This window comes from Lutra lutra, chromosome 5 (genome assembly GCF_902655055.1).
Source record: "Lutra lutra chromosome 5, mLutLut1.2, whole genome shotgun sequence".
Lineage (NCBI taxonomy): Eukaryota > Metazoa > Chordata > Mammalia > Carnivora > Mustelidae > Lutra > Lutra lutra.
The window spans coordinates 32,432,695-32,504,783 of NC_062282.1; positions in this window are offsets into that span (position 1 = coordinate 32,432,695).

The window sequence follows — 72,089 nt, forward strand, 5'->3', positions numbered from 1 at the left end:
TGCAAGGGCAAAAACTGCAAGTTTGGCATATACTCCTTATTTGGGCTTCCTTCTCTAAGAAGATACAGAATTTGTCAGAGTATATGGCTAGAAATGGAATTTCTGTGTCACATGGAATGTATATACAATTTTTCAAGATCCTCTTACACTGTTTTCTATATGGTTTTTCCAAATTACATCCCTACCCTAACGTCTTAACTTCCCAAAATTTCACACATATACATTTAAAATTTTTGTCAATATGGGGTGCCTGGGTGGCTCTGTGGGTTAAGCCTCTGCCTTTGGCTCAGGTCATGATCTCAGAGTCCTGGGATCGAGCCCCGCATGGGGCTCTCTGCTCAGCAGGGAGCCTGCTTCCCGCCCCCCTCTCTGCCTGCCTCTCTGCCCACTTGTGATCTCTGTCTGTCAAATAAATAAATAAATAAATAAATAAAATAAATAAATAAAATCTTAAAAAAAAAAAATTCAGGCAACACTTGTTGCTGTGAAATTCACCAGTATCTCCTCTTGTTTACCTTTCCCTCTTCTGAGACATAAAGCCATCATATGATGAATTTCATGAAAAAAAGAAATAATTCTTTACAAGTTTTAACAAAACCGTCTCATAACCAAGTGACACTTGCAATTTACTCTCCATTATCCCTTACAATCCACTCTCCATGGTCCAATTCATCAAACCAATTCTCAGAAACATTATTCCAAGAAAATACACTCCATGGTATATTTTATTATAATTTATGAACAATTTATGGTTGGAAAAAATTACATGTACAGTCATTTTACAGCTTCTCACATCTGAAGATGTCTTTGATACGTGACTTTTTGAAAAATTCGGATATCAAATGCCATTTAGCTTAGTAGAGAAAATCAAAAAGAGTAAGCAATCTGAAAGAGTGAGCATTAAATTTCCATCTTCCGGTGCTTACTCAGTGTATCTCATTTTTTGCTTTTGTATAGGTGAGTTTTGTGGAATTGAGACTATAGCTTCACTATGGAAACCATGTAGGGAAGATGGATGACAGAAAAAATGTGTTTCTGTTGTCAAACAATCAATAACCACAAAATGCAATTAAGCACAGAAGAAATATATTTTGACATGACTTAGAAAAATGTATAATTGTTGGATAATTCTGGGAAATTATAGTTTACTGGAAAACAAGCTGAGTTGGCATTTTCTATGGTTAAAATGCCAAAGATAAATCATGTATAAAGGAACTGAAATCTCAAAAGGATTTTTTCCCCATTGTCTGCTTTCACAACTTTACGTAACTATTATGGTTAGAAGGTGAACACTTGACATCATTTTTGGAAGGTGTGGGAACTGCAACATGAAGTGAGGCAGCAGAATTCTACCTATAAAAGTATATTAATCTCTTTAATGAAATAGCCAATAATTCTAAGCTGCAAAAGGAGGAAAACTTCCACTCCAAATGGCAGACAAAGCTTACAGTCAGAAGTAAAAAAGTCAAGAGTCCCAGGAGAGTAGTAGCAAATAAAATTAGCTCTAAAATAGCTATGATGTTGTTTAATAATCTGTAATACTGTTGCCAGATTAAATAAATTAGGAATTTGTAAACTCTAAAAACAAAAGGAAATATCCTCATGCTGAGTATATCTGGGTCTTGGAAATGCTCTTTTTAGGATAACACATTTAACAGTGGTTTTCCATCTTTTTTTTTTCTTATCTGCTATACTTCATATGTAATTATGTGTAAGAATAATTCCATGGGCACACCTAACAAGAGGCATACCATAGTATACTCTCCATCTCACATTTTAATCTCTTAAGAACTTCTATGACTAGCAGAAAACACATATTGACTACTGTGTCCTCCTTCCTACTCACTCCTCAATCCAACCTCACCATTAATAACGTTAGACATCTGTTCTAGATCTTTAAATTTGCCTGTGTTAATCTCAACCAGAAATACTCAGGGGTATAGGAGGTAAAAAACAAAATCTTTAATGTTCTACACTAAGTTCTCCTTAACTGGGATCTTGAGATACACAGCTATATAGCAAATGAATTTTGAAAAAAAGAATAGAGATCAGAGCATATGATCTGTGCATTTCAAAATCTATTTTATCGTAGTAATAATTCAATTTCCAAATCTGCATTTAGCCATGAGATTGTTTCACATATAACCATATATATCACAATAGAAAAATAGTGAAGAACCATTATTAGGCAAATCTAGATTGCTTCCAAAATCTCTCAGCGTGGTTTCATCAGGGAAAGTGGGCCCAGTGTTAAGATGTTTCTACATCTATTTTTTAAATGTCAATTTTTAAGTTTATTATGAAGGGTACAAATAACTGTCCAATGTTCCTCTGAGTTATACAATTCTCCTTTCAATTCCTCAAAAAATGAAGCTCATGGCTAATGAGATAACAGTGATCTCCATTTCAAATCATAGTCCAGAACTTAATGTACCCTGCCAATCTAGGAAATGAGTATAGTGTGTGCCCACAAAATCTCCCTGAACAATAGTGGTCGGGTAGAGGTATACAATTATTTCTTGGCTTTGCTGATAAGCCAAGCAAACGTGGTAATCTAGTGCCCACCTTCTGACTCTGAAAACCCATTAAGACCCAGAAAACTAAGGAAGTAAATTGCAGAATCTGGCACAACTTGATTAGGTGGCCTTGCTTGGTTTAAGGAAGCTAGCAGCTAGCTGGCAGAAAGCTAAATTATTTTTAATTGATCTAATTTTTTTTTTTTCATTTGAATTATGCTGACCTCTCAGGCCAGTCAGTCTCCTAGCATAACCCTTTCTTCTCCTGGAATGAGGACATGCAAAGAAGAGATGTTTGTCATGGAACACATTATTCACACTACCTGGTCCTCATTTGATTCCCAAGGGCTTGAGAGATCTATGGAATGACAGAGGACTTGACGGGCCCAACATACATTCAATAGGAATAAGTCGGAAAAAAAGTAAGTGGAAATGTTCTCTGTGCAAAGGATAAATAAAGGTTAATTTCCACCAGAAAACTTTAAAGAAAAAAAGTAGTAGTTATCAATTCAAATTTCTTAATAGCAAATTCTTCTGGTGCATGGCAGCCTTCATCTGATGAGTTTGGCCAACACCTTCAAACCCAGAGAAAATATTCCTCCTCTGTGATCCTTTCCCCAATATCTGCTAGAAGACTCAGCCACTCTCTGCTATGGACCCCCAAAACCACTGCCCATTTTTCTAATATTTACTCCACTATGATATACTTGTGTGACTGTCTACTTAGCAATGTACTTGAGTAGGCAATGTGTTTGCAGACTTGTAAAAGATTTCATAAAGAATGAGCAGTTGGTTTGGACCTTTTCATTTTTAAAAGTGAATCATGAACCTCATCATCAGAGCCAAATGAAAGCCCTTTAGTTCAAGCTGAATCCTCAGAGGACATATAAAGAGCAGTGCTTTTCTTGGAATTTGCCCTACATTTTTCAGGTGGCAACAGTTTTCTCATCAGACTGACATTTGTCAAACAACTGGTGTCAACTGCCACTTTGTAAATAAAATATAAGCTTCATTTTGAGCCAGTTATAGGGAATTTAATAACCTCATTTGTTCAGAAAAACTACCCAAGTCACAGTCAGTTCTTGAACTGGTCACTTTTAAAAGATTGGGCACCAAATAATGGGCTTGTTAAAGAGTGAATGTCAAAAACAGATTTCTAATATGACTAACAGGTGTCCACTGAAACAAAAAAGCAAATATTTGAACCCAGTGGAACACGAATCTATTATAAATGTTTATTCTAGCAAACACTAAATTTAGATTAAAAAGCACATTTTTAAAAGTAGTAATCTCATATAAATATGCTCCTACTAGAAAATGTTAAAATTTAGAAGAATGGCATTTTTTAAAATGTAAGCAATGCATATTTTCACATATAATAATGCAAAGTTTCATCTAATTTAAATTGCTTTTAAGCAATTTAAGCCTGTCTGATTTCAGGATTATAGTATTTCGATTAGTAAATATCAGACCATCCCTACACAAATTAAAAAGGAGAACTGGTTTAATTTCCAACACTTACAGAGATATCTGACAGGCATTTGGACTGAACTTCCTTAAGAGACAGTGAAAGGAAACAATGGATATGGAAAGAACAATTGAGTCGTTGAAGTAAAGGCTCAGAGCAAAGAGATAACAGGCTACAAATTCTACTTCCCACACCAATTAGCTCTGAGACTTGACACCATTATTCAACCGTTGTAAACCTCCATTTTCTTTAACTGTAAAACAGATGTAAAAGCACTTAATTCACTGGATTGTCTCAAGGATAAAATTAGACATCATTTCCAAAATTCTTCACCCAGAGTCTAGTCAATAGCAACTACCAAGTAAATGAGACCTTTCACTGTAAGTGCAATTGCTTTGCATATATTCTTGCCATGAACTCTCACTGGAAGATATTTCCAGATGCTTGGTGTGTTCTGTGCACTATAATCTTAGAAAAGTAATGTATTCTCTTTTATTTCACTCTCTCCCATTTTCTTTATCAAGATTAATTCCTCTTTTGCCACCATAAAGTTTTCCAAATTTAAGAATGTTTCTTCCACATTATTCTTGTCTTCCTAACACTGAATGGTATTGCAGTTCTTTATAAGTTAAGGTACTTAATTTCATTAATTTCCCAAATTCCGCCTTTTAAGATAAAACTTCATGTTTCCCAAACATTTTAGGATTCCTAAAATATCTACTTACTAATTGTATGCTATCTGTTACCATTAAATTATTCAAAGCTTTTCAGACTAAAGCTGAAAAGAGGAAGTAAACTCACTCAACTCCAGGATGATGACTGGGTTATCTTGACCTTGTGTTCAACTTCAAGTAGAAACTCAGTTAGATTTTTTTGGAGCCAAAAAGAAGTTCTTCACTAACTAAAACCCCAAATCACTAGGGAGGTTTACCATCAATCTAGTGCTCCATTAAGAACTGCTTTGATCCCCAGACAGCCTGTGTAATCTAATGTTTTGGAAAAGATATTTTGTTCTCTGTTCTAGAAAACTATCTCTATTTTCTTACATTTGGTGAGAAAAAAATGTTCAAAGCCACGAAGATTAAGAAAAGTGCTAAATGAAGTCCTACGTTCAGATTGTTTTTCTGATGGTCTTTATTTTTTCACACACTTGGGTTTTCATGGCTTCTCCCCCAATTTCACTTTTGGTCCACTGTCTTTGGAAAAGCAGTTAAATCTCTCCATGTCATGAGACAGGTTTACCTTTTTGTATTTTGACCCTTCCAAATTCATTTTTGTTACATAGTCTCAAATTTGCTGTCACCAACCTCAAAAAAAAAAAAAAAAATTGAATGGGAGTGAGCATTTCTGACCCTTGGGAGGGGAAAAAAAAAAAAAAGAAAATTTTAGATATCTTGAAAATGGCAAGGAGCATGAGGAGCTCAAACAGCACCACTTCCCTGGACATAGGAGAAACTCTCTCTACCAGCAATCACTTCTATAGTTCAGCTGGGTAGGGGAGGGGGAGGGTGGAGGACAGCCAGCTACAGAACATTCTTGCCACTACTATGTGGGTTTCTCCTGATAAATGGTGCTCTTTCTGCAGCAACTAATACTCTTCATCTGTACTCTTTGCCTGACTCTAAGCCCTCTACATTTTTTAAAAAGTCTTGGCAATGGTACAGTGAGTGAAAGTCACTGAAATCCCATTGGGGATCTAAACAGGAAGTGGCAGAAAGCTGTGGGGTCTTAAACATCATTTGCCCTTTCTTGATACCATTTTTTTTTTTTAAACTATAATGAGTGACTGGGGCAAAAAAGGAACTCCAAGGCTACTTTTAGTTCTGGCATTTTATCTTCTTTGTTTTATTTATTTTATGGGTATTTTATTCTAAAGTTTTCAAGCACGTTGTCATTTCTAATTGATATTTTTGAACTGCAGAAACATATAGATATACACACATACACAAAGCTTAAATCTCCCTGTTAATGAACTTTCCAATGACTGTTCAATGTGAAGACACCTTCACTTGTGATGGGATATACCTTCACTACTTCAGACTCTCATTTAACAGACCAGCGTCATGGATACTGGAATTGCAGTCCAAAAGCCTAAAATGTAGACTCCTGGACATCTGGCAACTTTTACTTTATAAATTACCATGTTCATGTGGTATTCTCAGAAAGGCTCCCATTGTTATTTACTCCTCAGTATTCAATGCTAAACATCAAAAGAGCCAAAACACCAAAATGTCAAGTCCAGGGAGTAATGTTTCAAGAGAATTTATTTTTGTACCAATTTAACTTTTCTCTGAATTTGAAGAACAAGGGTGTGGGACTGACATTGAACCACTATGTTAAATGGGATTCATCCAGTTCTAATTACTACTCCCAGTACAAGACCTAAGGACGCCATGCTACTCTTGGCACATGTAAGTTACAGGCTGGACACACTGTACTAAACAAAGAAACCTCCCTAATTGCAAATTATTTAAAACAAAACAAAACAAAAAGACCTGTACTACAACTCTGAAATTTGTATTAGTGTTAAGAATTTGAGTGAGGACAAGGAGAGGAGATCCTGACTGTTTATAACATTTCTATGATCTATTTCTTCTGAAGAACTTAGAATCCCAGGAGCTTTGTCCTATAGTAGCAACTTAAGCAGTTTTGTTTTGCTTTGTTTCCTTTTTCTTTTGCAATCTCTTCCTTTCATCTATTCAGTGAAACACAGCTGAAAAGTGGTTCTGTGTACATTGGTAGCAGTTTCTGAAGCATCCATTTTCACAACCTATTCCAAACATGTTGTATTTTTAAAAGACTTTTGTTTCTTTTCTGCCTGATAATTGTAGTATCTGTCTTTTACACTACCTGTTTTGTTTATTTTCTTTGATTTGTTTGAGTCTCATGATCTGACTGGTTTTAGTCTCACTACGGGGGAGGGCTCCTACTTTGTGCAGAGAGCTGGACCAGCAAGCCTCCCACCCACAAAGAAAGTATATGAAGACACTGAATAATAAGTGGCAAGGGTATTAGGTTCCACAGAAGGTCACGTAAAAGAAGAAACCTCAAAATATCTGATCTATTATGAAAACATTGTTGAAGTCCTGGTGACAGGCTTACCCTCACTCTGGGAAGCAAGCTTGCCCTGTAAACTCAAGTAAGAAACAAAGAATTGGGCGCCTGGGTGGCTCAGTTGGCTGAGCAGCTGCCTTTGGCTCAGGTCATGATCCCAGGGTCCTGGGATTCAGCCCCGCTTCAGGATTCCTGCTCAGTGGAGAGTCTGGTTCTCCCTTTCCCTCTGCCTGCTGCTCCCCCACTATTCTCTCTATCTCTCTGCCAAATAAATAAATAAATAATCTTTAAAAAAAAAAAAAAAGAAGAAGAAAGAAAGAAAAGAAAAAGAAACAAAGACTTCAGAATATTAGTCCTGAAGCTCTGAAAGCTATGAGAAGCTCCTATTATAGAATTACCAAAACTTTTGATAGCAACCAATTCTGCTCCACTTGTCCAAATGAAAGTGCATTTTCTCAGCTTAGAATACTTTTCTCTTCCAAAGAGCAAGGGTTTTCAAATGTTAAAATTTCTGCACTATACCTCATGGTACTTCTAAGGCTAGGAATAAGTATATAATGTCAACCTGAAGAGGCCCAAAGGCCATGGTGCTAAAACAAAAGTGCATGGTATAAGTTACAACATTCATTTTATTCATGTGCTTTAAAACAGGTAGTGGGGTGCCTGGGTGGCTCAGTGGGTTAAGCCTCTGCCTTTGGCTCAGGTCATGATCTCAGGATTCTGAGATGGAGGCCTGCATCGGGATCTCTGCTGGGCCGGGCTCCCTGCCCCGCCTCTCTCTCTGCCTGCCTCTCTGCCTACTTGTGATCTCTCTGACAAATAAATAAATAAAATATTTTTAAAAAAATAAAAATAAATAAAACAGGTATTGGGTGAAAGGGAGGGCACATTTAATTTTTCCCCAAACTATGAGATTTCTTGGGCATGGAGATGCTGAAGATGACCCTCTGAGAATGGGAGTGAAATAAGGGGAAATGTGATCAGGACATTTAACCTGGGTTTGAGGGTGCTTGTAAAGAAATGGTTGTAGGTCAAAAAGTTCAGTTGAAAAACTGAGCATGACATACTAGGCAGCTTACCAAGTTTCAAATGGACCATAGCTTATAACTGAGAATTCCATCATGCTTTTAAAGCATCATAACACTTATAAAAGTGTTATCACATTTGCTTGGCTTACTAATTTGAAGTCTGGTATTTGAGTTATAAAGACACCATTTAATCTCTCCAAAACTATATAAATCAGATTTTTGTATCTCATAATAGGAAGCCATCAAAGGAAAAAGTGTACATTCTCTAGAGCAGAGGTTCTCCAAGAATGGCCCCTAAGTCAGGAGCATTAGCTCTGAACTTGTTAAAAGTGAAAATTCTAACAGAAGCAGAAACGGAAACTCAAGGGGTGGGAACTAGCAATCTCTCTTGTAACAAATCTTTCAGCTAAGGTTTGAGAACCACTGCTCAGTGACAGAAACACCATACTTTAAATTTCAACTGTTTAAAAGATCAAGATTTTAAATCGATTTGTAAAGTATTTGCTGTGTTTACTCTGTTGCTGTGAAAGGCATAAATCCTGACCTACAGGAGCAGTTTCAGCAATGCATACAAAACAGAACAGTTCAAGACAGGGTGCCATCGAGGAAGCAAACCAAATGCCTGAGAAGCACTGTGAGGAGGCAGGAGGGAGATAAAGTCAATATGATCCAGAGGCATCCAAAAAGAGTAATGTGATGGGGCCCTTAAAGGAGACTTTCCTAATAAACCAGCATTTCTAATTCATGAGAGAATACCTACTCCACTTATCAGAAGAAGAAGAGGAGGAGGAGGAGGAAGAAGAAGAAGGAGAAGAAGTACAAGGGAAAAGGGGAGGAGGAAAAAGAAGGAGGAGGAAGAAGGAAGAAGAAAAGATGATTCTGTGCCCCATCACAGCCATACAATACCCTATTCTAGGCACACACTGACAACCCTCTTCACCCTCTAATTTCTGTCCCTAGTGTAGTAGAGTTTACAGTCAGTCAAGGAATGAAAGCTGATCACCTTCTGGTTGGGTGGCCTCTGGCTATAGCTTGCAAAACCAAGGAGCTCCAGAAAACTCCCAAGTCTGAGGAGGACTATAAGAAAACTAAAGAAAGTAAGCTGGGGCTGCTTCTAGTCAGAATCCTCCTAGAATTCTACAACCACTCTTCCTTTGGGTTGTGTTTAGAGCTGCTAAGCAGATGGGGAGAAGAGCCTCACTGTAGGGCAAAATTGTGACACTGACACTTTCCACTTTGAGTGGCACAATCATAAGGCAGACCAAAAATGGCCCAGGGTGTGAGAACATGGTCCCGTCAACCCTGTCCAATCCTCTTTCCAGGTAGTGGCAATAAAGAATGTACCAGAAAATGGCATGCCAGCCCCTCTTGGCTTTCCAATGAGTGTTAAGGAAACCCTCTTTGTGTTCTTTTTTTTTTTTTTAATATTTTATTTATTCATTTGACAGACAGAGATCACAAGTAGGCAGAGAAGCAGGCAGAGAGAGAGGAGGAAGCAGGCTCCCTGCTGAGCAGAGAGCCCAATGCGGGGCTCGATCCCAGGACCCTGGGATCATGACCTGAGCCGAAGGCAGAGGCTTTAACCCACTGAGCCACCCAGGTGCCCCAACCCTCTTTGTGTTCTTAAATGCAACTCTAACTAAATCCTTTTGATACTACCTATGTTTTCACAGACAGAGGGCCAGGATTTCCATAAACACAATTTAGTAGATTGTAATGGGCTTTTGCACTGACAGGCCCATACCATAAATCCACATCAGTTTTTGATAGATTAAGGGGGTCAAGCCTTACTTTAATGTTTTCCAAAGTGTTGATTGATGATCATCTATATAAGAATCCCTTAGGCGGAGTGCTTGGGTGGCTCAGTGGGTTAAAGCCTCTGTCTTCGGCTCAGTTCATGATCTCAGGGTCCTAGGATCAAGCCCCGCAATGGGCTCTCTCAGCAGGGAGTCTGTCCCCCCGCCACCAACTCCATCTGCCTCTCTGCCTACTTGAGATCTCTGTCAAATAAGTAAATAAATAAAATCTTAAAAAAAAAAAAAAAGAATCCCTCAGGTCTTCTATAAAAATCAGGTTCTCGGGTCCCATCCAGATTGATAAAATCAGAAATGACTTAGGGTAGAAGTCAGGAATCTGCATTTTTTTTTTTAACAAAACCTCCAAGTGATCTATATGTCCATTAAAGTTTAAAACATGGTTAGTTTGCCTCAGCAGTCAAACAACTTTGCAAAAGCCCAATCATAACTGTATGCATTCATTATGGAAATATGCTTTGCCTTGGCAATGATATAACAATGAGACAGAGAGAGAGAGGAAGGGAGAGAAATTTTGAGGGAGGGCATAAACAGACAAGTGGCACTAAAGTGTAGAAGAACTGAAATGGAGTAAAAGAGACAGTGAAAAGTAGTTTCCTGTGGTCACTGTAAAAAATTCCCACAACTTAGGAGGTTAAAAACAATAGCAATGTATTCTCTCACAGTTCTGAAAGCAGGAAACCAAAATCAAGATGCCACAGAGCCACAGTCCCTCCAAAGGCTGTAGGGAAAAATCCTTTCCCGCCTCTGCAAGCTCCTGCTGGCTCTTGGGAGCTGTCCCTTAATGGCTGCATGGCTCCAGTCTCTGCCTCAGGGTCACACAGCCTCCTCCTCTTCTCTGCATGTCTTCTCATGGTCTCTCTCTTCTAGGAATACTTATGATTGCATTTTGAGTGCAGGATAAGCTCCTCCTCTCAAGATCGTTAAGTTAATTACATGTGCAAAATTCCTTTTTCCAAAAAGGTCACATTGCAAGTTCTGGGGATTAGGACATGGACATGTTTTGTGGGAGCTATCATTTCAGCCCTCTACAGAAACAACAAAAAGCAAAAGAAGTGAGAAGGGAATACAGACAGAAAGCAGTAGCTTCCCTGCCACAGGCATATTTATCCAAGAAGTTGGAGGTGTCTTGGATTGTGGATTAAACCTGGTGCCCACAGAGACTGTGGAAAGGGTATCTCTGTGTTCTACCTCTTTCTTGGCATGCTTCTCTGTTTCACCTAACTAAGTTCAACTCCTCTTGAGGCTAGTAATGATTTGGTCAAAGGGAAATTACCACCTGAAAAGGGTAAGTACAAGTAGTCAGGTGCAATGTTAATTAGCCTGTCTAAGAATTCTGGAAATGTGACGTCCACATAGCAGTAAAACATCCGTCAGCGTGCCAACTTGGGAGACTTGGGAAAGAGGGTACCTAAAATGAAAACGTCAGCCTTTTATACTTGCCAAACGTTCTCACTTGGAAAACTTACTCCACATTGAAGCATACTAAAATCATGTGAGCCAGGCAGTAAAATTTCATGGTGCAAAGCCTACATCCTATTTGCAATGAGTCAGTAACACTTGGCATAAATTATTTTTGAATAGGGTAAAACTGCTTCGGAAGTATAAGGAGCCACAATATATTTTATTTCTAAGATACAAAAAATTTAGAAACTGCCACTTTAATATTCTGGTTCCAAAAACCTTGACAATGCAAGGAAGTCACTATAGGATACAAATGGAAAATCACATGATATCATTGCATGTTACATGTGATTCACTCATACTCAATAGTGTACAGCCTAAAACACAGTTCCTCAGAATTCTGATGCTTCTAATTAAATAAATCACAAGACAGAATTTTCTATGCATTGGGCATTACATCATATTTTGGACTTTTTTAATACATATAAAGGGAGGAGGGTGCCTGGGTAGCTCAGTTGGTTAAGCATATGCCTTCTGCCTTCTGCTCGGAGCCCCCATCAGGCTTCCTGCTCAGTGGGGAGTCTGGTTGTCCCTCTCCCTTTGCCCCTGCTCCTGTTCTCTCTCTTGCTCACACTCTCTCAAATAAATAAATGAATAAAATATTTAAAAAGAGAGAGAGAGAGAATCCTGTACCCAAGGGATCCTGGTGAGATGATGTAATATCTTACAGACCTTTCTAGAAACTTCTAGGCCCTATGCCCTTACTGAGAACTCTCTGTACTTAAAAACTAGACACTGGCAAATCCTGCTCATGGTTCACCTCTTGGCAACAGGTGGCAAGGAGGCACCTGTGGCAGTGGCAACAGGGCAAGGAGAGTGACATGGATGGAACTAGTCATGCCAAATGTGGGCCTCTAGTGCCTTATTAATCTAGTATAATCAGGAAGAATTTTTATTATTTTTTAAATTTTATGTTTTCACCTAAGGGCTGTCTTATTGCTAATGATACTAATAACAAATGTTTGCTGAGAACAAGTGATGTCTCATCCTTTACAAGTTGTTTCATTTAATTCCCCAACTCTAAGAGACAGATGCTGATTGCAATCTTACAGGTAATGAAACTGAGACTCACAGAGGTTAAGCTACCTACCCAAATGCACAGTTACTGGGTTCACACCTGGTCTAATACCAGACCTAGGTTCTTCAATTTCGTTCCCACTGAAACAATTTCTTCCCCTAACAAAATATCACTTTGAATTATTCCTCATTTTCTGGTGCTGCTGCACAAGTGCTACCTGATACCTTCATCTGATGTTATTAGTTTTTCTTTTCATCCCCTTTGATATGGATTCACATTTCAAATCTGTGCACCCTACAGACTATTGCAGAAATGTAGCATCTTTGCTTCCTTCTTTTTTGGGTCTATAGTACACATCTCTAAATCCTCACCCACTCTTTAGTACAAAAATATCACCCTTCCAGAAGTAAGATAAACTCTGTGGAAACTGGTCATTCTACCTTTGAAAGGAGTCATCTAAGCCATACCATCACCTTGGGCCCTTTAGAGGAAGAGCCATTTTTTTCCAGCATCAGTCTGCTTTTTGAAAAATAACAAAGTAGGTTTGGCCATGGAGCCATCACATGGGCCAGCCTTCTATACTTCCCTTGGCACCCAGAAACTTGAGGCCCAAGTTATTGAGGAGGAATTATCCCCTGCTAACATTCTGTATGAACTTTAATTCTTTCACAAGCCTTTCCTGTACATTGCTACATTCTTAGCTAACTGTCTGGTAAATTATTCTTCTGCTAAGTGGTTAATAGCCCATAATTTATTATTGCTCCCCAGAGAAAAATTTCTTCAACTTGAGTTTTGCAAAACAGTCCTTAAATGAGGAATTTCAGTTATTCGAAAAGGCCAATGAAGGAGGTAATTTTGAGAAAGTCGTCTAGAAGAATGGGATTTTAGAGCTCAAACCTTAGAAAACAGTAGTTTTACTTCTCCCTGCAGCCCTTGTTTTATAGTTAGGATATTAAAACTAAGAGTAGAGAAATTTACCCCCAAACAAACCAGAATGCAATCGAGGCCTCCTGCTTCGCTACTTTCAATGAACACAATTTTACCAATTTCTCCTAAATTATGCCAAGTCAGCAGCTGTTTATTCCCACCTTAGTAATGCCACTGTAGATAATTATTCAAATATCTTAGCTAAAATAGACACCTTAGGCATTAAGATAACATAATATTTCTACTGGAAGCTTCAAGAAGTCTTATTTCAACATTAATAAATAAAATCTTTCTTTTTTTTTTAAAGATTTTATTGATTTATTTGACACAGATCACAAGTAGGCAGAGAGGCAGGCAGAGAGAGAGGAGGAAGCATGCTCCCCGCTGAGCAGAGAGCCCAATGCAGGACTCAATCCCAGGACCCTAGATGATGACCTGAGCTGAAGGCAGAGGCTTTAACCCACTGAGCCACCCAGGCGCCCCTATAAATAAAATCTTTCTAAGCAAAAGATGAAAACTTACAATCTTTCTGTTTTCTTTTGCTAAGATAGAAGACTTCATGAATATAGATCAAGTCATTTTGAAAGCCAATTAAGTTGGCCCAGCTCAGGCTCTGCTCATAAAGCTAACTCAGCAATATGGCACTTTGTTCTGTTTGGTCTGTGTTAATGCTGCACAGTTAGTGGGTTGGTTTTCATCTGTCATCACATAGCTGGGAGGCATAATCCATGCCTGCTGGGATTCTTGCTGCCCAACTCCCAAATGTCTCTCCAACATCTTTTACAAGACTTTCCCAGCAAGTAATGAATACTGCAAGAAGGGAAATCCCATGACAGTGGGAAGGAGAAATTGGTAAGAAGTTGGAATGGGAATTAAAGACCAGAGAAATTCTAGAAGAATGGAGGTCGAGGGCTAGGCAGGTAGTAGAGAAACCAAAAACATAGTATTTATTATGATTTTGCTATTTAAGTGAAGAAAAAGAGAGCCCTAAGGATATTCTTAAAAGAAGGGGATGATGAATAAAGAATATGTAGTATATATATACAATGGAATATTACTCAATCATCAAAAAGGATATCTTGCCATTCACAGCCACAGACCCAGAAGGTATTATGCTAAGTGAAATAAGTCAGACAGAGAGAGACAAACCATATAATTTAACTTATACGTACAATCTAAAAAACAAAAATGAACAAACAAAAACAGAAACAGACTCATAAATATAGAAAACAAACTGATGGTTGACAGGGAAGAGGAGATGGACAAAATGGATGAAGAGGAGCAGAAGACACAGGATTCCAGTTATGGAATGAACAGGTCATGGGGATAAAAGGTACAGGACAGGGAATATAGCCAATGCATTATTATAGTGATATGTGGTGACAGATGGTAGTAACACTATACACAGATGGTGAGCATAGCATAACATAAAGATTTGTCAAATCACTATGTTGTACACCTGAAACTAATTAACATTGTGTGTCAACTACACTTCAATTTTAAAAAGAAAGATAAATAAATAAATGTATAAATGGGGGTGTGGTTGGCCAGGGCTGAAGGGTCTGGGCTGCATGCTTGAAACCTATAGCTCTCCTGCTTTTGGACAGGCCAGAAGAACCTGGCAGTGTCTTTCATCCACAGTCTCTCCCTCTGTCTCTCTCCTTCATCCACTTCCCATCCAACCTTACAGATGACAAAGAAAGAAGCTCCGCCTAATCAACACCTTCTCCCTTCTTTCAAAACACAAAAGAGAGCAACTGATTATTTAAACATACTTTCTGGGGCTGCTAATTTTAACCTACTTTCTGGAAAGGACATTAGTTCCAGATCAGGGGAAGGAGAAAAATCATCCCTTTTACAGTTCCTCCTGAGTTACTTCCTCTAAAAATTTGCTCAATTCCTGAATACTAAAGGTAGTTATAGATGGGGAAAGAATAAGGACTTACTAAGAAAACCCACTGAACAACCAACCACACTAAATCCCCAACTCTTGGGGTTCTACTTGCCTTATCCATCCCCATTTCTCCCTCCTTAAATAAGTAAGGAAGAGGAAGATATACATTTCTTTAAAAAGACTGAATTTGAGGGATGACTGAGGTTGACATTATATTCCAATCTTTTATATTCACCACATAATTTATTATAACCATATTAATGTAGTCATTTACCCTTGAAATCAAATCCAAAGAAAAAAAAGTTACCACAGGTCCATAAATGATGCCAATAGTTTTGATCCAAAGAAGTTTGGTTAAATGACCTGGCATTCCATTTGAAGATTCCCCCAATACAGTCTGAAGAATCTTTCTGTATGAAAGCTGCCCAGAGTCCTAACAACCATCTGAAATTTTCTCAGTGTCCTTTGTTACATCTAAATTACTACTGCTAGTTTTATTTAAACAAGCTGCATGTGCTCGGAAACATTATGGAAAAATAAAATAACTTACAGGTCTATGCAGTCGTGTTTGGTTTGGTTTTAAAATTATTTGCAGTCTGTAGATGACAACACACATGAGAAAAAAAAGAAATTAACAAATACACATCCCGATCCCTATAAAATCTAATCAGAGTCAGTTGCTATAGAAGCAGAGAATGACAGAAAAAAACAAACAGAAACCTGAAAAATGGAAAATACCCTAAAAATCCTTATAAAAAAATGTGTCAGCCTCCCCCAGAATGATTCTTTCAGACAAACTCTTCCTCTAGTAACAGACCTAAAGTCATACCAAAGAATACTGCTAAGAAAATCTTTTTATTATTTTTTATTATTACTATAATTTTATATTATATTATAATATTATTATAATTATTATTATTATTCTTATTATTTATTATTTATCTTTTTATTTATTTTTTTTTGGTGAGACTAAAATTCATCAAAGGATCATCTGATGATCCATGAGAATTATTTAAAAATAAAAAATACCAAAAGAATGACTTAGAGTCTTTGTTATATTAATGATTTAAAACATATGTGGTCATACAAAAATACGGCTCAAATATGGCAGTTCTTTCTACCAAGGTTACCTTTGTGAAAACAGAGTCTGGATTATGCACAACTATAACAAAAGGACAAAAATAGGTAGAGAATTTTCTGCTTAACTCAAATGTACAAAAGTATTAAAAATCAACAACTCAGAGTGTTGTGGCTGTCTCTGAGCCCCTTTGAGAATCTGAATCTTTTCCTGGAAAAAAAAAAAATGGACATACACAACACTATTGCACAACATAATTCTGAGGCCTGTGGACTCCTGAATTAACTTATAAGACCCATGTTAAAAATCCTTTTTGTCAAGTTAAACTCTTGACTGGGAAAAAAACAAAAACAGAAACAAAACAACAACAACAACAACAAAAAAAAAAACAGAGATTAAGCAAGCATTTAGATAATATTTTGTAACAGCTTTTGCAAAATGTGAAATCCATAAACCCAGAATCACTCAAGGGGCGTGGTGTCTCCTCTTCTATACTAGGATTCCAAAAGAGCCACAGGAGGTCATGATTCAATGGTCCCTGCAAGACTGGGAGAGTGGCCTGTATTCCTGGTAAGGGTCAAAAGAATATATTTTTCATGTGCCCAGAAATCAGCTGACATGGAAGTTGTGGGCAGGGTCTGGAAACTGTCCACTAAACAGTGACAGTAATGTAAGGGTTATTTCAATCTCCCACCTCCCATCACCAATGTCTGTTAGGAGCTAAAAATTAGGTGATATAGTTGGTTTCTTTGGTTCTGAATAGATGAGGGGCTAGGTTTTTCTAGTTCCCACTTTGAGAAAGAAGGCAGAGGTAAAATTCCAACAGTGGGAAAGAGAAATGGTATGACACTATTCATTCTAAATACTCTTCTTCCACTGGTATGTTTGAGGTGAATTCTGCCCTCTGCAATAGGTAGAAAGAAATGAAAGAACCCAACCTCACACCTCCAGCAAGTGGGAGACAAGACCAGATATTTCACATAAAGAAAAAGCAATAGCCAGTAGCAGTACTTCCCAGTGTATCTGGCTGTAGCACATACCGAGACCCGAGACATGGCAGCAATGCAGCTTTTAGCAATGCAGCAGGCATCGAGAATGAACAGGCACTGCTTTGAATTCATCGGATAAGTGCATGCTTTCCAAACATCTCTGGAAGGAAGGAGTTAGAAAGAGAAGGAGAAATTATGAAGTAATGGAGTAAAATACACAAGGAATGAGATCAGAAGGCATATTAGTCGGCTAGGGCTGCCATAAAAAAATACTACAGACTGAGTGTCTTAAACAACAGAAATTTATTTTTTCACAATTCTGGAGGCTAGAAGTCCAAGATCAAGGTGTCACAGGGTTGTTTTCTTCTGAGGCCTCTCTCCTTGGCTTGCCTTCTTGCTGTGTCCTCACGGAGTCTTTCCTATGGGTACGCATGCACCTAGTGTCTCTCTGTGTGTCCAAATTCCCACTTACACGGGTACCAGCCAGACTGAATTAAAGTCCACACTTCAGCCTCATCTCCTTAAATCATCTCTTTAAAGAGCCTATCTCCAAATACAGTCATATTCTAAGGTACTGGGGGCTAGGGCTTCAACAAACAAATTGGAGGAGGGACACAATTCACACTGTTGCTGACAGGAACACCAGCTTTGCTGCACTATAGCCCAAGTGCTTCTCCCTCTCATACCCCAAATCTTGACTGGGAGAACAGATTCTCAGAGATGAGGCACAGCCAGGGCCCCAGGCCCTCAGGTGATATGAAGAATGATGGCAAAACTTTCCTCAGCTCTCTCTGGACATCCTACTGACTCAGTGGGCAGAATCACAACTACCAGGAATGACCACGGATAACCACAGAGACAAGGCAGAAGACCAGCCTCAGAAGTTGCTTAAGATTTTCTTCTAACGTAAGTTGCCCAAGATTTTCTTCCTCTGTGGAAGGGCCAAATGGTTTATTGATACCTGACAGTCTCTACCTCTGGTAGTGTCCCTACTCTCAAACCAGAGAAGGAACAAAAATAAAGAAATTTCATATCAGTTTGGGGATAAACTGAGAGAACATGTGAGGACCATGATAATGCGATTGTCTAAACACAATGGCGAGCAAAGCATCTCGTATGACTGGTGGGAGCTTGATGAATGCCAAAGGCAAAGGGAATATTAGACCCTTAAAAAAAAATCTTGCCCTTCTCTTAGGGTTTTTATAGAATATTTATTCTCATTATGCTTAAGTGGCTTTTATAGGAAGATATCTAGTAGGAAATCCCCTATTCTGTTGAAGATTTCAAGGCTTCCTATTTTCGACACAGTGGGTCAGTCATGAGCTCCAGCTATGACCCCACCACAGTGACGATATGTGTGGCTGCTGCGAGTCACTTAACCTTTCTAAGCTTTCATTTCCACATCCATAACTGAGGGCAGTTAATACTCTTGGTTCTGGAGATGCCATGCCTTTAATGCAAACAGTGAAAATCTCCCCAAATGAAGTCATATAATATGGAATTTAGTAGTTCCCCCTCCCACCTACTCTCCTGAAATGTATTTAATTTCTCTGTGGAAGTCTTTGAAACGTAGGGGCTATTTAACTTAGTATTTTAAAACCTTCTCACTTCATTTTATGAAAGGTTAATTAAGCTATCATGACTAAAGGATTACTTGTACCTTAAAAGCTTCAGACTAAAATAAGAAATCTTATTCCTTATAGTCAACCAGAGATGCCAGAGACAGAATCAGCAAACCATAAGCAGAAGGTTCTATTCTGCTGCCTCTATTTCTTTCCTAGCTTCCCTCCAAAGTTTACAAGGGTCTGTTTTACTAAGACAGTTATAATGGTGATAATAAATATCATCATCTTTCATCAACATCATATTTCTGGAACTTTACTGGTCTTCTGATTCTTGTAATGCTATACTTTTCTGGATGAGATTATAGTGCCACTGAAAAGTTTTTTAAAAAAACAATCAATTTAATTTTCATTATCAACATCCAGAATATCAGTAATAGAATAAAGGAAAAATCATTTCACTAGTTATTTAAAAAGTTTGATAAAATTTTGCATCCAGGGGCATTTGGGTGGCTCAGTGGGTTAAGCCTCTGCCTTCAGCTCAGGCCCTGATCCCAGAGTGCTGGGATCAAGCTCCGCATCAGGTTCTCTGCTCAGCAAGGAGCCTGCTTCCCTCCCTTTCTCTCTGCCTGCCTCTCTGCCTACTTGTGATCTCTGTCTGTCAAATAAATAAAATCTTTTAAAAATTTTTTTAAAAAATTGCATCCATTTGTGATCTTAAAAATAAACTATTAGCAAACAAGAAATAAAGAAGACCTTTATTAATGTGATACAGAGTGGCACCTGGGTGGCTCAGCCAGTTGGGCTTCTGCCTTTGGCTTGGGTCATGATCTCAGGGTCTTGGGATCAAACCCCACATGGTAGGGAGTCTGCTTCTCCCTCTCCCTCTGCCTCTCCTCCCCACTTGTGCTCTGTGTGTGTCTCTCCCTCTGTCTCGAATAAATAGATAAAATCTTTAAAAACAAAAATAAATAATCTGATATAGAGTACAGCAGAAGAACCTACAGTTAACATCATAATTAATGGTAAAATACTTAATGCTTTTCTTCTAAAATTGGGGTATTCATAACAATGTGCAAAAAACCCTAGAAGGTCGTAACCAGTGCAAAAAAAAAAGATGACTTGAAAGGTAAATAATGGAAATCAAGAAATAAAACTGTAAAAATCTGAAAATTACATGGTTGTATATGTAGAAAATCCAAAAAATATACAGTAAATAATTAGAATTAAAAATCAAAACTTTGCTGGTTTATAGATACAAAGTAAATCAACTATAATTCCATGTACCAGTAACAAACAGGAAATAAGAATTTTAAAAATTGCATTTAAAATAGAATGAAAATACCATGTTTCTAGGAATAAACTAACAAAATATGTATAAAATCTTGACCTAATGCAACATATGTGATTGACAACACAAACTCATACAAATCAGAACTCTGACTCTTTGCTAAGCTTTACCAGTACTGCCAACCATATGAGCAATCAAGAGGCACCAGCAAACTTGGAAAAGATCTGAAATATCCTATTTGGCCCTTAGTCCTTCCCTTCTGCATCAGGCAAGAGTTCTCTGGTTCTGAATAATAGACGAGGTCTCTAATGAGATATGTAAATCACTTCATATACTGGGGAAATTTTATTATGAAACATCTCATTTTATAACCTAGAGAGTTTATAGCTTATGTAACATTCTCCAAGAAGCCATGTCTCATAAATCCATAAATTGCAGTTTTGTTTACAATAGGCAATCCTAAACCAGGGACAGCCCACTCAAATCATTCCATACATAAGGACTCTTCTCTTAGCAACTGCCATTATTCTATTTTTCTGGAGGTCTAGTTATTATGTCTATAAGGAGTATAGACCAGGTCAGTAATCAGAGGGAAATAAATAAGTCATAGGTCATGGCTTTAAGTCCTCCATCCCAGATTTCTAAGCAGAAAACTATAAAATAATAAGACATTAACACACACACACACACACACACACACACACACACACACAATCAAAAAACCAAGGAGATACATTATTTTCATGGATGAAATTGCTCAAAATTGGGACATATCAGCTATTTTCATTGGATTTATAGATTCACTGCAATGTCAGTCTAATTTCCAACACCTTTTTCCTGCAAAATTTAACAAGGTAATTCTAAAATTTATATGGAAATGGCAGTAACCTAGAATAATCAAGTCAATCTTGAAGAATAAAAAGATGGCTGGTTTGCTCTACCAAATATCAATCTAATAATAAAGCTATAGTAATTAAGACTATGTGCTATTAGCCAAAGATGAACAATAGTCTTAGGGAACATAATAATACAATGTCCAGAAGTAGCAGTCATGCATTATTCAACACTTGATTTGTAATGAAGATGCTTGCAGAGTATTGGAAAAAAGACCACCTTTTCAATAACTGCTGGGTGAATTAGATGTCCATAGGGAAAAGAATTAAATTTTGATCCCTTTCTCATACCATATACAAGAATCAGATCCAGGTGAAATAAATGTGGAAAGTTTTAAATGTGAAAGAGAAAACAGTAGAGGCTCTAAACATTTTTGTATGAAAATATATTTGTGACTTTGGGATAGGCAAATATTTCTGAAATAAGACACAAATAACATTTTTCTTACAGGAGACAACTGGCACTATGATTATACTAAATTTTAGAACTTCTGTTCCTCGGAAGATAACATAAAGAGAGTAAAAAAGAAAGCCAGAGAGTGGGAAATGATATTTCAATTTAATAACTGAAAGATATTATATCAGGAATATATAAAGAACCACTTCAAATCAATAAGAAAAATACTACCATTAAGGAAAATGGGGAAGAGATTTCAATGGGCCCTTCAAAAATAAGAAAAATATTGACAATAGTCAATAAACATATAAAAAGAAACTTAAAGAAATGCATATTATAACCATTTTGAGATACCTTCCTAAATGGCTAAAAACAAAAAGACTATCTTTCAAATTTAGCAATGACATGGAGCAATAGGAATATGCTTACATAGCAGATGGGAGTGTAAACTGGTACATTTTGAAAATTGTACATAATTTTCAGCTATTAATTTTTAAAAATCAGTAAATATAGAAAATATTTTGAAATACTGTATCTTTAAGATTTTAGGGGAAGAAATGTGTCATTTGGTTTTGGTATTCAATATAAAGCTAAGTATAAGTATTACTGTATTAATATAAATTGTATGGTTACAACTTAATGGTATATTCTGTATATTTGACCAGAAGGCTGAGTTCCTGCATTTTTCACATATTTGTTTGGTATCTTTTTTTTTTTTTTGAGAAGGCCCAGAGTAAGCCTAGTATCTTTGTGAGCCTAGTATGACAGTCTCACAGAAATGAGAAGGCATTTTCATGTCCCCCTGAGTCTTATGTCCCTGAGCAACTCCTTTCCCTGTTCTTTCTCCACCAATCTGGTTACCTTCCTATGAGCACATTCTAGTTTGCTCATATCTCTTAAAGTGCTGGGGTCCAGAATTGAATACATCATCGTATGTATGTTTAAAAAGCAGACTAGAGTGAGATAAACACTTCTATCTTTTTAGATACTTTGCTTCCAGTAATGCTAAAATCCTGTTAACTTTTTGATAGTCACTTAAGATTATACTTTAGAATATATATGCTGCTTTACCCTAGCAAAAGTTTATGAACTAAAAATTTAAGTCTTTTCTATACACATTGTTACAAAGCCACCTCTCTTTTGTGCATATTAACTCACTGTAGACATTTACAATTACCAATTTTTAAATGAATTTTGTTATGAATTTTAAATGAATTTTGTTAAATTCAGTACAGTATTCCAATCTCCCTTTGGGATTCTATTTTTGGCATTCATCAGGGTTAACTGATGAAAGAATGGATAAAGATGTGGTGTATATATGTATATACATATATACACCACATCTTTATCCAATAGTATTCCACTGCATATATATATATGCAATGGAATACCATTTAGCCATGAAAATGAATGAATTCTTGCCATTTGTGACAACATGGATGGACATTATGCTCAGTGAAATAAGTCAGATAAAGACAAATACTCCATGACCTCTTTAATAGATGGAACCTAAAAAACAAAATGAACAAGCAAAACCAAGATCATAGATCCAAAGAACAGACTGCTGACTGAGGAAGAAGGGGGACATTGGGGAGGGTAAAATGTGTGAAGGGGGTCAAAAGGTACAAACTCCCAGCTATAAAATAAATAAGTCATGGGAATGTAATGTGCATCATGTTGACCATAGTGAATAATGCTGTATTGCACATTTGAAAGCTGCTAAGAGAATAGATCTTAAAAGTCTTCACAAGAAAAAAAAATTTGTAACTATTTATGAAAAGGAATGTTAACTAGACTTATTATTGTTATCACTTTGCAATGTAAACAAATTTAGAATCATTATGTGACACACTTGAAACTAATAAAAGGTTATATGTCAATTATACCTTGATTTAAATTTTTTTTCTTTTTTTTGTAATAACTACATATTTATTTTTATTTTTTATTGTTAGCATATAATGTATTATTTGTTTCAGGGGCACTGGTCTGTGATTCATAAGTCTTACACAATATACAGTGCTCACCACAACAAACACCCTCCCCAATGTCTTTAAAATATTCATCAGCTGACCTAACAAAGCAGTATAGCATCATCTGCACGTGTGTGTGTGTGTGTGTGTGTGTGTGTGTGTGTGTGTAGATATAAACAGATACAGTCACAGACATAGACACTGACATATATTACTATAAAGATATATGGCAAGTTTTAACTAGTCATTTTGAGGTGGTAGGATTATGTATGATTTTTATTTTCTTGTACTTATTTTAATACCTTTTAAAAGATTTTATTTATGTATTTGAGAAAGACAGTAAGTAGAGTGTGTGTGAGAGAGAGAGAGAGAGAGAGAGAGAGCACACGCATGCGCGCGCAATTGAGGGGAGGGGCAGAGGAAGAGGGAGAAGCAGACTCCTTGCAGAGCAAGGAGCCTGACAGAGCTTGATCCTATGAACCTGAGATCATGACCTGAGCCCAAGGCAGGCACTCAACTCATTGAGCCACCCCAATATTCTTTCTATAATATGTATCTAGTGAGATAGAATTCTCAAAATTAATGCCATCTTCTTCTACGCTTACATGTGGAGAAGGCAAGTCACGTGCGAACAGGTTAATCCCTGCTAATACTTGGGTTTTTCAAATGCTTGAGATGGATCTTAAAAATGAACAGAAGGTTGCTCTTGGCAATGGAATACCATCAGCAAAGAATAGAGATCTGTGCGATTAAATAGAAAGCATATTGTGACTTTATCATCAATGTCTTTGAACACCATGCCTAAGAGTTTATTATATAAGTAATTTATTCTGGAGATGCTGGGAAAATAAAATGGTTTTCAGGAGGAAAATAACATAAACTTACCTATGCTTTAGAAGGTGACCAGTGTTCATAATGAAAAACCCACATTTGGAGATGAAAGATTGGAAAGGACAGCTCTTAAATTATCCTTCCAATACAGGAATCTTGACAAGATGAATGGATCTGAATAGAAAAGTGTCAAAGGAAATCAAGAAAGTAGATTCAAATGGTATTTCCCAAACTAGAACACTGGTATTTATTAATGAACATGAATTTTTTTGAATTTTTTTGAATATTAATTAATTTGATTATTCAGTAGTGTCAGTGTTATGACTAACACTTTTGTAATTGGTGAATTAAGGAAATCGTTTTTGATCTAACAAACCTTAGAAATGTCATATATTACATTCCCCTCATGAACATTTGAAATATACACAAATATCTAAAAGACCTAAGATGTGTCACCATAAAGAAACATTTAACTTTAATATGCCATTTTCCAAATTCATTTGATCCCATGAAAAGCCTGTAAACATTTAACAGTTATACTGTTATATGTATTCTATGCATCCAATTTGGGAAATATAACATTAGAGCAATATTGAGAAGGAAGATACAACAAAACATAGTATGTAATTGCCTATGGAGGAAGAGAGAGAAGGAAAATTTTTTTAATGATTGGTTTTTTACCTCCTGACTAGAAAAACAGTGCTGTAACTACCAAGTTTTATGAGAGCAGGTTTGTTTGAGAATTATGAGTGCAAGTTTGGATTAGTTAGATGTCAGGTGTTTGTGTACCAACATGTGAAGATACTCATGTATTACATATCTGCCAAAAAAAAAAATTCTTCAAAAGCAGCATTAGAATTTCAAATAAACCAGTCATAAAACTTCGCTACTAATCAAAATGCACTGCCAAGCAGAGAGAGCCAGCACAACGACTGCAGTTCAGAGGGACCCACAACACGTTGGAGGGTAGGAATTGTTGTGGAGATGCTGCTAAAGAAGTCAGAGGAAATGTGGAATCTGGAAAATTATTTCCATGGGATAGTCTCTTCCTAGACACCACAACTAAAGAAACTTGAGCCTCTTGCCCACTAGCATACGAAATTCTGAGAAATACCTTTAAATTGTGTTGCCATCTCCTTGAGTTTCCTGTTAAGAGCTTAATTGGTATAACGGTGCTACTCAAGAAAGTAAACAAGATGTGAGGGGCTGGGGGCTGAAATTCCAGAGCATGAAGGAAATTCTCAGAAAGATCATTAACAGCAAGTAGCTGTCAATACATTTCACAATGGGAAGAGGCAGAGTAATTTACCACTCTGGCATTCCCAATCAGCTAGAGATCTGAAAGAGCGTAAGAAATCCACTGCCCTCTGCAAGGAGAAAGCCAGAAGGCAAGGACAGTTTGTTCCACTCCAGGTGTTTTGCTGACCTAGTTTGTGAGCTGGAGCAATTCCATGAATTCATCTTCTTCAATCCCACATCCACAGAAGGGAAAGAACAGCAATAGCAGAAAGAGAAGAACAGCAATAGCCATGGTGCCTTGGCTGTCCACTCTGCAGGCTTGCTAAAAATTACCAGAACAATTAACACTTGTAAGCATAGGCTGGAGAAGGCTTTGAGGTCAGAAAGTTTAAATCCCATGATTCCTTTACCAATTAAAAAATGCGACTTTGGGGATACAAAGGTGGTTCAATCGGTGGTTCAGTCGGATTTCAGCTCAGGTCATGATCTCGGGGCTGTGAAATTGAGCCCCAAGTCAGGCTCTTCACTCAGCACAGGGAGTCTGCTTGAGATTCCCTCTCTCCCTATCCCTCCCCACCTCCACTCCCCCACCCCCACTCGGGTGCTCAGGCTCTCTCTCTCTCTCTCTCAAATATCTAAATTAAAAAAATGAGACTTTGCATAAACGTTAGCTTTTTGGTCCTCTACTTTTCTCATGTGTAAAATGAGAATAATAATTCTAAAATAATAGGAAATTAAAGAATTAAATAAAATTTATATATATTTTAAAAATCATAAAATTATAAAAAGCAAAACAAACATCAAAACGTGCTGAATATATAATTATAGTGATTTTTGCTCTTATCTATTCCACATAAGTACCTTTAATGAAATATACTTGACATTCCTCTGTTTAGAGAGACCATATACACATACCTAGTTCCTAATACTAAATTTTAAACCTTTTAGCTCCAAAGTTGAATATATTTCCTCATGCTCAACTCAATGGCTTTTTAAAAATTTAATTTAATTTAATTTTAAAAGTTCATCTCATAAACATGCACTTGTCAAGGTTTTCTTGTCCTACTCTCTGTTTCTAGGTGATATCTTACCATTTTTATTTCCAACCTATCCTTTGGTCATTTATCTAAAGAAGAAAGACTTTTTCCCTTCAGAAGGATATTCCTTTGGCAATTTTGTTAGATCTGAATTTGATTCTGAGGAAAGAGCTCTTTCAGAGGCCCCTTTGCCCCTATTAGAATAGATATGGTTAATGAAACTTTCAACAAGACCCCTCACTGTGCAGACTTTTCTTGTTAATTCAATTTACCTGTTAATAAGAGAATAAATCAGAAACCATTTTCTTTCATTCATTAATGTTTATGCTAAATCGATTTCTTTCTTATAAACATAAATGAGTCCGTCTTTACTACTTAAAGTTCTTACCTGAGTCAGGGCTATCATTTTAAATACAGAAATTTTTTCTCCCAGGAGTCTGAGCAACTCAGTAATTTTATAGCATTGACCATGTAGATGCAAATTCTTCAAAACCATTTCAGTGAATATAGACTAGCTCCAAGATAAAGTGAGAAATTTGAATTTTTTATTGAACAAATTCTTTAATAGTTTATTTTGCTACTATTCCCTATTTCCTTCTAAAAGTGACATCCCTGAAAAACTATTGATGAGTTGAGGTTTTGGGTTAAATTCACTACTTTTTTCAGATCCCAAGTTGTTCACAAAATTATTTTAATTCATCAAACTTTTATTCCCTACACAGTAAGCAATGCATTTATGGGCTAATTCCAAGTGAAAAGAATTCCTACATGTCTTGTATCTTTTGAAAACTACTACTTTCTCCTTACCTCTAGTCTAATTTCTTAAACACGTAGTGCTATATGTTAACAAAAGTATCTATGATAAATATTCCCACTTACTAAAAACAATAAATGAGCAAAAGAAATGGTAGCTTAGGAAGTGCAACTTTTAACCCTTAATCTGGAACCACTAATCAAAGCAGCAAAGTGGCAACAGCAGTTAGAAACTGACCAGCAGATCTCTTTCCCACTTGTTCTACCTACAGTCATCTGACTTTCCCAATAAAAAGCTGGAATAAAATTGCAGAATGACCTCCATCTATTCCTGTTCAGGGTCCTTTGCCCCTCAAGTGAGCCTGTAACCTGTTGCAGGCAGGCCAAAACACCCCCCTCCATCTAGTATGGGGGGACAACTGCTTTAATAAAATACAGAGGCATTCCATGCAGCCTGTTTTCTCCATCTTTTCTGCTTCTGCACTACTTTCCATCATCCAGAAAAAACAGGTTTACTTTTAAAAATGTATTTTCCTAAGCATGGAATTGCCCAGCATGCAAATAAAAGATGATGTTGGACAATACATTTCAGTTAATAGGAAAAAGGCAAATATTTACATCCCAAGTTGAATTCCCCAGGAAGCCAATTCTGAGATAGCTTTGTAAGCCCTAGGGATCAATATATGTGTAAGGGAAGAAGTAGAGTATAAATAGGCAAAAAGAAAAGTCGAGCTACAGTGACCACCCAAAGAGAGCCTTGGCCAATGTAATGGAGAACTCTGAAGCTAGGAAAGGTCCCTGAGTTGTCCTGAGTTGGACCAAGATAATCAGACATTTATTCGCTGTCAATCATTGGGCATGGGTTATCTAGGAAAGGGTATGACCCTGTGCAAGATGGCTACCTATAACAAGTAATCTCTGAAGGGGTTGACAACTGAAGGATGTCTGCTGACTGCACTCCGAATAAGCCCTTCATTAAAGGGGATCAGGCTGTGTACGACAGAGCCCCACTACAACTTGACAGTGCTTAAATCTGGTACATAATAACCCTTTTCTAGTTCATCAGGTCATGATATTATGGGATCACTGCCAATGCTGGCCATGTTATCTGCATGATAGAACTAAATGTGCTAAAGCTCCTGAAGTACCTATCTTGTAGACATTTCATGAAGTCTACTGAACTGGCATCCAAAATCACATTTTAATGTATCCTCCAGGTACTCCTGGGAAGTCTGCAGGAGTATACTGAAGTAAACTGGACATATCAGACCATTCTTCATAATCCCATTATTAATGGGCCACAGATAGGACAGTGCACCACATTCATAACAGTGTCTGTAAAAAGAACAGTCTCAGGTCAGAAGTCTGAAAGGCTACTAATCTTGTCCAGAAATATACAAATAGTAAAAAATAATTCTCATAAACAAAGTTAATGCTATTTCAGTAGTTTGCTTTACTTCACAAACTTTCAAGAGCAAGAGTGATACTGTGCAGCTGTCGCATAGCGTTAATAAAGAACAGGGTCTCCTTAGCTGCTGCGAACAATGTTCACATCCCAATTATGAAGAGACAAAGCACATGGTCACAAGAAAGTATTAACCACATTATTTATGTGAACCCCTACTTAACCTTACAGCTTGAAACATTTAATAATAAAGCTACTCTAGTCATTTTAAGTCAGAGGCTGGTTGTTCCCCCTTTGATGTTTAAGAAGGGATAATCCTAGACCAGCGTTGCAAGGTAAGACTGGACTGAGAACTGGTACAAGTACCTGACAGGCCTCCCAGTGACTGAATTTGAACAGTTCAGCCTCATTGTCTTCATCTTTAAAAAGAAGGGGATTCAAATTTTAGATGATCTCTAAAGAATCCTTCTAATGTAAAAGTCTATGATGCTCTTCACCTTTCAGATTAGGGAGTAGGTAGAAAGGAAGTATAGTTATGATTCCATAAAAGTGACTGCAAGATTTTCCCTTAGAGAAACAAATTATAAAAGTCCCAAGTGTGAAATATTCAGGATGTAGGTTGGTATTAATCTCTCTGATAATCCACCAAGAATAAAGACATTTTCTTTCATGACTGAAGATGGTTAATGAGATAGTCTGAGGTTGACAGACAATCTGGTGAAATGAATATCATAGTTTGGCATGAGGACCAACTAGATTTTCATTAGATCTGAAAAAAAAGTCTTTTATATGAACAATCATTTCTTTTTCCTATTATAATGGTATCACTTTAAAGTGTTAATATTACTATAACATATATCTCTTGAAAGTAGAGTCCCAGGCATTAAGAGTCACTCAACCCAATATTCAGATACTTCATATTTAAGAATATATTCAAAATGTTCCTTTTTTTTAAAACTAACTCATCATTTAGTTTCATATTAAAATCTCACCAGGAAAATTAAGGTTAATTATCAAGTGGTAGATTCTAGAATCTGTATCCTGTAACCCACTTATAGAAGACAACTGGCTTATATGCCCATAAGGGTTTTGTTGTGGATTAAAAAAACAAAACAAAAAACAGTATCAACACAATTTGGGAAACCACTCTCACATGGAAGAATTCAGGCTCTGCTTCCACCACATTCCTATGAATTTGAACTAGTCCCTGTGAAAAGGAAAATTAGATCTGAATTTCATATCTGCCTTGTGTCAGCATGCAGGCAGAACAGTGGGATTGACATTACCATTAGAAATACATGGAATAGTGGAGAGGTGATTCCCAAGTAGACCAAAATCTGTTGAGCAGGCAATACAACTGATACCATTTACATGGTGACCATTCTGTCTTTCTTGAAACTCTCCCCTTCCATGGCTTCAACAAGGCCACCTCTCCTGGTTTTCTCTTACCTCTCTGACAGCTCTTTATCAATATCCTTCCAGGGCTCTATTCTTCCATTACCCTTTCCCAAGTGGGTGTTCCACTGAACTCTATCCCCAACCCCCTCCTCAATCTGTACACTACTCTCAGGTAAATTTACATAAACTCGTGATTTCAATAGCTACTTTTGTTTTTAGGTCTCATCACTAGACTTTTCTACAAGCTCCAAACCATATTTTCAAGTCCACTATGTATTCTATAAATATTTCAGATCTGACACATTTGAATACTAAATTTATCAAGTTCCTCAAAAATCTGATCATCCCTCTTTTAGTCAGTAGCACCATCATTTCCCTCAGAGGCCAAGCCTGAAGTAATGCCACATGCAATTCTACCTTCCCCTTCTGGTCTATATTCAAGTAATGTAATTAGAAAATAGGTTCAAGCAAGGGCCTCAAGGGACTGCTAGCCTGAAGGCATGCTGCAGAGATCCAGGGGATCATACGGATGTCCTGGTAGCAGGCACCAGCCTGGGCAGAGCTTGGGAGTGCAAAATGGCTGTAATTGCATTAAGAAGGAGAAAAAAGGGCGGGAACAATTATGGACAACGCCAAAGACAAATGTCTTCCACAAATGTCAAAAACAAATGGAAATATGGGAAAAGATACAAAAGACAATGAGGTAAAATCAACAGAATAATTGGATAAGAGAAGTAGGAAAAAAGACTGAAGTTGAGATGACTCCAAGATGGCTGATTAAATGGTAAGGCATAATTGGGTGTTTTTTTTTTTTCTTGATCTCCAAGGCTGCCATCCTTCCCTATACGATAGTAATGAGAGAAAATAGTACCATTTCTTACCTAGACCACTGAAATATCTTTCTCATGGTTCCCCTATATCTACTCTTTTCCCCTCCAATTCACTCTATCCAACAGCAGCCACAGTGATATTTTCAAAGCTTAAACGTTATTCTTTCACTACAATGACTGAGGCCCCCCAACAACTTTTCACTGATCATAAAAGGAAAATACATCTTAGAGGGACCTACATGGCCTTGTCCTTGCTTACCTAGTCTACATCTGCAACTTTTACCACTTCCCCAGATATACCAATCTTCTTTCCAGTTCCTCTATTATGCTGGGCTCACCCAACCCCTCCCACCTCAGGGCCTTTACAAATGTAATTTCTGTCTGATGTCATCTTCTGCTCAGTTAACTGTTACTCATTCTTTTGATCTTAGCTTAAATGGTAATTGGTCAGGGAAGCCTTTCATGCAGTCCCTTTCCCTACTTCCCCTCAAAGAAGGCAGTTCTCTTGTGAGATGCTTTCGCAGCATACTATAATTACCCCTCTTAGTGGTTATTCCAGCTTGGAATTAATTGTCTATTTGCATAATAATGTGATTAATGAGGGTTTCTCCTCTCTAAATATAAATGCTATAAATACAGGAACCACTGTTGTTTTGTTCAACATTTCATCCTCCATGCATAGGCTTTAGTCTGGCTCTCAGTGATGCTTAATAAATTTCTTATTGGTTGGATGCACAAATTAATTGCCAAAGGGGAAGCAGATTTATATATTGCCTTTAAGAGGACTGTAGGAGATTCAAGCATCTTAGCATCTGATAGGCAGGTCTCTGTGGTTGAAAAGCACTTACTTTAGAATCAAATTGTCAGGATTTTAAACCCAACATAGCCATTCACTATCTGAGTAACCCTATGCAGACTGTGTAATATGGCCAAATTTTTGTTTCCTCCCCTGTAAATGGAGATGATTATAGTATCTCCCTCCTGAGGGTGGTTCCAAGAGTTAAATGACATTGTGCATGTACACTTGCTAATGCAATACCTTGCATACAGTAAGCACACATGGATATTTGGAGGTCTAGACCACAAGGAAATTTGTTGGGACTAGTTCTAGTTTCCAAATCATTTAGGATAGTTGAAGTGGTAAGAGTTGCTGAGAAAATAGAGTGAGAAAAAGACAAAAAGGAGAACTTGAGTGAACACTAACAGATTCAGAGGAAAAGATAAAAAATACACAGTAGGTTGATCAGAGAATTAGAAAAAGGCCAGGGAAATTTGGCATAAAAGAAGATAAGAGATCAGATTCTTTCCTATTTATTGATTACTTTAGAATAAATCTGGGGTGCCTGTGTCTCAGTCAGTTGAGCAACCAATTCTTGATTTCAGATTGTGATGTCGGGATTCTAAGACTGAGCCCTGTGTTGGTCTCACCACTCAGCAGGTAGTCTGCTTCTCTCTTTCTCCTTCCTCCTCTGCCCTTCCCCCCAGTTACACATTCCCTCTAAAATAAATAAATAAATCTTAAAAATAAAAAGATTTAAAATAAATCTATTAATCTATTCTTCAGATGTGTAGGAGCCAAAGGCAGGTCGCCCCAAGATGGGCTTTTTTGGTTTGAACATTATTTGGAATTAAAACCATTATTTGGAATTAACATTATTTTTAATGAAAACCCAGCAGTTTGGGAAATCTCTTTATCTCCCCCTCAACTGCCTGATTTACTACATACATAAGTATTAACAGAGACTGCTTTTTACTTTAAGAAGTTTATCTACATGGGTGCCTGGGTGGCTCAGTTGGTTAGGCGACTGCCTTCGGCTTCTGTTGAGATCCTGCATGGGGTTCCCAGCTCCATGGAGAGTCTGCTTCTCCCTCTGACCTTTTTCCATCTTGTGCCTTTTTCTCACTCTCTCTCTCTCAAATAAATAAACAAGAATCTTTAACCAGAAAAAAAAAAAAGGAAGAAATTTATCTACACAACAAGATAACCTTTGTTTTCTAAATACCTTTCATCTTCCTGTTAATGGTCTCTCTTTTTTGTATCCTTAGACTCCTATCCCTCTCCTAAAATTATGCAAGCATCATGTTGCCTGACTGCCTCTGGAATTTACCATGTCTGTGTGGATTCCCCACACCTACACTATTAATCTGATTTTCTCCTGTGAATCTGTTTTGTGTCAGTTTGATTCTTAGTCCAGCTAGAAGGACCTTAAAGGGTAGAATAAATTCTTCCTCCCAAACAGATGTTAGACTCTTAAAATGTCACCATGAGAAGTTAAGTACTTATTGAATCCTCTAGAAATTATCTACTTTGGCTTAGCAACATTCTTACCAGTTGAAAACCAGGAAGTGAGTCAATGTTCTTTCCTCATTATTCTATCAGAGAATAGCTTTCTTGGCCCTTATTAGATCTAAAAAAGGCTATGATTAAACAATACATTGATGCAAGAGGAAAATGACTTGAAGAATTTTCTTACAAGCCCCATACAATCCTACATCAACCCCACGGTCCTTTGTGCATCAAAGAATTTGCGGCAGAAAACCAAATGACTTTGAGCACATGCCATTTTCTTATGACTGGAATAACAGCAAAAAGAAGCAGCTGCATGTTTCATATCCAATTCAACACATTATATTTTCATTCCTAACTACTCTCCATTACCTCTGACATTTTCAGATTCAAAGACCAAAAATTACACATTTTGCTTATGGTAGCATCTACTTTTTCTTCAGGACAACAAATAACTATTCAAAGAGATTCCTGAGAAATTCAATTCCAAGGATTGCTCCTCTACCAAGCGACCATACCCTCTGTAACGACAGCATATTAGGGATGACCTGACAATTAGGAACAAACACAACAACAACAAATCAAAACAAACAAACAAAAGGCCCATGATTCTTCACGTTGCTTGCTTCCAGATGGTAAACAAAATAAGCAAGTCTCAGTATCGGAACACATTTTAATTAGACTAAAAAATAAGAGCTGGGTGTGTGGGTGCCTAGCTGGCTCAGTCAGGAGAGCATGTGACTCTTGATCTCGGAGTCATGAGTTCAAGCCTGACATTGGGCATAGAGCTTAGTTATAAATAGATAGATAGATAAATCACAGATTAGATAGATAGATAAATGACAATTGGGTTATATTGTGGCACTTTCTTTTCTTTTCTTTCCTTTTTTTGAGATTGTATTTATTTATTTATTTAGAGAGCACATAAGTGGGGGGAAGGGCAGAGAGAGAAGGGAAAAAGAGAATCCTAAGCACACCCTGCACTGAGCACAGAGCCTGATGCGGGGCTCAATTCCTCTGGCCTGAGATCATGACCTGAGCCGAAATCAAGAGTCAGATGCTTAACTGACTAAGCTATCAAGGCACCTCTGAGGCATTTTCAACAAATAAGTAACAGGTCTTATAATTTTACAAATAATGGATAAATAGTAGCAAAACTAAAGTGGTTCCAATTATACTGCCAGATTGAATAGGATTTCAAGTTGTGCCCAGCCATCTATTTCCCAGGAGTAATTCAAAGAACTGAGTTGCAAGATAAGACTTCTATGGACAATTATCTTGACTAGCTATTTTTGGAATTTATATCTTTGTGTTGCAAGTTCCAGAAAGAATGTAAGCAATAGATAGGTTTTCATTCACTCTTAAAAACTTACAGTTTCATTAGAAAGATCACATTAACAAATACAGTGAGAATGGACATAACATGTTCTGTCAATATTAGAGAATTTATAATGCTATAAATATCTACACAATGCCATCTGTCTAAAAATACTACACCTAGTGGAAAAGAATCTCCTTTTTCAGCTGGCTTGTATTTTATGGAGTTATTGCAAGAGTCACAGTTGTTCTAGAATATATTTAGTAGTCATGGTGACCAGCAATACTGGCTTTGATTTCAATGTAACTGTTTTTGCTCTAGGTTCTCATTTACCTGAGTCACAAGTAGCTTTGTTACCTGAATTAGTTTTATCCATTAGAGTCTCATATATAGCCCAGAGTAATACCACAGTCCAGTGTCAAATACCATACTTCAGCATTCAATAAGCATGTCTACTATACTGTGACTGATGACTTTAAAATAATAATAATAGTAGTAGTAGTAGTAGTAGTAGTAGTAGTAGTAGTAGTAGTAACAACAACAACAATAATAATACCTTCTGAACAATAGATAGGAGATCAAAAACTTATCTCCAGAGTTACAACAGCCCATTTGAGCATATGCAGTACAGATTGCTTTCCATTCAGGAAGCACATTCTGCGAAGCAGTAAGTGAATCTTTAGAGAACAGAAAAGAAAAAAAATGTCATTTCAGAATTTGCTTATCTTTGAAACAATCAACAAATGTGAGAGCCTGCTACAGACAAGGTACTAGAGGGCTAAGAGCATGTTCTCTGCCTTCCAGAAGCCTAGAGTATAGACTAGTTTAATTGATGGAGCTATACTCTCCACATAAATCTACATGATCTCCTATTTCATCCAGCAAACTGTTGTTCCTGGGCAGCTTTTTAGAACTATGCCTGAGGATGAATTTATTCCTTCTTAGCAGGCTTCTGTTCTTTTTGGAATTCTCAGCAATACTAACCTGATTAGCAGGGAGGACAGGACCAAATATTAATGAAAAATTATGATGTTTTCTTACACCAGGCAACCATGGACTCCTGGCAAAGATCAGTAGGATGAAAAGCAGAAGGACAAGAGTAAAATGTTGGTTTCCAGAAATGACATGCTCTCCGGTATCTACATTGAAGAAGCAAAATCTAATACTAAGCATAATAAAAATAATAGCATACAACAGAAGAGGGGAAAACTATGGGTACGAGGTCCTGGGAAGAAAAAAGTACTTGTTGAAAGTCTTCTGTAATATGGTGACCCAGTTTATAGAATTTTTTTTGCACACACTCTGGTAAATAGCCCCTATAACTAAAGTGTGTTTTTTAAAATAATTTTTTCTTACTCTGCATGCAACAAGGTCACAAAATTTCAGTCATGTTATCATACTACCATTCAAATATACATAGACATTTTAATTTCTAAATTTTTCTTTAAATAATGTCTTTACCTTTAGGCCAAGACATTGATTAGGAGGGGGAAAAAAGAGATAAAATGTCTCATTTATAATTTAATGTTAATTAAATCCAATTATATATATATATATATATATATACATACACCCCCCCAAAATGGTGATAGATGTTGGTGTAAGAAATATGTGGCTTGGGGCACCTGGGTGGCTTAGTTGGTTAAGCTGACTCTTGAGTTCAAGGTCGTGAGTTCAAGCCCTGCATTGGGTTTCATGCTGGGCACGGAGCCAACTTAAAAAAAAAAAATGTGTGGCTTACATTTCCTTGTGATGTGAATCCTCAGGGATGTTCTGGCTCCAACTGGTACCTAGCATGATGTCCCCTGTTAACAGGAGTTTATATGAGAATGTTACAATATGTCTGGGTTGTAAGCAAAGCCTGGGTGATTTAGAGCATTGTCTGCTATGCTTCATTGTCTAATATTTTAGGGGGTGCTGAATGGTTATAAGCAGAAGACAAAATTGGCATTTTAGAAAGATCATTCTAGAACTATATGAAAACTTAATTGAACATGATTTAGAAGGTTTACAATAATCTAGTTGAGAAATAATAAAATCAACATAATAAATATAGCATCAAAGAGACAGAATGAAATGGATTTGAAAATTATTAATGTGGCAGGATGAAGGTCTTGGCATCTAATGGATTGTATACTATTGGAAAGAAGGAGAAAAAAGATGAGACATTTCTGGCCTAAGGGGGGAAATACAGGAAGATGAGCAGGTTCTGGAGAAGATGATGATTATTCCCACTTTGTTTTCAATTTTTAATATGACCAGCACATGATTAAAACTAGCCTCAAAGAGAATTTGATAGGGAGGATAGGAAGATAGGGAGGAGAGGAAGAGAGAGGACAGACTGAAGGGGAGTCAGAAGAGGGCAATGTGTTTCACAGGATCCTTGAATCTTCAATTTCATACTCTCACTTATTATGCATACCACCAATCATTTCAAACTTATTCTATCAGAAGCCTAGGATGCTTTTTAGTGCTCTATATTTTAAGTGAGTCTTATATTCAACCCATTGGTATTAGAGGGGAATAAGTCTTACTCTGTGCCCAAAGAAAGAACATAACAGCAATGTATCTTGAAGATATCACTCGAGGTCCACCCCAAGCCTCCATAAGTTTATCCTTAAGAGTTTGACTTTCACCAAGGGCCAATGTAAAAAACCACTGGCTGTGTAATCCATGTGGATTTTTAATTTTAAGTATGCTATTTAATGCATAATTTTGTGTTTTAATATACTTACAGACTTGGTGTCCTGCTTATATGCTGAGATTCATAATTTTGAGATTCAATGCTGTCTGTATAAAAACCTCATGATACACTCACCTGAGAGCAACACAGCAGGAAAAAGCTGTTTCTTTTAATAAGCTAATATATTGTATATCCTATTGTCAAACAATGAGAACTACATCATCATCTAGCTTCTGTCTTGCCTGGGCTACCCAAATTAAAGTTTAGGTTTACCTCTTATTGCTATTCTTTAATTATTATCACTATTACTATTCTTAGTCTGAAATTTGTTTTATTTTTGTCTTTCTTCTTCATGCCCCCGTACTTCAAGTTAATGTAACTTAAATTTTGACTTTTATTCTATGTTACTGGTCTCATCCATCTGTACCATGTTCTATTAGCCAACTTATACCCTTTCTAAAACAAAACTGTTCTACTGGGGATACTAGAATTGTGTCTACTACTGAGGCCTTCCTCGAGTTCCCATGCTACATAAATATTTTGGTGGGATCCTTTTTGTCCCTCCTCAAAAGCAACATCAAATCTCCAGTTGCTGGGAAATGGTGCTTTTTCCTATTATTGGAATCAATGACTCAAGGCATATGTCTTTAATGGAGGTTTTGGCAAGCATGATATTACAGTTATTATTAGATGGACAGAAGTAAACTGAACAGTTTGTTTTCCGTGCTGGAAATACAAATCTATGGTTTAAATCAAACACTGGAGTTTATAACATGGTAGAAATATTTACATGGAAAAAAGCACTAATCAATGTACAACATTAAGAAAATGGAAGTTTTACAAATTCTAGGAACCAAAGTATTCCACAGATCACAAGAAAAATAAGAACAAAGAAAACTCAAAGAAAGCATACAAGCCCATTAGGAAATGTGCTCCACCCCCAAAGAGTCTTCTGGTTGCAAGGAAAAGACGGCTCACTTTAGTTACCCCAAGTAATAAAGCAGTGCTGGGGATGGTGAGATATACTATGTAAATATAAATACACAGTAATCCAGAAAAAGTCAAGTAACTAGAGTAGGATCCATAGTAGAGCCAGGCTATGAAATCTTCACCTACAGCCTAGACACGAAATCTATAAATACAGCCAAATATATTATTGGTATTGCATCACAATGCATTATGAAATAATATTCTTTTCCGACTTTATGGATACCCTGCCCTGCTACGTTACTAATATCTCTGCTTGCCTTTTTCTATCCTATCACCAATTTCCTTGATTTTTTTTCTTTTCACCTTCTTATGTTTCTCCTTAATAATTCTTGCTTTCTTTTTTTTTTAAGATTTTATTTATTTATTTGAAAGACAGAGATCACAAGTCAGCAGAGACACAGGCAGAGGGAGAGGAAGGGAAGCAGGCTCCTTGCTGAGCAGAGAGCCCGATGCGGGGCTCGATCCCAGGACCCCGGGACCATGACCGGAGCCAAAGGCAGAGGCCACTGTGCCACCCGGTGCCCAATTCTTGCCTTCTTCTAACTCCAGCCGGACCCTGACTTTTTACTTCAGTCGCATAGCTTGATTATCTCTACATGTTCTTGGATATGCCTCCCATTTCTCTCTGTATTTCCTAATTTGGCCCAGACCAAAAAAGTCTCTTTGGCTTATACGTCTTTTTGCACCAGGCCAAATACAGGCATGGGCCAGTGTCTGGATTTTGGTAGGGAAGACTATGAAGTCACAGAGAACCCCTAGACCTGCTATATAAACTATGAGTAAAGAAGTTTCACTTAGGAAGGACCAAGGACATGACACCAAGACTGATGTATTAAATATGCAACCCTATAACACATTCATGAGATGAGAAAATGAGAGTTTTACCATCTTGTTCCTTCTAAAAAAAATTTTTTTTAAATCATCTTTTAGGCAGATTTCCCTGGTATTCAACATGGATTTCCAGAAAGAATACATAAAACCCAATCAAAATAATCAACAAATCAAAGTACATGTCTCTAATGAGAACAAATTGCTGCTTTAAAAAAAAATTGTCATATACATTCCAAAATTAAATGCAAGTGAATTTTTTTGATTACTGGGTATTGTTCTTTATCCTCATCACCCTCATTTTGAATGCCATAATCTCTTGCTGTAACTGACGGCCTCTATGGGCATTACTACTCAACTCCTAATGCATCCATTACAACTAATTCCAACTGCATATCTTACATCTTAAAGGTTTCCAGTACTGTTGGAACAAAACATTCTTATTTCAAAATACTAAAAGGATGAAAGCTGTATGTACTTCATAAATGTGGATTAACAGAATGTATACAACTAGACTTAAAGCTCATTCAAAGCCAGGACTGTCTCTCTTGTTCATTTCTCTTCCTCAGATACTAGTACGATGGCTGACATATAGTATGTGCTCAATATATTCTTCAAAATAAATAATCAACCAATCAATAAACCAATGAACACTGCACCTGTTTTCCCATAACTTCTACACAATGGAAAGAATGGAGATTAGAAACTAGTAAGGAGGGATGCCTGGGTGGCTCAGCTGGTTAAGCATCTGCCTTCAGTTCAGGTCATGATCCCGGGGTCCTGGAATCAAGTCCCACATTGGGCTCCCTGCTCAGTGAGGAATCTGCTTCTCCCTCGACCTGCTGCCCCACCACTTGTGTGCTCTCTCTCGCTCTTTCTCTCTCTGACAAACAAATACATAAATCTTTTTAAAAAATTTTATATAAACATATAATGTATTATTAGTCCCAGGGGTACAGGTATGTGAATTGCCAGTTTTACACACTTCACAGCACTCACCATAGCACATACCTTCCCCAATGTCCATAACCCAACCTAAATGCATAAATCTTTTAAAAAGAAAGAAAGGAACGAACGAACGAACGAACGAATGAACAAAATGAAACTAGTAAGGACTGTTTTTGAATAGTAGTTAAAAGTGTTTCCAGATTCCACAGAATCCCTGCATAGACAAACTAGAAAAGAAATAGGTTTAGATGCAAGTCTTCTAATTAAAAATAAGTTCCTAGATAAAAGCAAAACAAAATACTGCAGAGACTCTAATAGGAAAGTGTTTATTTGTTCTTAACCTAGATAGATTTCATATATATATATATATATTTCTAAATGTAGCTTCTTCTAGCCAAAGCTTGATGTTTACTGTTTTGTGTTCTCAAATAAAGAGTATTTGGTGATAGGATTTCTTGCGTTTTTCTTAGGAGGGAAGATTCTGAAAAATAGCCTTGAAACCCCTCATATCTTAGCACTGGACCAATCCTCCAACAGGAGTTACCTTCCCATTGTCTACCGTGGAGCTGAGTTTGTGGAAATAGTCCTTGCTCCAATTACCCCTCTCATCTCACTTGGCAACACAGTAATCAGATTTCTAAGCTCATCTTCACTCTCTTAAATAGGAAGAATGAAAGACAGAAAATCCACAGAATGTTATGTGTGACTCATTTTCAACTCTGTGTGAATAATTTGGCACAAAGGCATAATTTTGCTATTAACGAGGAATATTTATGTGTGTTTTCTCCTCATTCAGTTGAGCACCCAAATGAGAGACTGATTGCTCTGAACAATGCTACTGTCTTCCTCCAGTGCTTGTTATGTTATGTGAAATCACAGAAAGGCTCTGATTCACCAACCGAATCACTCGCATAATGACCAAAGTTCTAGAAGCTTGTGACCTGAGGCCCAAGAGCTGGATTCTTTCTGCTTCTGCTGTATGTGACAACTCTGATGCCAGCTCAAATGGTAAGGTTTGCAGGAACTCTGGTCTCTTCATTTAAATTAAAATAAACTTTGCCATTTTGCTCTTTGACAAATAACAATCCCTTAGCTAAATAAAGTTTTCTTTCTCTTTTAGCTACCAGCCATGATTTCTTGTAAGGGGTAAGATCGAAGGGTATCAGGAGAGTCCCTCTCACATGTATTAATGGTATCCTCCCTGGCTTGAAGAACAGGGTGCATTGTTTCCACCCAGTTTCATGTATCATTTTTAAATAGTGCTGCCCTGAGCCACTAAAGGCCAGTACAGGAAGACTAGAGAGTAGTGCACAAAGCCACAGTACCCTCAGCCATCCTACCAGACATCTGACCCATCTCTCGTCCTTCAACCAGGGAAGCTGGGCTTTATTTGTTTTATATGGAGAGTTTCTACATGATGTTTCATTTGAAAAAAGTAATTCAAAGGCTTTAAAAAGATGAAAAACCAGTGTTGTGGGGGAATGAGCACTGAACTAGGAATTAGAGTATCTTCACCATAGTCCTGCTTCTGGCCCTAATTAGCCTAGACTTTGAGAAATCACTTTACCTTATTAGAGCCTGACTCCCCTGCATGGAATTGAGACAACAGATGGTAGAGTACAAGCCAGGCCCTATGAAGGTGAGAAAGTTCCTCAGCTCAGGTGGTGATCCCAGGGTCCTGGGATTGAGCCCCACATCGGGTTCTCTGCTGAAGATTGACCTCAAAAAGGAAAAGTGAGGACTCCCATTTCCCAACTTCACTTCAAACAGCGCAACTCTGCTATATATATACATGCATATATATAAGATAGAGTTTCTATATACAATTTGAGCTTTCAAAATTTGAAAAGCAAAAAAATAAATAAATAAAAAATAAAAATTTGAAAAGCATTCAATTCTGTATCAATACACTCTTCATTCTGAAATTCTGTTGTTCTGTAATTCCTATTTCTTATGTTCCATTGATTAAGAAGCAAAAGACTTTACAATGACTTTTTATTCATATACTATGCTATTTGTTGATGTTAATAACATATGATGCAATAATACATAACACATGTATATTTATAACACCATTCTTTTTCTAGGTACTCAGAAACCTACACATAAACGTAAATTCACATTCAAATTCATAGATACATAGATAGATAGATAGATAGATAGATAGATAGATATAGACATTTTTGTCTGTTCAGTATGAACATTTTCTACATTTTATTCCATAGAATACTCGTGTGGGCTATAGTGTGTGAGCATGGCATGAAAAAAATGTCACGTTGAAACGAGTTTGGAGACTATGCATATTTAATCTCTTATAAGTAACACACAATGCATACACACATTTCAGGCTCCAAAAGGAACTTCAGAGAAAATATCTGTTTGATCTGGATTAATACAGAATTTATCAAACTTGTTTCAGCAGGACACTCTTTTTAATCAATATACTTATTGAATTTACTAGAACCATGGTTCTGAAGCAAACTCAGAAACAATAATGTAGTGATTTTCCAATGTTATGGACTGATTGTGTTCCTCCAAAAGTCATATGCGCACATCCTAACCTCTTTGGGACGAAATTAGGTTTGGATGAGGTCATGACGGTGGTGCTTTCATTATGAGATTAGTGGCCTTATAAGAAGAGGAAGAGACACTAGAGCTCTTTCTGTCCCTCTGCACTAGCACAAAGACAAGACCCACAGAGAAATGGTGGCCATCTGCTAGCCTAAAAGAGGACTCTCACCAAGAACTGAATCTGCTGGCACCCCGACCTTGGTATTTCCATCTCTTGGAATTGTGAAAAATACATGTCTGCTGTTGAAGACCCCTAGTGTTTTGTTACAGCAGCCCGAGAAGACTGAGATATCCAGGTAAGAAAATTAGGGTTTGACTGGTCGCAGAACTTACTGACACAACTAGCATTCTAAATTTTTACCTAAAAATCTATTTGAAAACTCCAGTCAAGGTGATGAATTAACTTCATACCTTGGCATATCCCTTTTCCTCCAAAAGAATAACTGAAGAATGTAAAATGAGGAAATCCAAAATATATAACCAGGCTTCAAAACAAAATAAACATTGCTATGGACTAGAATTGGAACAGAAACCCAAAGCAGCAAATATGGTTAAAGCCCAGAGTCTCCATGATTTGTAGTCTAGAAATAGGCACGAGCAGTTGAAATGATAATGATGGAGGTCTTAAAATCCACAGCAGACAAGGGACAGGATCCAGACTACCTGTTTATAGCCAGGTGCTGGCACAGAAGTACTTCCTCCTGTCCATTCTCCCCTCCTCATTGATCATAGAAAGAGGTTGATAAAACTGCTTTCATACAGGGGCGCCTGGATGGCTTAGTGGGTTAAAGCCTCTGCCTTTAGCTCAGATGGTGATCCCAGGGTCCTGGGATTGAGCCCCACATCGGGCTCTCTGCTCAGCAGGGAGCCTGCTTCCCCCCCCACCCCCCGTCTCTCTGCCTGCCTCTCTGCCTACTTGTGATCTCTGTCTGTCAAATAAATAAGTAAAATCTTTAAAAAAAAAAAAAAACTGCTTTCATACAGAGCCCAAGGCTTTATAAACTGTGGACTCAGCAAATCTGGTTGACAAGGCATGACCCCATGCTCAGGAACTGGCTTTTAGACTGGATCTGCACTCACTATACCAAATCTCACAACAAAGAAGGAGCCCCAATCCATTAAAACCTGATTCTAGACTGGAGGCCCCAAGACCAGGATGGAGACAACAGAGAAAATGTCCAAGGGAACTTGGTGCATTATAGATGGTTATGGTTATGGTTATTATGTATTATGGTTATTATGTAATATGGTTATTATGTATTACCCACAATTCACCAAAGTTACCATTCAAGCATTATTACCAGTCTATAGCTACAAGGTCATTTTCTCCAGAATAGCACAGAAGCAGAGACTGAGTCTAAACAGACCTAGATTCTGAACAGATCTGATGCTGCTTGAAGAATCCTGGAGGTGTGAGAGGGATCACAAGTCGGCGGAGAAACAGGCGGAGAGAGAAGGGGAAGCAGGCTCCCCTGCAGAGAGCCTGATGTGGGGCTCGATCCCAGGACCCTGAGATCATGACCCAAGCCAAAAGGCAGAGGCTTGATCCACTGAGCCACCCAGGTGCACCTGTACTTTGTTTTTAAGCATGCATTGCTATTTACTACAACTGTGTTAAAGTCCATTTCCTGTACTTCTGTTCGAAGTCACATTTTTCCTTAAATGCCTGTATCCAAAAAACACATTTTTAAGTGATTGAAGTGGGTGATTAAAGAATAAATATGCTACAAACGAAAAAAAAATTTTAAGTTAAAAATTTCTATTAAAATGCATGGAATTAAACAGTGGTAAGAGTAGTGCAGTAGGACATAATTTAGAGTTAAACCCTATAATAGTAAGTTACTTATTTCATTCAAATATTCATCCCCTTCCAGGCAAATAAATCTCCTCCTCAGAATACAATCAAAGGAAAGAAATACAATGCAGAGACCGAGATGTAACAATCTTCACAGGAGTGGTATTTATGATGAAAAACTTACAGCAGTAACATATAGGGCCACCAATTTTCTAGAGGTGGTATCAGCTATTTTTAAATACTCGATAATATGGAAAGATATTACTAGTCTATTGAGTGGGTAAAAGTAATCATACTACATTCTCTCCGTTAGGTTGATTTATATATGTCATGTACCTGAAAAGTAGAAATTTTTACAATTAGTACCTTATTCTGTAACCAGAAATAAAATGAACATATATGAAAGGAAAATATAAAAATATAAAAGCAAAAAAATATATATATATATAAAAGCAGCTTCTCCCCAGTCTATGACCCAGGCTGGGCACAGGCTAGCTACAACCGGGAGTTATTGGTAGGGAGTTATTGGTAGTTGAATGACTGGTTAAATCACAGTGCTCAGCCTTTATTAAGTGCTTCCTGTATGTCAGGGATAGTTTATTGATTTGATCAAGTCAATACTGAGTGCCTACAATGTGTCAGACGCCGTTCCTGGCACGGGAGATACAGCACTAAAATAAGAGAGATAAACACCCCAGTTCTCAAGGAGTTTACAGCCTAGTGGGGGAAGACACAAGTAAATGTATAATGCATTTTGAATATGAGATACTGCTGAGTGCCAAGGGGAGGAATGAAGCAGGGAAGGAGGACAGGCAGGGCAGGAGTGGGAAGGCAAGTTTAAACAGGGTGGCCAGGGAAGATCCTCCAGAGGAAGATGATGTGTGAGCAAAGAATTGGAGAATGTGATTTAACCACTGTTGAATGACCAGTAACTCTCTACTCAGTCTGCTCTACTAGACTCTATTCCAGAAGGGTCAGTCACATCATCAGCATAATAACCATAACCATCTATGATGCACAAGTACCCTTGGACATTTTTTATTTCTTATATTACTTTAACATCAGTTCAAAAACGGGGATATTATTATCCCCATTTTATTGTGATTATGAGTCTGAGGTATGACAAAATTAACTGATTTCCCCACACTCATATACCTAGAGGGTGATAAAGCAAATTTGGAACCTCAGTCCATCCTCCTCCAAAGACTCTGCTGTCTTCTCCATTGGTGAATTGCTCCTTTTGCTGCTCTGGCCTAGCACTCTCCTCCTCCATAGATACTCTCCTCTATAATCACCTTCCTTCCTCCATGATGCCTGACTCTTTCATTATAATCATCTCTCATAGTAAACACTGTCGTCCATTCCTCTTTGCTAAGCTTGATTTATCTGGATTCTCTCTCTTCTAAAAATGACTCTATGCATCCCCAGCTCCAAAAGGAAATGTTAATTAATCTAAGACTATCAGAAGGCTAAGGTGACATCACCAAAAATGGCAGAGTAGGGAACATCAGAGTTCTGCCTCTTCACAAAAGCAATTAATAAACTACAAAAACTGTCAGAATCTAAGCCGGTCATGCAATCCATTTGCCTTCTCAGTGATTGGCTTAGGAAGACATTTAATACAATCCCAGCCAATAAGACATGAAAATAGTCAGCTGGGGCACTTTTTGAAATAGTCTCTTCATTATTATGGAGAAAGGAGAAATAGACTCTTATTCCTCCATACATGCTCATATTTAAATGAGATGTTTGAAATATTACCATCATCTTTGAATCAACCAGAAGATAAAGCTAACAAAAGAAAAAGAATACAATTAATAGAATCTCAAAGAAATAAAATTAGAGGCCTTGTATAACAAGCCTAATGCCCACCTTACCCATGGAAATTGCATGAAACTTTTTTAAAAGTTCTATGAGTATAAGCAAGGCTGAATTAGTTTCCCACTACTTTAACTGAAAGCATCTTGATACCTCAACACCCTCTTTCCATATTAGAAGTAGCCCAACCTCCAGAAATCACTTATGATTTACCTTCATTTCTACTACTGGAACAAGAACAACCATTTGATGCCTCATTGTTTCTGAGATTGTGTTGGTTATAGAGCTGCCACTAAAAATAAGATTGAATTCTGGCTCCTTGCTGAGCAGTTGAAAGGAGGAACAGGAGAACTGATGTCCAATTTCAGGTCCTTGAGGTCAAAGATCAGGCTCTAGTTTGGTCATAAAGGGCTACATATAGAGGAGTAATATTAGGGCACAAAGAAGTAACCAAGTGACCAAGCTTACCATGTTAATTGACAGGCAAGTTAAGATATAAGCCAAATTCCCTAACTTCTATTATTGGACATTATCCACACCCAGATTAAACCTAGCAATATTCATACTTCAGGTGCATTGTATAGTCAGTCTAAGAGGGGAAAGAGGCTAAGACTAGATGTATTTCAATTATACCTAGGGGGTGCATACTTGAAATTTCACCTACCAGCAATTATCCTTTGTACTCAGAGAAGAAGCTATCATTTGAAAATATAGTTCCATAGAACCATTGACCTCTTTGTTGGATCTCTGTCAGGTTAACAATTAAGCTACAATACCCATTCTCTTTGTCAAGAACAATATTTTAAAAACCCAAGCCTGCTTCACATCTTTCATCTTATTTGGTAAGTGATTTCCTTTGACCTCATTACAGGAAAATAACTGTCCTCTGGCATGCAAGTATGGTTTTCATAAACTGGTTCTTTTCTGACCTCCGAAGTCATTCTTGAGAGGATATTTATGTTTGTCTCAGAGTTGTCCAGGATTATAAGTCTCTTTTAAGTGAAAAAAATATAGATTATTTCCAATTATTGGAGGTAGAGAATACCTTAGTTTAGAAGTAGTGTAATATTGTAGCTAAGAACATATATTCAGGTACTAGATTAACTGAAATGAAATCCTAGCCTTACCATTTCCAAGCTGGGTGACCTTTGACAATTACTTAACTTCTTTGTACCTTAGTTTACTTATCTGCAAAACTTAAATCCTTTCTAATAGTATCTACTTATGGTGTACAGACTAAATTATACCAAATTTTTCTATTATATATAATAAGTACTACCTATATATTGTGTGGCTTAAATGAGTTAATATATGCAAGGTTTCTAGAATCCAGCCTAGCACATCACAATCACTATACCATTATTATCAATTGCTATTATTAATTCTTTAATGATAGATACAACCACCAAAGCAAACTGAGCATTTGCTATATATTTCCAGTACAGAGTTAAACATTTCAAGTGTGATCATACACATAGTAGAAACAGCTCTTGTCCTCATATGTTTCAGTCTGGGAATATGAACAACAAACAGGCAATTCCAACTGGAAGATATAACTGCTGGAACAGAGGTAGCACAGGGTGCCATGCTAACTGTGGGCAAGATAAAGGGAGAGAGCAAACGAGCAATACCTAATTTGAAAAAAAAAAAAAAAAAAAAAAAAACCCTTATTGAAGAGAGTAGCACCTCAGTTGGGATAAGAAGTAAGGGTAGAAGTTAGTTTAGCTAATCAAACAACTGGGCATAAAAGTGCTACAAGCATAGAAATAGGTCTTACTGCTCCTCTAGCCTCATAATAATGAAAAACAGCTTCCATCCTGGCCCCACCCTCATCATTGAACACAGTGAAAGTGTCTTACATGTCTTTCATTGACCAGGTGGAGGTGGGAGATGTGGTCTGTTCCTTTCCCTCTGTCATTGAACACATACCCTAATAAGTCTCCATCAACTACTCTAAGTTCATGGTGGCTGATTCCAACTCTAGTGAGTTTGGTATAGGGGTGAAACCAAAAACAATTTTTCACCTTTGGTCTATCTTATTCCTCCCAAAGCACCATATGCAAGCATAGAGAGCCACTTCTCAGCTTTCTAGGAATCCCCACATGGATGTTGTCTAGGTTAGTGGAGAATCGTCTATACAGCCCCGCTTTCATCCTGCTATTCTCTTCCACCAATACCCCACTTCTTCCAGTGTCTTCTCCCAGTCCCAAATCCCCTAGCCCCCCTTCTTCAAACAGAGCTGTGGTCATTTACCAAGTGGTAAGCATGCTCCAAGTTTTCCCATTTCTTAGAAATTTTCCTAGCTTCCTGTGCTAGTTATGTGAAAATTTTCACATAACTATTCTCCTACAACTATTCTTTCCCTCATTATGGTGTGGGATAGAGGGAGGAGGATTTTCTCATCCTAAGAATAGATAAGAGCAGACATGATGTTACTGTCATCGTGTGCAAAGTTTTCTAATATTCTTTTATTTGGTTGCCTGAAAACCAAAACAAATAATAACAGCAGCAACAATTATAATATTAACCAAAGACATCTTACACTGAGAAAGTTAATTTCCTCCTGATGGCTCTCTTCAATTCTGTGCATCCTTCTTATTCTACTCCCAACTCTAAAATCATACATTTTAAGTCTTACTTTGTAAAGAGAATATCTTACTTTGTAAAGAGAATAATGTGACTTAGTAAGTCACATTACAGTGTCACCCCATATTAATTTAATCTTAAGAGTGTTTTCCTAGGGCGCCTGGGTGGTTCAGTGGGTTAAGCCGCTGCCTTCGGCTCAGGTCATGATCTCAGGGTCCTGGGATCGATCCCCGCATCGGGCTCTCTGCTCTGCAGGGAGCCTGCTTCCCTCTCTCTCTCTCTCTCTGCCTGCCTCTCTGTCTACTTGTGATCTCTCTCTGTCAAATAAATAAATAAAATCTTTAAAAAAAAAAAAAAAAAAAAAGAGTGTTTTCCTAGTTCTGGATATTCACCACACTCCTTAACCTCCATCCCCAAAGTTCAACAAAAATGAGATAGGAAAGTCTTGGTAAATAAAAAAGTATTTATACAAAACACTAATAGTAGTAATTTTTAATAGAATTATAGGTAATTTAGCTTTTGTTAATTTTTTCTTTATTTCTTTATTATTTTTCATCATTTTCACTATTTTCTTTGTTTTTAACTTGACACCATCATTATAGAATTTTGATAATATAAGGAGAAACACTCTTCTTTTAAATGAGTCATCACTGACTTCATATGACACTAAGGAAAAAATATAAGAACTTCTAATTGAACATGGTGCACATACACAGTGTCTTCAGCAGCTCTGATCATTTAAGTTTCTAAAACTATAAAAAACATCTTTTAAATTCATAAATACATTCAAATCAAGAAAAAGGAAGGGCACCTGGGTAGCTCAGTCAGTTAGCATCTACCTTCAGTTCAGGTCATGATCTCAGGGTCCTGGGATCTAGCCCCATATATCAGGTTCCCTGTTGAGGGTGGTCTGTTTCTTCCTCTCCTTCTGCCCCTCCTCCCTGCTCCTACTATCTCTCTCTCTGTTCTCTCACTCAGGCACTCTATCTCTCTTAAATAATTAAAAAAAAAAAAAAAAAAGAAAGAAAGAAAGAAAGAGAGGAAGGAAGAAAGAGGAACATCAGTAAACCAGAGACCATGAGGAATCTCTGGAGAGGGATAAGCAAAATAGGCCATTAAGTCTAAAGAGTAAAGCTAATGAGAAAAACAATAACCGTCACAGAGAAATGGTGTTGACACTGAAATTAAAGCCTTTCAATAAAATAAACAATAGAAAAGACACAGCGTAAGTTGAACTGGTGAGCTGAAAGGCTGAGCTGATGAACTTTCAGAACATATCATAAAGGGATTAAGAATTTAAAAGTATGAAAGAAAAGTCGAGAAACATTAAAGATAAATTCAGTACTTCTAACACCTGCCTCCTAGAAATACCAAGAAAAAAGAGACTAACAATGTTCTTACAGAGGTAAAATTCAAAGAGAAAAAATGTGACTCTGGTTATTATTAAACTATTTTTTTTAATATGAGAACGCTTTTAGAATCCTTATTTCATTCATAATTCCCTCATCTAGTACTTCCTCAGACCCAAGAATGTGCTAAGCACTGTGTGAGACAATGGGAATCTAATAAGAGTAATCAATCTTCTCCCCAGAAAATGCATATATGAACGGATCAGAATTTTCCACATTATTTTAGAGGTTTAGAGTTCATTGATAATCTTCTGTATTTTTATTACAGTTTACCTGTTTTGACTGGAATGACTTTGCAAACACAAGACTATTTATTCCCTACTGAACTGCTGGATTTCTTGACAGGGTATCTTAGCAACTGATTGTCTGAAGGCATGAAATCATACAGAGACTCAGTCTATAATAAGACTGCAATTGGTGAACTCACAGTCTGGGGACTATTCCACAATAGTTATGGAATCTTTCATGAGGTAAAGTGGAGTGATTTTGAAATTCCAAAGGAGGTAAATTGAGATAAATTGAAGCCCTTGAAGAATTAGTACATTGAGTAATAAAAACCACAAGTTTCCTACTAAGTGTTAATAGACAGACTCAGCCACGAAATCAGCAAACATTAAAAAAGATAGTCTTCCGTCTTCCTACAGGATTTTGCATGAAGGGAAATTTATTGCCAATGAGGGAAATTAAAAACAAAGAGCTTGTCTGAGATTATCGTATGGAAATAAAGAGTTGGCTACTGAATCAATTTCCAGAAAATTAAATACGCTTAAGAATATCTCAAATTAATCTGGAGACATTTATTGAGCTTTAAGTTAGATAATGATTGACAAAGAGAGGAGCTAAAGAAAAATAGGAAAGCACCTGAAAACAGAGAAAATAGGCCTTTATTCTTGATAAGAACTGAAGATGGAAGAAGAGCTTTATAAATAACTGGAAAGTGAGCCAAAGGAGGACAAAGAGAGGAGTCACTCAAAAGATTGGATTTGCAACTGACAGAAGGAAATAACAAGTTACACAATGGAACATAAATATATGATACAAAAAAAGAAAAAACAGACTCCACTTACGTAAAATGTGAACGTATATGTGAAGAGGTACAATAGCAATGGTGAAGTGGATGTCTGGCTACATACCTGTGTCCTGACTTCTATACCCCTTGGTCCTAAACATTAAACTATAAGGTACATTTTCACAATATTTCCTAATTGAATATGACATACCAGGTGAGAGGCATGGTCTTTTATTATCAGATCCAGAGTTGGTCGTGCAAGCAAAGATTACAATCTCTTAAATGACTTAGATATTAGGACAAGTGCTCTGAAGCAATACGAAGTGTTTAGTGCCATTAGGGTTCCATCAGATCTATAGTCATGATTATCAACTCATACCTCGTGACCTCTGGAAATTACTTTTTTTTTTTATTCATCGCTTAGTTTTCTCTTTTTTCAGCACTCCCTGAGTGATTGCAGCTCTTCTAAGCTGTTGATAAATTGCTACAACTTGTCATGTGTGGTCTGACCAGAATTACTGCAAAGAGATGATAAACGAAATTAAATCTGTTTGTGAAGAGAGTTGACTCACAAAGCTGGCTGCCAAAGGTCATGGTATGTTATGTGCTTAAGATAGCACACTGAGGTCTTCAGAGCCAGAATGCCTGCTGGGGTTTCAACAGGGCTTCTTTTGCAGACACTGACCAACCACACCTTTGTGCTTATTCCTTCCATGGCTTCTTTGTTTTATACATTTAATAGAAATTTATCCTCTCTTGCATGGCCACCAAATTGTGCAGTCGGCAAAGGAAGTGGGTGATTTTACTGAGACACAAGAAACATCATAAGCTATAAAATAGCTGTCATGTGGTAAAACTCTAATCTCTTTTTTAAATCTGATAGTCATCTATATTTTGCTCTGAAATAAATGCTAATTGCTTAAAGTCGCATTTTTAAAGACAACAAAAGAATCTGATTTATTAGGAACAAACTCATGATGAAGAAAAGCCTCCTCAAGAAACATCTAATGGAGGGGTGGTGCCTGGATGGCTCAGTCAGTTTAGCATTGGCCTTTGGGTCAGGTTATGATCTCAGGGTCCTGGGATTGAGCCCCACTTCTGACTCCCTGCTCAGTGGGGAATCTTCTCTCTCTCTCCCTCCCACCCTCTCCCTGCGCCCCACTCTGCATGCACATGCTCTCTCTCTTTCAAATAAATAAAATATTTTTTTTTTAAAGGCTAATGGGTCATAAAGCTCAATAACAACCTGGTAGGCCTTGAATGATAGTGTTATAGGTCTCTCCTATCTGGAATCTATTAGTTTTGCAACAAATGAAGGTTGGGGACCCTTTCTAAGTAATAAGAACACTAGTTACAACTAGTCCATCAAACCTCTCATAAAACTTGGGAAAGCTCAGACTAAGCAGGAAGAGAAGAAGGTGGCTGAGATTGCAAGGATGGATAGTAGAAGGTGAAACAAAACCGTCCCTTGCTTCTGTCTGGGCACATCTCTCACATGAATGTTGCACTGGATCCTGAACTGAACTGGTGATTCTGGACAGGACTGCCAAGGGTGGAGGCAGACACCTCATGAAGAACTGAGCAGTCTCCATGTCAATTGACTGAAGAAGAGGTAGGACCTCAAAGAGAAAAAACATGCACTAAGAAAGCTACACTGTAGGGAGGAGATACAGTGTGGTCAGTGAGCCCTACACTTGCACTTAGAACACCTGGGTTCAAGTCTTACAGAGTTTCTTGTCTACATGATTTTGAATGAAGCAAAATCTCTCTGAGTCTCTTTCTCATATGTGTAGAATAAGATAACAATACTCACCTTAACTTCTTCCTATTATCCTTATGAGGATCAGCTCATCTATGTATTTAGATTATAAAGTTTCTTTCACATGCAAATGTCTTACTTTTAATAATTAAACAGTGGAAATTGTTATCAATACTAGTAGTAATAATCAGGAAAGAGCTTAGCTACTATAATGAGGGCAAAAAAAAAAAAAAAAATTGAGAGCAAGACCAAAGAGGTTGACTTAATGAAAAAGCAGTATAATATGGAGGAGACATAGGACAGGGCAATTAACAGCCTAAATGTTAAGCTCAGCCTGCCTGGATTCAAATTCTCGCTCTGTGATTTAGGAGTTGTGTGACTGTGGGCATGTTACTTACACTACCTATGCTTTAGTCTGCACATCTATAAAATGAAGATAGTAGTACCAACTTCATCAGCTGTTTTTGAAAATTGAGTGTGTTATGTATGTACTAGTGTTTAGCACGATGTTGACACATAGGAAACATTATACAAGCTGATATTATAATGCTGAGCTAAGGTACTAAACTGTTTAGTCCCTCTTCATTGGGAACAGGGTTGATCATAAACTAGAATTAGCTGTGTGACCCCAGATGTATAGAATTACAGGGACCCTGACCAGGCATCTAAAAAGGTCATTACATAAACCATCAGAAAACCACCCCACACTGAACATAGCTCAGATTTCAATTGGTAAGTGAGAGTAGAAGAGAAAAAGTTAACTTTTCCATTATATCACTAATTTCTGGCTTTCCATTTATACATAAGAAAGCTAACTGACTTCAGAATACCAGTTGGATGCTAATTATTACGTGTAGTGACCAACTGAGAAAAAATATCTAATCTTGTACTTATCTTGACATTTATTAACAGAGGTAAGTCTGTATTTTCCTCTACATGGGGTATATACCACTTGCATAAGACCCTTAGTTTTCTTATTTTATTTTTACTGGTTTCCATTTAGATAACAGATTTCTATACTATACATTGTAACCATTTGTCCTTTAATAAAACTAGGATGTTGCAAATCACTATGGAAGTAAACAAGGAAAACTGATTCAATGGATAAGTGAGATGGATGAATGGACAGATGGATAAATTGAAAGATTAAGAAAGAGAAGTGGGGTGCCTCAGTTGGTTAAACATCTGCCTTTGGCTCAGATCATGATCCTGGGGTCCTGGGATCAACTCCACGCCAGGATCCATGCTCAGCAGGGAGTCTGCTTCTCCCTTTCCCTCTGCCCCTCCCCTTGCTTATGCTCTCTCTCTCAAATGGATAAATAAAAAATCTTTAAAAAGAGAGAGAGAGAGAGGCAGGCCTGAGTAGCTCAGTCAGTTGGGTGTCCAACTCTTGATTTCAGCTCAAGTCACAATCTCCGGATCATGATATCGAGCCTCAAATGGGGCTCTGCGCTGAGTGTGGAACTTACTTGGGATTCTCTCCCTCTGCCCCGCCCCCCACTTGTAAGTTCTCTCTCGCTCAAATAATATTTAAAAAGAGAGACAGAGAGATTTATCTTTGTTTCTTCTGGGGCGGGGAGTAATTTTGCACCAAGAAGAGAAAGGCTCTGAAATTGTCTAACTAGGATTATATTAACTTTAAGGTTTAAAAACTTAACAGTGGAAAAATCAGAAATGAGGTAGTTGGTATGCAGATTTATCAAAATGTAAAAGAAACATTCATCCATGCTTTGTCCCTTTTTGTAGAAAAAGCAAATAATAATAGTAAGAGGAGTGCAAAGAGACAAAATAATATAGATTCAATAGAAAATAAAATCTTTATTGCCCACAGCAATTAAATTATATATGCAGTGGCAGCTTTGCCATAATTAACCATATGAGCATACATCTAAAATAAAATGTTTCATGTGTGGCTTGTAAAGTTTATAAAGCAGACTCATTGTTAAATGAGAGAACTATATCGTTCAATGCATTTTAAGGAAAATGAAATGTAAGGAAACTCTTGTATTAAAATCTTTCTAAGGAAGTTATTCAACATTTAAAGATAATAGCCATTAGTGATAAAATATGACATTTTCCATATGATTCACAGGAAAGTAACAAGATCTTCAGTCAGAATTTTCTAATTTCTAACACAACCCAGAAACTGCATATGTCAAAAATCACAAGTCAAAACAAAATTGGTTTCAGTCTTGGAGTATGAATGCCACTGGTCATGCTGATTTAATTACACAAAATAAAATATCCAAAGTAGCTATTCATTGAGTTGGCATTCTTCAAAATAAAGTCTCTGGGTCTTAGTTTCTTGTGAAAAACACACTGGCCATGCATATGAAATAAGATAATACACACACATTTTAAAGCACTATAAAGCAACACCTAAACGTAAGTTCTAAATGCTGTAACACATCTCATAGGCAGTGCACATGTTAAATGTTCAGTAAGTACCTGAGTTAATGATTGAGGCATTGCAGGTAGTTGGCCTGCAAGGGGAGGCAGTTGGCCTGAACTGCCCCACAAGGACTATTCTCTTCACTCTGACAATGTTCTGGCTCAAAGTGTTATGGTCTCGTGAATGTTTTCTATCTAAATGGTATGACTCAGCACGACAATTTACCTTATCTGCCATTACTTAGTACTCTTTCCAGTATTCAAATTCACTTTCAACAAATGAATATTCATCATAATCTATACTATTCAATAATGAAAATGTGAGCTCTGAAAACAAATCCAAGATAGGAGCCTACACCAGTATTGAAAAAAAGAGACATCATCAAAACAAAAAATAGAAAATAGAAAAATAGAAAACAAAAAGAGTACACAATATGTGAAGGTGATTACACTGAAGATCTCAGTACTCGCAGAATTCTGAAGAATTCTGGGCATGTATTTCCATTCATCCTCCCGCTGTCTATATTGCAGAAACTGCTATGAGGTAGGAATTGCAGAGAAATTCCCTCAATAACTTTTTAACCCTCTTCAGTGTACCTTCCTACAATGCAAAAATAGGACTAAAATGGTGTTTCTCAGACTTCCCTGCCACTCAATTTCCAAATGTGATTCAGGCTTGGGGAGCAGACTGAGACAGAGACCACTCTTCTGCTGCTTCGGGCGTTCCTGCTGGCAAGCCTGGTGGCGGAGGTGTTTGGTTTCCTACAACAACTTCAGCAGGTGTAGTGACTGGTCCCTTGCTTCCTGGCTAAGAGAGCGTGAATCCATTCTGTGGGCACGGATGACCAGGGGTATGACTTCAAAACAGTCAGTGGTGACTTTCTGATCTGTGGTTTGCTGTGGAGGCTGTGTGTGCCGGCACCAAGAGTCCGGTGGCAGCTTTCCGATTCCCAAGCTGAAGGAAATGTCCCCCACTTGCTGGTTATGGCAAAGGATGTAATCTCTTTGGCAAGCCAGATCCATGGTGTTTTTGTGGGACTCGCTCCTGGAAGCTTGGCCCAGAGCCGCATTCCAGCTCTTCTAATGCTACCAAAAGCACCCCACTCTCTGTGTTCAATCTTTCTGTTTAAAGTAGCTCAGACAGTTTCCCTTGTCTGCAAGTGAACCCGGACCAGTATAACAGTCATGATGCACGTATATATAGACAGAATTGCTCTGATTTTATGAAGAATTACAGGCACATTCCCTGAATATCCCACACCCATATTTGCGGTTTGGTGGTAACACACTTACCCTTACAACGCTTGAGAGATGACGACATGTTACCTCCTCTGCCTAGCCGGACCTAACTTCCTAAAGCCGATTTGTACTTTCTTGTCATTCCCCCCCACAGCACACATGTACATTTTGTCACGATAATAATCACTACACTGTATTCTCTCTGTGAGTCTGTCTCCCAAATAGACTTTTAGAAAGGCATTGTTTTTTTTTTTTAATCTATGTATTCCTGTGGCTGGCATATATCCTCAATAACACGGTAAAAGGAAGAGAAGGATCTGGAGTCGAAATAATTTAATTAAATCCTGCCTTCTCCACTTGTCATTAGGTGACCTGGGGCAACTGGATAAATTCTCTGTACCTCAGTGTTCTGATTTTTTAAATGGGAATAATGAGAGGATCTACTTCATTTAATTAATATGTTTAAATATCTAATTTAATCTTCTATTTAATACATATAAAGAGATGGGAGTCCTCAGAATAGTGTCTGGCACATACTATTGTGCAATAAGTGTAGGCTTTATTGTTCAGAATCAACGTATGGGTGACTCAGTCAGTTAAGTGTCTGACTTCAGCTCAGGTCACGATCTCAGGGTCCTGGGATCCAGCCAGTATTCAGCTCTGCACTCAGTGGGGAATTTACTTGTTCCTCTTTCTTTGCCCCTCCCCACACTCATAACACACTCTCTCTCAAATAAATAAAATCTTTAAAAGAAAATCAATTTATCAGTTTTAGTAGACATATAGAATTAGCACTATACTTTTTCATTATGAACATTATAATACGCCTTAAGCAAATAATTAAAAAAATCGTTTTTCCAAAAATTATCTCCCCCCAAAATATGAATCATCAACTGGGGGGCGGAAATTGTGGTATTTAAACTTTAAGTATATTATTTTTGGGGCGCCTGGGTGGCTCAGTGGGTTAAAGCCTCTGCCTTCAGCTCAGGTCATGATCCTAAGGTCCTGGGATCAAGCCCCGCATCGGGCTCTCTGTGCAGCGGGGAGCCTGCTTCCCCTTCTCTCTCTCTCTGCCTGCCTCTCTGCCTACTTGTGATCTCTGTCAAATAAATAAATAAAATCTTTAAAAAAAAAAACTTTAAGTATATTATTTTAAAAAATTCTTTCAGGGGGGCACCTGGGTGGCTCAGTGGATTAAAGCCTCTGCCTTCACTCAGGTCATGATCCCAGGGTCCTGGGATAGAGCCCTGCATCGGGCTCTCTGCTTGGTGGGGAGCCTGCTTCCTCCTCTCTCTCTGCCTGCTTCTCTGCCTACTTCTGATCTCTTTAAAAAAAAAAAAAAAATTCTTTCAGGGGCAACTAAAGATTAACAAATCATAACCATCATATTTTAGAAGATATAGCCTATTCACTGAGATCCATAAAATGTTGGCAAAATTTCGTCTTTCATTTTTTCTTCATTTTCATCACCAAGGGAGCCCAAAGAGATATCTCAGGTGTTACTGAAAAATAAAATCCCAGTATCTCCTCTGATCATTTTGCAGTGCTAACTTTCAGGAATCCAACCTACATTTCCAGTATATCACATCTATACTGGATACAAAATTAACTTCTATAGCCAACAGTAGTTTATTAAAGCTAATATTTAAATCTATAAATTTTATGGACAAAACAGAGCAGAATTAGAATGTTTGAGTGCTTAATCTGCTTATTACACTTTAGGTCTACAAAAATATTAAAAATAAGTCATTGGAAAAAAACAAATAGAAATTTAAAAACTAAAATGTGCAACAATGAAAATAAAAACTCAATGGATGGACCTAATAGAAAATGGCAATGACAGAGAAAAAAAAATCAGTAAACTTGAAGACAAAGCAATAAAAAATATCTAAACAATGGAGAATTTAATTTTTTTCTCAATCTTGAATCTGAATCTTAAAGATCTGTGGCACAATACCAAAAAAGCTAATACTCAAGTCATCAGAGTCACAGAAGGAAAGGAAGTTCTTGATGCAGAAAAATATTTGAAGAGATAATAGATGAAAACTTCCCAAATTGGGCAAAAGATATAAACATACAAATTCAAGATAATCTGTAAGTTAAATAAATGGGGGAAATTAATTAAATTATTATACAATGGGGGCTGCTGGGTGGCTCAGTCAGTTAAGCTTCTGCTTCAGCTCAGGTCATGACCCTGGGATCCTGGGTGAGAGCCTGAGTCAGGCTCCATGCTCAGCAGGAGTCTGCTTCTTCCTCTCCCTCTGCCCCTCCCCTCTCTCTGTCTCCCTCTCTCTCTCAAATAAATAAAATCTTTAAAGTAATTAATTAATTACACAATGATTCCATGAAATAGAACATAACTATTATAAAATAGTATGTAGTTATGTGTATAAATATGAAGTGGTTTTAAAATGTAAAGAAGAACTTAGTTTCATTAGAATAGTGAGACCAGGGGCGCCTGGGTGGCTCAGTGGGTTAAGCCGCTGCCTTCGGCTCAGGTCATGATCTCAGGGTCCTGGGATTGAGTCCCGCATCGGGCTCTCTGCTCGGCAGGGAGTCTGCTTCCCTCTCTCTCTCTCTCTCTCTGCCTGCCTCTCTGTCTATTTGTGATCTCTCTCTCTGTCAAATAAATAAATAAAATCTTAAAAAAAAAAAAAAAAAGAATAGTGAGACCATAGGTATTATTTGCAAGGCAATCTTTCTTTAAAATTGTGACATTATTTTTACAATGGAAAAAATAAGGGAATATTGCCACTCACTGACATTTATTTATTGAGGCATCACTTCAAAGTATTCTGTGTCCTACACTACAGAAAAAATTTATAAGATTAGTTAATTACTGGAGGATCATTGCTCCTACACTCTATTACGTGACTGTATGGTTGTTAGGGTGATCCGATGTCACCCAGATTATGAGTGAAGACAGCCTGTAGCAACCAGACATTATAGGGTTATGACAAAATACCATTAAGAGTTCCCAAAACAATTCCAAGAGCATTGACAGCTTTACTGGAAAATATGTTTCCTTGAGATGGACAGTCATGAAGATAACCAGCCCCAGATTATTGCTGTTTGTTACAAAACTTAACATCTGCTTTCTCTTTATCTATGGCTTTCTTTCTATTTTCATGGAGGAGGGAAAATAATATGTTTAGACTGCCTAAATAGTTTAGTTGATAGGTAAGTGTTGATCATTATATTAGTAACTGGAAACACTGCAATACGTAAAATTATTCAAGTTCCATATTATATCCCTTTTCACGAACTATACTCCCAACAGGCTTATGTAATTAAAAGTAGTTTCAAGCCAAGTCCTAATGTGTACAGACTCATGGAATAGTTGTCCAAGTCTCTTCCGCTTAAAGTTCTATTTTCTGATTTGGAAACTATGACTTATGGAGCCAACCTTTCATTAAATACTATATTCTTCTCAGCCAACTCCCAGAGGGGAGGTTATTTTATTGCAGTATATGAATAGTGGTACATGGAATTTGCAGATATTTGTGGGCAAGCCCCAACAACTATTTCATAGTTCACTGTACCGACTGTTTATTTCATGAGCCAAGTTTATATATCCCTTGACATCCAGGCTAGAGCTCCCCAAAAAGTTAGAGTTCTACCCCCCACACCTAAACTTAAAACTCCAAAGCATATTCAAATAGGTTTCTTATAGCATTAAGTAGACAGAAATTTATTGAGTAGATCAGAAACTAGCATAGTGCCTCCAATATTCTAAATTCAATCACAGAAATAAAACATTCATATTTAATTATTTACTACTTCATTCATTCAACCACCATTTATTGAGTGATGACTGTAGGTAAAACACCCTATTAAGCACTGGGGACATATTGCAGATCCAAAGGAAGGTGGTTCCTAGTCTCGCTAAGGTAAATACAGACATTAAACACTCAATTACATAGCTGGGTCACAAATGCATGGCGTGAAGAAGACCTCTGTGTGTTAACAGCATAAAACAGAGAAACTTTTGAAAGCCTCCTCTGGGAGGGGGTAAGGGAAAAGCACATGTGCTAAAATATGGAAGACACAGTAGCAACAGATAAAAATGGATTCAAAGGTATCACCTATGGAAGGCAGGAGATCAGTTAGCCTTAAGAAGTTCAAGGGAGAAATGACGGTGGCTTTGACTAAAACAGTCGTTCTCAACTGAGGGCACTTTGATACCTCTCACCTCTCAGAATATATGTTTGGCAATGTCTGGAGACATTTTTAGTTATCACAAGTGGGGATGGTGGTACTACAAGCACATAGTGGGTAGAGGCCAAGGATACTATTCAATACCCTAAAATGCTAGGGCAACACATCATAACAAAGAATGACCCAGTCCCCAAATGCCAATAGTGCCAAAATTAAAAACCTTGGACTAGTGTGATGGCAGCAAAAATGAAGAGTAAACATGTTTAAAAAGTACAAATGACAATCTGTAATCACTGAATATAGGATGAGAGTGATAAAATTAAAAAATATGTCAAGAATAAACCCCAGTTTCCTAGTTGTGCAACTAAGTGAATTATCAGCCATTCACTGAAGACCCTTTAAGTTTGGAGGCAGAAGATCAGATTTGAGTTTAGACTGAGTTTGAGATGCCTTTAACACATCAAATTACATAAGCAGTTGTGAGTATTGATTTGCATTTCAAAGAAGGAACAAGCACAGAATGTGGTGACAAGTCAAATAAAATGAGAACTGTGCCATGAGATGAGATCAGTAAACACTGGTAAGTGTAGGTGTGACTAAGGTGGGACAATGGAAACAGGGAATACTGGGACTTCTGGGAATCTGTCAGTGAAGCTGGGTAATGGCTAGAGAAATATGATGTGGAATAAGTTTTTTTCAGAGTTCTTTAGTTTGTAAACTACGAAAGTCCTGAGAATGTTTCAAAGCCTGATAAGGAAAGAGCCAAAACAAAGTGAGCTGAAAAGACAACAGAAGAAATAACAAAATGACAAGATTCACCTCCTCTAAAATCCAAATTCCTCTTGACATCCATGTTTGGATCTCTCAAAAATATTACAAATGTAATATATTAAAAACTGAGTTATGCTCCCTCCTCTGCAGTGGTTTCTTTTCTCAAAAGACAGCACCACCCAACCATTCCGATAACCCGGTAACAGAGGAGAGGAGTCGGGCTTGATGCCTCTCTGCCAGCCACTCTTACACTGAATCCATCATAAGCACCTCTCAGATTATTTCATTTATCTCCAAAACCTCACAACACCCTTGTTAAAGCAATTACTTGCTCACCTACAACGCATAACAGCCTCCTGTTTCCCTGCCCGTTATGAGCTGTTCTGGCACTCTGTAGCCACAAAATCTGATTTTCTCCTTCCACAGTTTAAAGCTCTTCAGTGCCTGTCCATTGTTTGAAGACAGACACAAATCCTTAATATTGCCCTCAAAGACGTTTTTGTGTTTCAAGTCTCAGTGCACGACAGGTTGTTCTCACTCTTTCTGCTGTACACTCACAGGTCTTCTTTCAGTCATTTCTCCCTCTGTCCTCTGCACAACACTATTCCCTCTGCTGGGATTTCTCTTCATGCCTCGCTTCCTACTCATTCTATAAACAAAAAAGTTTAAAGCCATTTCCTCAATGAACCATTTCCAAACTTGACAAGTCAACTTAGCTACAGAACCATATTTTTCTCCCTTGTTAGAACCTTCCCCAAAAAATGATTCTACATGCATTATGTATCTGATTGTGTGTCTGTCTCTCAAGTTCTATGAGAACACAGATCCTGCTTGATTTTATTCAGTCCCATGTTCAGCATGGTGCCTGACACTAGGAGGCGTTTAAAAACCACCTGTTAGAAAAATGAATTATCTTTATACAACCCTATGAAATGACTAGTTGGTTTTTTGTTGCTAACATTAACAGTCTTCACTTACAGACCAGTGTTTGGACCCATCTCTTCTCAACTCCTGCTGCAATGCTTCCTAAATTCAGTATATTTCCAATCAAATGTACAGATCAAATGAGTCTTAGGCTAATTCAAACTTCGAGTACACCCCTGTCATGATTGTGCCCACCTGGATTTTGTTTTACATCAGTGACTTCAACTCATGGAAAATCTTTTGTTTTTTTTCCTTTAAGATTTTATTTATTTATTTGACAGAGAGAGACAGATAAAGAACAGAAGCAGGGGGAACAGAAGAGGGAGAAGCAGTCTCCCTGCTGAGCAGGGAGCCCGAGCAGGGATCATGACCTAAGCTGAAGGCAGATGCTTAACCGACTGAGCCACCCAGGCGCCCCTCATGGAAAGCTTCAAACGCTGCCACAGGAGATGACATGGGAAACTTACACTGAAAAAAAAAAAAAAGAAGAAGAAGCAGCTCATCCCTGAGAACTGTGGTTTTCCTGCCAGAGCCTTCTAGTAGTACTTACAGTGAAACACTTTACTATAGCTTGATAAACTGTGCTCACTTAAAATCTTAATTACTTAATTAAGTACAGTATCAATTTATAAAAGATTCAGAACTAGCTTGTTTTGAGAATGGGTCTAAATTAGAGATCATCACTGGTAAAACTAATTCACATTTACCATGTCATAGTCAATCTGCTAAATTCTATACACTCTAAAGATAAATTGGTCCTAACCATACTTTCTGGGAAAGGAATTTAGAATATGTCTATGGATATGATAAATAAACTATGCCATTTGGCTGATTCAGCAACACAATGCACTCAAAGTACACTAAAATGACAAATATTCTATTTCCACAATATTTGGTATATTCATTATTTACAAATTACTTTTCAAAGGTGGAAACCCTAAAACATAACTGAATATTAAAGTTATAATAAATACTTTTCCTCTACACACTGGCTCCACCAAAATGCTAGGTCATGTGTCATAAATTGAGTATGGCATCACTGGTGATCTCTGCCTCATCAGGGTTTCCTCACTTTTACTGTCTGCACCAGGTATTAGACACTTAGGCTATTTCTACTGTGTATTATTCATGACCATATGTTGTTTTATTTAAATTTCCAACATTGCCTTGGTCTTGGCCTTAGAGTCAAAGAAAAGGGAACCCCTCTATTGAGGATCTATTCAATAGCAAGAAATGAGTAGGAACTCCAAATATATCATTTTATTTAATCTTCACAGCAGCCCATGAGATCAATTTTTCCACATTACAGAAGAAGTAGAGTTGGAAAACTGTTTGATCAATAAGTGTCCAAATTTACTAATTTCTAGTAAATTGAGGATGTGGATACTTTTCTAATAATATTTCAGTAATGTCCAAACCTTGCAGATATCACCAACATGGCTTCCTATACATCATTTAAAATAATGTCCAGTTTTTGATCAATAGTGATCCAAAGAGCATTTTGACCTTATCAGTTTTATATTGTTTCTTACAAAGACTCTTTCTGAGGAATTTAAGAAAGATAAATATTAATATCATGACTCATTTAGGAAAATACTATCACAGAATAAATTTTAGTCTTGGAAAGAAGTCCCTAGTATCTATTTGTCATAGTAAAATCATCAACAAATATCCACTTGTAAGGAAAAATGTCCAGTGGCTTTCTGACTTTTGAGCAGTTTTTAGGAACATGATTTTAAAACATACAGTAAACTGACAGATCAACATTCACCTGTCTATCACTAACCTTTACATAATAAAATCAACTAGCATTATTAACCTAACCTATGCAGGGCTTGTCCATGACCTGAGACATGAGCATGTTGTTAGTCCAAGTCAGCTCAGAAAATCAGCAATTTTACTTGGTAATGCAAATCCTCTGGTTGTATTTGCTTGTGTGCTTGTTAGCTCATTTGCTATAAGTATATGATTCTTTTTTTTTTTTAAGATTTTATTTATTTATTTGACAGACAAGAGATCACAAGTAGGCAGAGAGGCAGAGAGGCAGACAGAGAGGAGGAAGCAGACTCCCTGCTGAGCAGAGAGCCCGATGCGGGGCTCTATCCCAGGACCCTGGGATCATGACCTGAGCCGAAGGCAGAGGGTTTAACCCACTGAGCCACCCAGGCGCCCCTGTGATTCATTTTATAATGACAACCTCAGTATGTGATTTAGCTAAGGCCTATAGTGAATTAATAGACTAAATCCACAGAGCACCATTGTGTCTGGAATTAGGAAATGATTTGCCTTTGCTATTCTCGAAAGAAAGGAAGTAGTTCTGATTCAAGATATAGGTGCAGTGTTTTGTCAAAGAGGGCAAGCTGAAACTGATGTTTAACCTAGAGAGGTTTCTGTGAAATTCTATGTAGTTTCATTGGGATTTTGGAAAGACTGTATTAAAACATATGATTGAGATGGGAAGGGCTGTATTTATATATTACTCTGAATTTAAATCTAACACACAATTCTAGAAAAAGAAGAAAGGAAGGAAGGAAGGGAGGGAGAGAGAGAGGAAGGGAGGGAGGGGGATGGTGGGGGAGAGAGAGAGGAAGGGAGGGAAGGATAAAGGAAAGAGGGAAAGATGGATATATTATTCAAATTTGCTATTATAATTCTGTATGGACATAATGTTAATGACTTTAAAGTAGTTGTCAAGCAGAAATATGTACCCTATAGGCCCTTATTTTTAGATACCAATGATGCAATAATACTCATGGTCACTACCTTTCATTAAACTCTAGTTAGGGGTTGGGTGCTGTGACAGGCACAATTCAGCACTGTGTTATCGGTCCCTACCACACTCCAAGAAGTGGGTAGGCTTATCACACACATTGTATAGAGGAGGAACCTGCAACTAACACAAAGTAATGGGATTTGAGGAAGATGACAGAACTAGAACTGCTGAGCAAGAAACCTTCCCAGGTTTGACTCCAGAGTTCATGTCCATTATGTGCTTTTCCATTCATTTTATTTCTTTCACTTTCCATTTTCTTATTTCATTGAGAGAGTCTTCTAAAAAGAAAATCATCCTTTGTTTAAGCCCTAAGCCTCCAGAGACAAATTTATCGGGGACCATGATTCATTCCAATCTGTTTAAAGCACACACACACTTGCGCACATGCGCACACACTCACACACACACACACACACACAAACACACACACATACACACAAAACATCTCTTCCTGCACGTCCTCACAAATCAGATCAAACCCCATAAGAGACGAGTCATGCTACAATAATAAGCCTCCAGATTTCATTTGTGCATCATTTTACTTATCTAACATGCCTGTGTCTCTCATATTGCAATGACATCTTAGGAAGTAAAGGAATGGATAATGGGAGGGAATATAAACCTGCTTCATCTAAGATATGGTCTTTTTACTCTTACCAAGTTTTACCATACTCTTTACAATAAGTTATATTTGGTAAAATATCTTTTGATTGTCCTCAAAGTGTTACTAATAAAATGAAATATAAAGTTCAAAGAGATAATTTTCACAAAACAAAATTCCTGTTCATAATTGCATAAGACTAGTACCAAATTCTGAATTAGTCTTTAAGTATGCTAAACTGCAGAGAATAAACACATTACATAAAGGCCAAATCACCATATTCCACAATTCTTTCTAGGACTCTTTGGCACATAATTTCTAATAGAATCCAAATCACTTCTTTTCAGCCTATACGGCTTTACCCACAGTGAAATATGTTTTTTTCTATTTAAGTGATACATACATATTAGGCTTCATGTTACACCATGATAGAATGTGCTAATATGGACACACCTGTCCACTTTTTTTAAAAATTTTTTTTAGATTTTTAAAAAATTTATTTGACAGAGATCACAAGCAGGCAGAGAGGCAGGCAGAGAGAGAGGAAGGGAAGCAGGCTCCCTGGTGAGCAGAGAGCCTGATGCGGGGCTTGATCCCAGGACTCTGGGATCATGACCTGAGCCGAAGGCAGAGGCTTTAACCCACTGAGCCACCCAGGCACCCCACAACTGTCCACTTTAAACATGGAATTGGGGAAAGCATAACCCCTGTTCTAATGGTTTAAAACAAAAAAGAAAGGAAATGTCCAAGTCCCAGAAAACAAAGGGGGGACATAAAGATAGAGTCAAAACTCTCCCTATGCCAGAGCAATGCACTGCTACCGAGGGAAGCCTGCAGAGTTGATCCAGATACAAGCTAAGGCTGTGACATAGCCCCAGGCAGGAACAGGCCAGGATGCAATGCTCCACCCATGGTCCTTGGGATTTTTTACCAACTTGTGTGCCCAAATATCCTGTGCACTATTCAGTTAGCATCTTCATCTCTTTGTCAGGGAGCTGGCCTCAGACTGCTAGAACCACTTGGAGAGCTCATACTACTATAGCTCCCCTCACTCTGATAAGGAGGGCTCTAAGGTGTGACCTTCCAATATGCACTTCAGACCTAAGCCAAAGCTTCCTAGGTGGGATTTTACTTGATACCATGCCCTTGTTTTGTCAAATTCCTTTTCCATTTCTCCAAACCCCTATTTTTCCTGGCATCATTACTAATAAATTACTTTCACATGAATCCTCATCTCAGTCTCCTTCTGAGGCAATCAACCTAAGACACAAGATATTGATTTCTTACAGACAGTAACCAGAACAGGATATTCTGCTTCAAGCCAGGAGCCTAGAAGAAAAGGCCTCTCAGTGCAAGAAGCATCACCAGCTTAGACAAACCATAAGGAAGATCTCTGAATAGAAACAATGAAAAGAAGACTGCCACAAGAAAGTGAGACCTCCAAAAAATGCACACATGGAATAAGAATTTACACGATTTATGAGAAGCAAGACGCCTCAAGCTAAGAAATTAACATAATGACTAGACTGGAGCAGGTGAGATGCAGATGGAAATGCAAAGTGACAGCAACATTTCTGCCATGAATAAGACAGACAACTCCCACAGGAGTGGTGATGGGGGGCAGGAGGTGTTGGATGCTGAGAGAAGCTCACGGTCTATAAAATTAGAGACCACACAATGAAATAGTTTTGCCTTGATAAAGCAAGTCTCGCTTTAGCAAATGGAGGACTCAACAGTGTAAAATTGTAAAAAGTGTAAAACAATGTAAATGTAAAATGTAAACAACAATGTAAAACATGTACAATGATGTAAAAAATGATAAAGTCGGTACATTTAAAATAAAGAAAATAATAAGGAATGGGAACCCTAATGAAGTCACTCTAAGAAGTAGCAGACTGATTTGAAGAAGAATTAATAGAACATCTATAAAAGCTATGATGGCACATTGAACACATGCACATAGTTTTTATTCACTCCTGCCACATACGGGGGGGAAAAAATAGCATTTTATTCCACAAAGATGGAGAGAGCAGCGGGGGAGCCAATGTGACTAAATTCTGAAAGCTGGGAAGCAGAACAAGTATAAATGACTTAGGAGACCAGAAAAAGATTAATACAAATTTGACAGAAAAACTAATAACCAAATCTACACTACCACAGAATCCTAAAAGATTCTGGAACTGACAACACTAGTAACTCTAGGACTGGGTGAAAGAGAATTTCAGGAGCAGTTTGATTCCTAATAGCCAAGATTCCCTCTTCTTACCTTTCCTAGTCCACTGTTTGGAACAATTATTCCTGCCCCAGAAGTTTGGAGGGTTTTTGTGGGTTTTTTTTTCTGGATAGATAAACAAAGATGGTATGGACTGGTAAATGAACTGTAACACTGGTTACTCCTTGGGTCTCTGTCCTACTGGTCAATGTTACAGATTTTGGATTTGTCTGTCTCCATAATCACATAAGCCAAATTTTAAATATACATAAACACATGTACATTCTAATAGCTCTGTTTCTCTGTAAAACTCTAAACAAATAGTTAACAAAAAGTCAGGACAATGGCTACCTGGCAATTGGTGGTATAAATGGAGAGAGGTACACAGGAGAGAGAATTCTAAGCTATTAGTCATAATCTATTTTATTACCTAAGTGGAGAGTACATGCATTTTATATTACTACTAGAAACGTCTGACACATTTTTCTGTGTGGATAACATCACACACAAACACACACATGCACACACCAAAAAACTTAACTCAGGACAGGTAATATATCAGACTACCACCTAAACACAGAAATGGCAAACTAGAAAATACATTAAAAAATTATTAAATACGGGGCGCCTGGGTGGCTTGGTGGGTTAAGCCTCTGCCTTTGGCCCAGGTCATGATCCCGGGGTCCTGGGATCGAGCCCCACGTCTGGCTCTCTGTTCAGCGGGGAGCCTGCTTCCCTTCCTCTCTCTCTGCCCACCTCTCTGCCTACTTGTGATTTCTGTCTGTCAAATAAATGAATAAAAAATCTAAAAAAAAAAAATTATTAAATATACCAGAAGAAGGTAAAGAGATGTAAAATATGAGAGATTAGCAAACAGGAACAAGAAAATGAAGAAAGTCAAGCTCAAGTAGGAATTCTAAAAGAACAGCATCTAGATTATGGTAAAAGGAAAATATTCAAACAGATCATAACTGACAAATTTCCATATAAAAGAAGCAAATTTGGGGCACCTGGGTGGCTCAGTCAGTTATGTACTTGTCTTTGATTCCGGTCATGACCCTGGGGTCCAGGGATCAAGCCCCGAGTTAGGCACTCTGCTCAGCAGGGAGTCTGCTTCTCCCTTTCCCTCTGACTCTCCCCCTTTCTGCTCTTGCTCACTTTGTGTCTCTCTGTCAAATGAATAAAGATTTTTTAAAATCTTTTTAAAAAGGAGCAAAAGTAATCAAGTAAATATAAATACAAATGTATAAAATATCAAATACCAAAAAAAAAAAGAGTGAAAGAAATCTTCAAGGAAACAAAAAGAAAATGGAAACAACAATTATAAGAGATTTCATATCAACAAGAGGTCAAAGAGGTAACTACTGAAAGAAGTGTGCTAAGAAAAAAATATCTGTCCATGTCAAACTCTATCCCCAGCTAAACAATCATTTAAAAGCTGAAAAACAAAAATACATTGATAACCAAAAATATGGGCTTTCTCTTTCAGACTATGACTACAAGAATTAGCGGAAGAACATTTCTGCAGAAAGGAAAACTGAACCTCTAATAAAGGAGTAGAATGCTAGAAACAACACTGAGCAAATAAAATCAGAATTTGAAAAATAAAGTTAGAAAGTCTTAGTAAAAACTATTGGTACAAGTCATTAATTGGAGAGAAGGGGGTTAAGAAAATCAAGCTGGAAATACAGTGCTAGAATAAGTATGACATACATAATAGGAGAGGAGATAGACACTATTATCTTAAAATCTTTGTATTATTTTGGAAAAGGGTTAAGATGCTGATTAAGTTCAAATATTGGTTAAGTATACATATATTAAAAATTTAAGAGAATTACTGAAGTAGTAGACTGTGAAATTTCCCCAAGTATGGAGGATGAAAAAAGAAATAAGAAACAAGGGATAAAGCCACAAAAAAGGATGATCATAAGGAAAAATTATGATGGTAGGAATATACCCAAGCATATCTGTAAACACAGTACAGAGTAAATGCAAACAATTTTCACTGACAAACCCATAAACCTAGTGGTATATTTTCATAATAAGCACACAAAAAGTTAAAATTGCATCATCTCTGAACACCACGCTTTAGAAATTTGATAGAAAGAATATATATTGTCCACTCTACACGTGCATAAAATATCTGTAACCAACAATTAGAGATTAAGCATTCTTTTCAAGCACACAGAGAACACTTAATAAAACTTAGCCACTGACACAGATAATTTTGGAAAAGTTATTTTCTTTTTCACTATTTCTTGTTTTCCCAAAACAATGTCAGTCCACTTCCCTATAAACAAAACCTGCTCTCCTGTTCAGGTGGTAACAAAGAACTCCCTTGATCAGCAGTAAGGGCTGCTTCTCCACAGCTCCAGGGAGTGAATAATGATCAACTCAAACCAATTGTTTTATAACCGCACATTGTCGGTTTAGAGTTATGCAAATGATTTTATTTTAATCCAGCAAGTATATTCTTAAATATACTTGCTGGATTAAAATAAAATTCTTAAGAATAAAATAAAATTAAATAATATTTTATTATTTAATAAAATTAAATAATAAAAATAAAATAAAATTCCTTATTTTATTAAGAATAAAATTCTTAAAGATACTCTTGAGTTTTCTGAGTGGACAATCGTATGGAAGTGAAGAGGTTTTCAGGACATCTAGTCTGTCATGTTCCCAGACAGCAAATTGCATTATCAAGAGATCTGCATTCTAGCCTAGCTGTAGAAAGTCAGATGGCACACAGAGATCACTCTGTGTCATATTGAATGTCTTTTTTGCTATTTTCCAAGGTTTTATTAAATGCTAAAAATATTTATCCAACTCTTTTAGGTTCTAGAGTTGCCTGCACATTTGGGGAGTCAGGAAATAGGCTGTTCCTAAAGCTATGCCAGATTATGTGAACTTCACCAAGTCACTTAAACCCCACTTACCTTTACTTGCTTCCCACTGTTGTGGAAGTTATTACTTTAAAAAAAAATAAATAAAAATAGCACCCGACCAAAACTTGGGAACCTAGTCTGTGAATAAGAAGTAAAGGCCTTCAAAGAAGAGGGAATAAGTAGAAAGCAGGTGTTCCTGTCTTCCTACTTTAACTTGTAGGAAGTTAACTCTTTCAATTAAGTTAACTCTTTCAATTCCTCTAGTTGAATTTTAGACATTCATTAAAGAAAGAAAGACCTAGTATTTTAGCTCCATCACTGACACTGAGTCATGTATGAGCAGGGAATATCACCAAGATTCTAATGGTACAAGGAACAACGTTAGCCATTCTGAGTGCAGCACAAAACATTGCTGATGAGTTGGGATCCAATAACACCAACTTGAAAACTGGTTTACTGTAGACTTAGGAAAGCTGAGGTAGAAGCAGAATAGACAGGGAGCTTCCTTTCACTTTTGCTCAGCAGAGGGTTGCCATTTAAAAAAAAAGAAAAAAAAAAAAAAGAATGTTGCCATAATTATTCCAGAACCATCCCATCCTAAATGAGGTCCCTAACATCTGCCCTCTGCTCTCCAGTTGCTTCTCTTCACTTCTAAACAAGGATGAGCTCTCACTGGGAGTCTAGCTTCAGCTGAGCTCCTCAGAGTTATTCCATCCCCAGGCAAGGGGAATGGCTTTAAGAATACCTGTGTCAGTCCACCATCATTGGCTGAAGACTGCTCCTTGAGGTTGTCACCTCTTAGGATATGGTTCCCATTCAACTGAAGGCTCCTCTCCAAAAGCAGGTAGCAGCAAGCCTAAGCTGCAGCGCTTACAGAACTCAGGATGGGAGTGGAGGAACGCTCCAGCTGGTGGGGGGGGTCTATAAGGGGCACCCATAGAAGTCACTACAGTTTCCAAGACTTCATGTTCCTATAGCAAAGTCTGCTTGCAGGGTTAATGTGGCCCTGTGGATGGTATTTTTAAAAGAAACAGTTAGGCTTTCCCATACTCCTAACATGTTATGTTTTTGTTTGGAAGCTGCCCTGCATAGAGTTTGCTGTTACCTTTTCAATAGCCAATACCTTTTTTACAGTTTGGATAAAGCCAATACCTTTATATTTAGTCTTGAGAGCATGAATAGGGAAGAAAGAACAATAATTCCAAAAAACTCCTTTCACAAGTGCCCTTTCACCATGGTATTTTGCTACCTTATTTCAGGGACTAGTTTCGAAAC